The sequence below is a fragment of the Populus euphratica genome, unplaced genomic scaffold (assembly GCF_000495115.2).
Source record: "Populus euphratica unplaced genomic scaffold, PopEup_1.0 scaffold118.1, whole genome shotgun sequence".
Taxonomy (NCBI): Eukaryota; Viridiplantae; Streptophyta; class Magnoliopsida; order Malpighiales; family Salicaceae; genus Populus; species Populus euphratica.
In genome coordinates, this window is record NW_011500007.1 from 233,162 (window position 1) to 303,551 (window position 70,390).

At 29.1% G+C, this 70,390-nt stretch overlaps 6 protein-coding genes and 1 long non-coding RNA gene across 8 annotated transcripts; 5 read left to right on the forward strand and 2 right to left on the reverse strand.

The window, feature by feature from the left end:
- Positions 1 to 8,617: 8,617 nt before the first annotated feature.
- LOC105141242 (ethylene-responsive transcription factor 3) lies at positions 8,618 to 10,294 on the forward strand. The gene has a single exon (XM_011048413.1). It carries the CDS (start codon positions 8,984 to 8,986, stop codon positions 9,641 to 9,643), a length of 660 nt encoding a protein of 219 aa, XP_011046715.1. The 5' UTR covers positions 8,618 to 8,983; the 3' UTR covers positions 9,644 to 10,294.
- Positions 10,295 to 17,001: 6,707 nt separating this feature from the next.
- LOC105141243 (extracellular ligand-gated ion channel protein (DUF3537)) lies at positions 17,002 to 20,647 on the forward strand. Its single transcript, XM_011048414.1, has 4 exons — positions 17,002 to 17,611; positions 18,767 to 19,216; positions 19,406 to 19,712; positions 20,088 to 20,647. Exons 1-4 carry the CDS (start codon positions 17,204 to 17,206, stop codon positions 20,222 to 20,224), a joined length of 1,302 nt encoding a protein of 433 aa, XP_011046716.1. The 5' UTR covers positions 17,002 to 17,203; the 3' UTR covers positions 20,225 to 20,647.
- A 2,975-nt stretch (positions 20,648 to 23,622) lies between these two features.
- EHD1 (EPS15 homology domain 1) lies at positions 23,623 to 29,449 on the forward strand. 2 transcript variants are annotated; one of them, XR_845328.1, is made up of 17 exons: positions 23,623 to 23,913; positions 24,011 to 24,090; positions 24,196 to 24,264; positions 24,385 to 24,442; positions 24,523 to 24,578; positions 24,661 to 24,703; positions 24,825 to 24,886; positions 25,382 to 25,495; positions 25,688 to 25,790; positions 25,958 to 26,007; positions 27,013 to 27,141; positions 27,228 to 27,479; positions 27,632 to 27,711; positions 28,112 to 28,238; positions 28,504 to 28,647; positions 28,766 to 29,002; positions 29,104 to 29,449. XR_845328.1 is itself a non-coding variant. In XM_011048415.1 (16 exons), the coding sequence occupies exons 1-16, from the start codon at positions 23,829 to 23,831 to the stop codon at positions 28,949 to 28,951; spliced, it is 1,638 nt and encodes a 545-aa protein (XP_011046717.1). In that variant the 5' UTR covers positions 23,623 to 23,828; the 3' UTR covers positions 28,952 to 29,057. The 2 variants fall into 2 exon arrangements, 1 of the variants encoding a protein (XP_011046717.1); XM_011048415.1 differs by lacking the exon at positions 29,104 to 29,449 and having other exon boundaries at positions 28,766 to 29,057.
- Positions 29,450 to 32,127: 2,678 nt separating this feature from the next.
- On the reverse strand, positions 32,128 to 34,205 carry LOC105141245 (uncharacterized). The gene is made up of 3 exons (XM_011048417.1): positions 33,768 to 34,205; positions 33,469 to 33,600; positions 32,128 to 32,600 (listed from the first exon to the last, which is right to left on the reverse strand). The coding sequence occupies exons 1-3, from the start codon at positions 34,068 to 34,070 to the stop codon at positions 32,463 to 32,465; spliced, it is 573 nt and encodes a 190-aa protein (XP_011046719.1). The 5' UTR covers positions 34,071 to 34,205; the 3' UTR covers positions 32,128 to 32,462.
- Positions 34,206 to 48,917: 14,712 nt separating this feature from the next.
- LOC105141247 (65-kDa microtubule-associated protein 1-like) lies at positions 48,918 to 54,231 on the forward strand. The gene is made up of 11 exons (XM_011048418.1): positions 48,918 to 49,107; positions 50,022 to 50,073; positions 50,183 to 50,281; positions 50,350 to 50,553; positions 50,701 to 50,949; positions 51,043 to 51,258; positions 51,905 to 52,060; positions 52,185 to 52,496; positions 53,262 to 53,349; positions 53,468 to 53,616; positions 53,754 to 54,231. The coding sequence occupies exons 3-11, from the start codon at positions 50,210 to 50,212 to the stop codon at positions 54,051 to 54,053; spliced, it is 1,746 nt and encodes a 581-aa protein (XP_011046720.1). The 5' UTR covers positions 48,918 to 49,107; positions 50,022 to 50,073; positions 50,183 to 50,209; the 3' UTR covers positions 54,054 to 54,231.
- Positions 51,424 to 56,067, reverse strand: LOC105141246 (uncharacterized). The gene is made up of 3 exons (XR_845329.1): positions 56,055 to 56,067; positions 53,392 to 53,394; positions 51,424 to 51,862 (listed from the first exon to the last, which is right to left on the reverse strand). It is a non-coding gene; the product is annotated as an uncharacterized LOC105141246 (long non-coding RNA).
- Positions 56,068 to 66,395: 10,328 nt separating this feature from the next.
- On the forward strand, positions 66,396 to 67,230 carry LOC105141248 (Stigma-specific Stig1 family protein). The gene has a single exon (XM_011048419.1). The coding sequence runs from the start codon at positions 66,481 to 66,483 to the stop codon at positions 66,964 to 66,966; it is 486 nt and encodes a 161-aa protein (XP_011046721.1). The 5' UTR covers positions 66,396 to 66,480; the 3' UTR covers positions 66,967 to 67,230.
- Positions 67,231 to 70,390: the final 3,160 nt, after the last annotated feature.

Here is a 70,390-nt window from a genome sequence, read left to right on the forward strand (position 1 = left end):
CTTTCAGTCAATGTTAGTGAAATAATATTAAGCTACATATGAAAAAAGCAATTATTCAGTGAGATAGATGTCTTATGCCCTTTGTTCAAATAAAAATAAAATAAAATAAAAAATGAAACATTTATCAGATAAGTGAGATCTCTATCATAAAAAAAATTTCAGCTCTATAATTGTGATTTAATGAGCTGCTTATGACTATTCAAACGAGCCATCTCAATATAGAACACTCTAAATTGTAATGCATATATTACCTAAAATAATCCATGTTAAGAAGACAATATGGGTCCGGATATGCTAGATCAATTATATAAAAGTTTATAATACATTAATTATGTGTCACTTATAACCTTATTATTTTTCAATTTAATCCTTTAGTGACCAAATCATTAAATCATGTAATATAGTTTTGTAATATTTGTTTAAATTGAATAGGCATTAAGAATGTAGAATATAGTATTTGCCCACATGGTTAGTGACCAAATCATTAAATCATGTAATATAGTATTTATAGGAGATTTGACCTCGTAATAATGAAATTAAGCTTTGATATCAATTTCATATAGATGATTTGATAGAAATTTCATCTCTTTTCCTAGAGGATTTAATACAAATTTCAGTATTACTCAATAAAATAAACAAAAATAATAGTTCTATTACTTTAAAAAAATATTTTTTTTCACATCTAACCAATAAAAAAATTAAAAAGTAAAAATAGTATTTTTACCTATTACTAAACAACTACCTCCTAGATAACCTAAATAAATAAGACACAATCACTTAATCTTTTCTTGCTACTTGTGATCAAGATTAAGTTCTATAACCTATATAAATATTTAGGTATTTTTAATATATATTTTTTAAAAAAATATTTAAATAGTATGGGGTTTGACTCCATATAATTTTGTCAACTTAACGGGTCCAAAAAGAACCCAAATGACTGATAAAAATATAATTTGACTAAAATAATTTTAATATAATATTTTAAAAAAATATTGAGATGGAAACATATTGAATCAATCCAGTCAACTCGGGTTAAAAAAATTTATGAAACTCAATTCTCAATCAATAAAATGTTAAATAATAAAATTAAATAAAATAATTAAATAAATAAAAAACTAAAAAACAAATAAATCAAGTTAACCCTAGTTAACAAGCCAAACTCGAAACCCATTTCATATAACCATGATAACTCCCTAAAAAACAAATAAAAAAATTATGAAGTTCAACTCCAAATCAACCTAATATTAAAGGATGAAATAAAAAATATATTAAACAAAAGACAAAAATAATAACTGATTCAACCCGAGTTAATTTGTCAAACTCGTGATCTAAATAGTGAAACCAAAATAACTTCATAGAAATCAAATAAAAAATAATTATGAAGTCTTATTCCAAATCAACCAAATATTAAAAGATAAAATTAGAGAAGAATTCAACTAAAAAAATAAAAATTCTGAGTTAACAGGCCAAACTCACATTTCAGATCATGAGATAAGCAAACCTATTGAATAATAAATTAAAAAAAATATTATTCAAATAAATAGTGTTTTTTAAGAAATGAAACAATGAGTACCCCCTCATTTAATTTCTGGGTTATATATAAATATAAGAGTTGTATTTTAAAATAATAATGAATACATGAAGAATTTTGATTCCATAAAGAGAGAGAACTATATTATGCTTTGATAGAGAGGGAGATCATTAGCCATTGAATATTTGTTGTGGCAACTAAACTAAAATTAGTAAAATAGAATAATAAACATCTTAAAAACCTCTAAAGATACAAAGTAAAATAAAGTAAAATAAAGTGTTTGTTCATTTCATTTCATTTATAATTATTGATAATCACTAATTCCTTCGGATACAAAGGCAGTACACAAACTCAAAAACTTGGATATTCTTCTCCATTGCATTTTTTCCCCTGAGAGCATTGCAAAAAATATCATGATGTACCAAAAAAATCAAGTAGTATAAGAACAAGATTTATATGTAATTAGTTTATTTCTTAGTTTTAGCAATTTAATTCATTCTTCATAGTTAAGATAGTCAGTAACTAGTACTTGTAAAAGGTCTTTTTTGATGAATTTGGAGACTCTTCGATGTTTAAATAAATATCTTTTTCAAAGAAGAGACAATGATATGTTAGAAAGAGACTCTAAAATAAATATGTAGTAAATAACAGAGAATGTGTATTTAGTGACTTTGAAGGATTTATAGAGTTTTTATAGCCTATAAATCTTGTTTCTTTTTTTTTTTTTTATGGAGAGAAGGAACTGAAATATCATCTTACCTTGATAACTTTATAGAGAGATAAATATCACTTACACATCATTAATGAGGAATAAACTATAGATCATTCTAAGGACTTTTATATACCCAATCGAGTAGAGAGATGAATATCTTTTGACTTTAACATTTTATGTTAAAGGACATGATAAAAAATAAAAAATAAAAAGTCTTGTGGCTCAAAATAAGGCTAAAAAGATCATTTGTTCTACATCTATCTAGGCTTTGCGAGATAAGGAGCCTATGGATATTAAGTCTATTAACTTGTCAGCCCCACATGTACTTGGACTCAACACATAGCTGAGCTTAAAGATATTGGATTTAGCAACTTACCAGACTTATATGTATTTAGACTCAACACGTAACTAAATCTAAGGATGATGGGTTTTCACCATGCCTTTAGTCCTTTTTAAACATGGATTTTAAACAAAGAAAATAACGTATATATAAACACGTTGATCCATAAGACATTTTCTCCTCATTAATGATATGTAAGAGATATTTTTTCCTTCTTAATGATGTGTAAAGATATTTATCTCTCTTTAAAGTTATCAGGTTAAGATAACATTGCAACCCCTTCTTTACACAAAAATACAAGATTCATGGGCTATAAAAATCCTATGAATCCTTCAAAATCACTAAGTTCACAATCTTTATTATTTACTGCATATCTATTTTAAGAGTTTCTTTCTAAAATATTATTGTCTTTTCTCTAAAAAAAAAATACTTATTTAAACATCGAAGAGTCCTCAAATCTACCACAAAGAACTTTTTACAGATACTAACTACCTTGGCTTACCATGCATCAATTGCTTTGACTAAAAAGAATTGATCAAATTAGTAGGACTAAAAGATTAACCATTAATCTAAAACATAAGTCTTATTCTTAAACTACTTAGATTTTTTGAGATATCATCACAAATAAAAAGAAAAATAATTTTTTTTCATAAAAAAATATCTCTTAAAGAGTTTGATAATCATATAATAAAAACATGACATTATATCTATTTTTCTCCCCATTCTATTTTTTTATTGGTCTTTTAGAAATTTTAGTTGTCTTCAATTTAGTCATTTTGAAAGTCAAAGTTTACAAATAACAATTTTTTATTATGTCTTTTGGTACCTTTTAAATTTACAATTCAAGAATGCATAAGATTTTATACAACATATAGTTAAATAAATTATAATGTACCAAATTCTGGTGTTTTTTTTAATTTTTTATTTTTCATAAAAGAACTAATGAAGGGAGTACTTATCAATTTATGTTATTTATATAAAATGAAAGATGTCAATGTGAGAACCATAAATCAACTCCTTTTTTTTCTCTTAATTAATGACATAAATTATAATCTTGAGTCTTACCTAATGATAATATCACATCTAATATCGTAGAGACCACACACTCTTTTCTAAAAAGAGGGAGAACTAATTGTTTAGAGGAAGGAAAAGATTTTATATTGGAAATGAGTCATTACCTAGTATTATAGTCACTAAAAAACTGTAATTGGTCTTCATAATTTTAAGATAAAAAATTGATTATACCAAAGAAAAGATATTATCACTTTAAAGTATCCTACATGAGGTAAACTACATTAGTACTTAACTTTTATTCCTGATGGTTTATTATGTCTAATCTACCAGTAGTCTATTTATATGGGTAATAATAGGTTTACTGTAATGAGTTAAATCGTGGATGGTTAGTTTAAGCCAAACTATTTCAAGGTCTTTTTATCTTTACCACTTCAAATTATTATCTTTTAATAATGCTCAATGAATTAACATGTCTACAACTAGTGACTTCTAATAATGACTTATGGTCAATAATTTATCAAGTCATTCCAATGAATAACTAGTGGGCTTGTATTGGGCTCTTTGAACCCAACCCTAAATCTTATGAACAATTCATGGATAATATCTTGTTAAGATTTATACATCATATAACAGCTAAGATTCACTCGTAATATTCACTAAATGAATGAAGATTGTTTGTCTGAGTCCTATCCAAGTAATGACCATCATAAGCCATCAATTTGGAATATGATCTAGTAATATAAGATCTTTTATGGACTAGGTTTTAACAAATAACCATTTTAAGGTTCACTTGTATTTAAGGTGTTTTATTTAACAATCATTTTATTATGACTCCAACTTTTTTTAGTTGCCCCTCATTAGTGTTTGAACACGTTAGTGGTATGACTCGTATATGAACATTTACAATAAGTGGACAACCTTTTGAATTTTTATTATCTTGTATATGTGATGATTTTTTTAAAAGGCCAATACTTCTAATTTTTTAATGAATATTTGACATAGGCATTTCTAAGACTTATTATTTTTTATTTTTTTAAAAAATAATGGGTTTATTATTTTTTATTTTTAAAAAAAATAATGGGCTAGTCCTCTTAATATCCAAGGGCATTTATTAAGTTCATTCACTTCAAATACCAAAAGTGAATAGCAAAACACTTTAAACATGATTTTTTAAAACAAAGATGGGTTGTTTTGAAGATTTTAAATGCCAGCCCATTAGGCTTTTAATGTGGGTTGAAACTCAATAGGAATTGCCAATTTGTTCCAAGGACCAATGATGCATGGATGAATGGTTTTGATTCATCTTAGTTGAAATCTAATAAGAAATAACTAATAATTATTGATGTTTTGATCATTTCAGGTTTAAAACTAAAATAGAAGGTTATAACAATATCTAAAATAAAAGATCATGTTAATAATGCAAGATAGAGTTTAAAGCATGGGTCTCAGCTATATACAAGGATTCTTTAGATAAAAGAGTTTTGACGTGACTAGACTTTAGTGATATTTAGGTTTCTTAAAAAACCTACCATGATTGGCTTGAGCTAACTATATAGACTGAAAAAGGAAAAGGATAAACTTGAAATATATAATGTAAACCCTGAACTCCATATATATCCAAGTATATCATCATCACATCATAAGAACATCCTATCACAAAGGAAACAAAATGCATGTTCATACATATATGACTGCCTTCAGTTGAAGAGTTGTAATACCTAATGGTTAAAAAGATCGAATAACAAGCAATCTCATATTTTTTACATGTGTGCTTATATTTTATGTTGTATATTTTGTTTTTATCAACATGATATCAAAATTATTTTTCTATTAAAATGTTTTAAGCTTCAAAATAGGATTCTCATTGATATTTTTTATTAAGTATATCATATCAAAAAACAAGGAAAACTAATCAACTATTAGGTTAATCATTTCTAAATACTATAAGTTTTCTAAAAGTGCATTGTAGTATAAGAGTTAGATTGCATTTCATATGCACTCTTAGTTTATTTCAATTAATTTCTTTTTTGTAAGATGTCAGTTTATTTATACCCATTCAGTAACTAATCATTTATCATCCAATTATCAAATTCGATATAGTATAAGTTGTTTATAAGATTTTAAAACTCGTACCAATTAGAGGGATGTTTATAAGATTTTAAAACCCGTACCAATTAAAGGATGAGACGTACATGAAACAAGCTTTTAATAATTTTTTACTTGACTATATCATAGATATTATGCATTAAAAATTTTAAATTTGCTTTTAAAAGTTAAATCCTTGATCTCAATATCTTATAGTTGTAAGTCCTTATTTTGTTATTCCTGAAGTATTTGTCAAATACAAAAATATATATAATTATAAGACCCCGAGAGGAGGAAAGTTATTATGATATGAGTTCACTAAATCATAATTCAATGCTAAAAGTAAGGAGTTGATATTCTAGGCTTCTAGTAACTTAAGATGCTATCATGCTATAAAGACATAGAAAAAATATATTATACATTGCTAAAACAAGATACAAGATGTAAGAAAATATCTCAGTGTCAAGCAGGCCAATTCTATATAAATATTCTAATAAGGTTAAGCTTTCAAGGCTTGTTAAATACAATAGTTGAGTCTTGTGATAGTTTACTCATAACCTATATACTTAAAATTTCTTATAGTTAAACCATAAAAGGTAGCTATATGAAAAATGGTTGGTGATTTAATTATATAGTTTATTTGATTTTGAACCACTAAAGATTTCTAGCATAATCAAATCATCATAATAATTTATTTATGGTGCCTTAGTTTATTTAAAGCTGGTGAGTTTGATTAATAAATAATATTTATATTAAACAAACATTATATATATATATATATATAATGTCATTAAAAAATAATTTTAGTATCTTGTTTTATAAAAATGGTTTAAAATTAGCATGAGACAATTTCACTAATTTTTTGTCCGTCTATGTAAAGCATAAATTACATAAAATAAAATAATAAAATATAATCTTAACATATGCAACAAAAATAACATAGGGTTTAAATAAACATATATGACTATAAATTGATTCTCACATAAATACGAAGGTTAAGTACTTATAAACTCTCAAGTTAAAATTTTAAAAAAATATTAAAATATGTATGTGTATTAAACAAGTTTAAATAAACAGGTGATTGAGAAAAATAGTTGTGGACCATAAAGGTTGAAGATAAAATGTTTAAATGTGAATTTCTAGTTATAGTAGAAATTACAAATGAAAGATAAATAAATAAATAAAAGTAAATAAATAGTGTATATTAGAATATGATGTTACCATAACGTTAGTCAATGAATACAAATGAATTCGATCAACTACGATATCAAATTATATCAAAAAGTAAAAGAATTACATGGAATTATCAAAGAGACATGGATTAAGTAAAAAATTGTAAATTAAATAAAAAAAAAAAAGCCCCTGCCTTATACTTTCGGCCAATGGAAGAAAGTAAAAGCTTTCTTCTTCTTTTCTTATTGGTTTTTTTCTCCAAATTGCTTATGAAAAACTAGGTTTTATGGCGTGATACAAGGGATTACGAGGGCTTAAACACGAGAGGAATCAAGTGAGAGAAAAGTAGGGTTTAGAGAGAGAAAGTAAGGAAATTAAAGGAGGAAGAAGAAAGATGAAATAGGCTAGAAGTAGCAGAAAACCTCAAATAAATGAAGAAGGAAACTTGGTGTTATGAGGGGTTGAGGGGCCGATCAATAAGGAGAAAAAAGAATTGGGTTTAACTTATTTGAATGCTTGTTTATTTTATGTAATTAATGTGTATTGATATAAAGATGATGAGTGGAGATGAATTCAATAATTTTATTTAGTCGTAATTTAATTTTTAATGTGCTTAGATTTAAGAATTTTTAAAAATAACTATGGGAATTGTTAAATTATTGTGTTTTTGGTTTAGTGAAGAGAAAATTAATGTTATTGGTGTAAATTATGAATGAAAAAGGACCACTTAGGGCCGACCATGTATGGGATTTTAAGGAAGATTGGATAGTTGATAGAAGTTTTCATGAATTGCGATTTTGTTTCATGTGTTATTTGAGATGAAGATATTGGAAATGAATTCGTTAACTATGGTGTAGAAGAAAACATAAGAAATTAATGAATGGAACCTATAGTATTTATTACATGCTAATAAGGTATCAGAAAGTTAATGTGTATAATTAGAAAAATTGTTATTAATTTAATATAAGGTTGGTTATGATGTGAATGGAATAAATAATAGGAGGTATAGAAAAGATTATGTTAAGATAAGAGTATCTATTATATGTGGGTGTTATGTTCTTGAAATATCGGTGGAATTAGATATAAACATGAATTATGGAAATTAAACTATATATATATATATATATATATATATATATATATATTCAAATGCATTTGAAAAAGGCTTTTTCAAATGCTTTATGAAACTCAACCTAGTACCATGGGGTATAGATTGACAAAAGAGGGTTGCTTTACCGGGCATGATGAGCATCTCTTCATGGTTATTTGGGCTTAGGCTTTATAAAAAAAATTAAAAAAAAAAGAGCAACTTGAATAGCATTTGTTTCTTTTTTATTCTTTCGAGAATTGATTTTTTTTTTAATTACAAAGGGAAAATGAATTCTGCCATCAAAATATTTCAAAGAATGTGAAACACAAGGTACACCGGAGATCATGCCACGGGAAGCTAAGCTTGACCAAAATGTGAAAGTAAAGCAAAATTTGCCCATAATCTTGAACCAAATCCGCCATGTCCCACAAGAAATAAGCACGCGAGCTCGTCTCCATTTACACTCTTGACACCTGGTCATATGGTGACTGTACAGAGGAAAAGGGGGGAAGGGCATAACGGAGACACAGCGTGCAAGAAGAAATCTCACTTCGTGGGAATTAAGGAAAAGATGAAGGATACTTCGGTCATTTCAGCGCTAGATTATTTTGAACAGCAAAGGTAGGGGAAAAAAATAAAGAAAAAAGGAAGCAATCCACCCGGGTCGGCTTGTGGGGGCGAGGGAAGGTAGAGAAATCGAGAAAGGAAGGAAAAGCCATTTGAGCCAGAGAAACCCAAAAAAAAAAAAGTTAATAAAAAAAAAAACCCATCAATTGTGTGTAGAGGAGAAGGTGGTGCTTTCTTTCTGCCATCCAGTTCCTATCTCACCTATTCCCTCCTCGCCTCAGGCTGCTCAAAACTTCTCTCTTTTCATACCCTCGGATTGAATGCATTTTTATCATTTGAAATCCATGAAAAGTTTGATTGATCTGCTCTTATAATTTGGTGCTGCTTGTGTTGTTGATTTCTATCCTCCTTCTCAATCAGCCTCTGCTTTTTCCTTCCCTTTTTTTTTTCTTCGTCTTCCTTCTCAAATACATGGGGAGAACAAGAACAACAACAAAACAAGCTGTTGACCCAAATGGATCTGCAACCCAAAATATGTTAGCAATTGCAAAAGAGCCCAGATACAGAGGAGTACGAAAGAGACCGTGGGGAAGATTCGCTGCGGAGATTAGAGATCCCTGGAAAAAGACCAGAGTTTGGCTGGGCACCTTCGACTCTGCAGAGGATGCAGCGCGTGCCTACGATGCGGCTGCTCGCAACCTCCGCGGAGCAAAGGCCAAGACAAACTTTCCTATCTCTACAACGAACCAGTTATTCAATCATCAAAATCAAAACCAAAGCCCAAACGATCCTTTCTTGGATCACCACAGTATAAATCCCCAAAGACCCACATCTAGCAGTTTGAGCAGTACAGTGGAGTCTTTCAGTGGTCCTAGGCCTCCGCAGCCAACAACAACAACAAAATCGGGAAATGGGCCAAGGAGATCTCATCCACGGATCCCACCGGTTGTTCCAGAAGATTGTCATAGCGATTGCGATTCATCTTCTTCGGTGGTTGATGACAGAGATGTCGCATCCGCTGCTTCTTCTTTGTGCCGCAAGCCTTTGCCTTTCGATCTAAATTTCCCCACGTTGGACCAGGTTGACTTTGGCTCTGGTGATGATCTCCACTGCACTGCTTTATGCCTTTGATGATGATGATGATTAATGGTTAATGATATATGATTCAATCTCTTTTTCTTTTTTTTTGTTAATTTTAATTTTTCTTTTTTTTTTCTATGATGCGGAAGAAAAGAACAAAAAAAAACAAATTACGAGATTGGATTATGAAGACAAAAATGACCGATCTTCTTTATTATGTAGCGATGGTTTTTTATGAGAAAAAAAATCCTACTATTGTTTTTCTCTTAATGATTTTTTTCCTATTTTGAGAAGGAGAAATCTTGTTTACTCGACTACTGCAAAAAAAACAAGAAGAAGAAGAAGAAAAGAAAACCCATCATTTAGGTTGTAACAGAAAATTTTTATTAGAAATGTTGTTTTCTATTTGTATTGAGCTCTTTTTGATGCATATGCATTTCTGACAAGTTGTGCCTGAAGAGCAATGTTGCTGAACATAGAAAGTGAAAGCTTGTTCCCTCTTTGGGACAGGATCTAGGATGCCTGTTTCTTATTCAAGGATTCTCAAATAGTTATGCTTTTGGTGGTTGCATCCATATGAGAAGGAAGGAAGTTTAAAAAGAAAAGTACTTTTCTTTCTTCTTTATACGATGGTTTTGGAGTTGTAAATTAGGCTATTATTGATGTATGTGGTGTTTCAGTGGATAAAATAACCTTTTGTTATCCCTCCCAATTTCTACCAGCAAGCAATGTTTCTTGCATTTCAATTCTGTCAACCATGAAAAGGGTTTTCTTTTATACTGCTCTTCTTTCTTCAGTAGTATACATTTGTTATTGGGAGCAAAAACCAATGTTTGAACTAGATGAACACCTGCCCAGGGTTCGCTGGTGCTTCAAGTGAAGTAAATACAAATATGGGTGTGGTGATCTTTGTTTGAACTAGATTTGAGGAACTTTCACCAGATCTGGTTTCGCTGGTGCTTCAAGGAAAGTAAATACAAATATGGGTGTGGTGATCTTTGTTTGAACTAGATTTGGGGAACTTTCACCAGATCTGGCAATTTACCGATCTGGAGAGTGGTTTTGTTAGCTTTCCTCTCTTCAAACAATAGTCTGGGACGGGAGAGTGGGAAATCCTTGTGTTTTTTTTTTTTTTTTTTTAATTTGTGGTCTCCTGTAGAGTGTTCTTGCATCTCTGAAGATTGAACTAATGCCTTCGACTTCGATGCATGAAGATGGTGATGGAGTCGGACAAAGAACTGCTTGTTCCGGCCTAGAGAATGGTTTAGGTCTGGTAAGAGTTGACATGGGTGGAAAATCTCCCACCGGCCCCACTACGATTGACAATTAATACATCGGAGAACATTCAGAATTGGTAACAATGAGTGCCATGTTGGAGCCATTTAGCCACTGGCCCATGGTTATCAAGTAAAAAGCTAAAACCACTCGGTGCGGATATGCATAGCAGGATGATGAAAGTACTTCTACCAGATGAAAACGGTCCAGGAATGGAATTCATGTAGTTTGCCAATGAAATGCAAACTTTAATTATTTTATAGCTGGATTACACTCCCACCGAAAACCTGGGATGATTACCACTATGGTGTTTAAGCTGGACACCACCACTTGCCGGGAAGTTTTCTTGTTCAAAATGAACAGCAGCATCCCACAAAATACGTGGTCGATAATTTCAGTCGAGCTTGATGGAGAGATGGCGTGGGAGAGAGGAAATCCTAGCAGCATCAGTTTTAAGCCTAGTGAGTATGTCAACGTCAATTAAATAAGTTATTGGTGGCTAAACCAGAGTAGCCGGAAAGGAGTTGGGGATTAGCTTTACTGACTACGACGGGCATGAGGGCATACCTCGAAAATTCTCTCATCACAAGAAAGTTAACTTGGGAGAGAATGCAGCTCAGTCAAGAGAAGATTCAGGTTAGACGGAAATGGCATATACGGGGCACGGCGGAGAGGATGCTCTGATATTCTCAAAAGAAGATAGGCACGAGGCGCCGTTGGAGTAGGTTACAATTGACATTGGATTAACTTATGATTCATCCAAAAAAAAATATAAATAATAATAAATTTTAATATTCGTATATTAAAATAATTTAAAAATATTAAAAAAAATATTAATTTAAAGTAAAAAATATTAATTTAAAGTAAAAAAAATTAAAAAAATTTTAAAAAATATTTTTAAAATATAAAAACAAAGATGATATAAGAAAAACATTTACCACCAAAAACCAAAGACAAGGACTCTATCTAAGCCTTTCTATGATTAAAGAAATAAAAGACAAGGACTCTATCTAAGCCTTTCTTTAATTTTTTTAGAATATTGATTAAAATCTTAAATTAAATTAAATTTATAAAAAAAATCAAAGAAGAGGGGAGGCCTCTCATTTTCATTAAAAAAAAATCTAATTGATTTGAAAATTTATTTTTATTTTCTTTTAAATACCCTAACTTGCATCTATTCATTCCATACTTCGTTATGTCTCTTCTTCTTCAACTAAAAAGTGGAAAAGTGCTGGCAAGACGTCTTCCAATAGGTTAGTGTCCAGAGTATAATTGACTTAAAGGTAAAATAATATATTATTAATTTATTTTATTTTTACATGTATTCTAAGAAATATAATTAAATTTAATGATATGATATGATTTAGTATTTTTATTTCAAATATAAAAATTGTAATAGATTATCATATGGAATTAAATTAATTCCACGTGTGATTTGATTTCAAATTGACATTTACACTTCTTTATGTTTTGAAAAATAATTTTATTTTAGCTGTTTTATGGGATTTTTTGTTAAAAAAAAGGGCATAGAAGACGAAAATATGAAAATAAATGGGTATATAAAGTGAGAAATCTTTAAAATGATATATTCTTCAACTAAAAAGTGGAAAAGTGCTGGTATGTGAAAAAAATATGAATTGGATATATATGAAATAATATATCAAATATATAAAGGTTGGGAGGATTAATTTTAAGGGGAGAATGGTGCCATTTTAACCTTCATCGTATTAATCTAATTCTTAGGAGTCAAAAAGAGGTATTTAAGAGCCGTAAAATGGATGAGAAAAATAGATAATAACTCTGATTTATAAACAAAAATTAAGAATTAATTTATTGTTTCAAGGTGAATATAATTGGATATGAGGCTCCAAATAAACTTACAAATATCATTAAAATAATATTTTTTAAAGTATTAACCATTAATCCATCAAAATAAGTCATATAAATGATATGTACATCTTTTAAGGATAAATATGATTTTTTATTTTAATTTGGTAGATGATATGCACCTTCTCTAAGGACTTTAATAATGATATATGGATCTTTTTGATTAGATGACCACTTACCAAATTTTAGATTGTTATGATCAATTCATAATATGGTCTTGCATGCTTAATCACCCGTGAAAAAAGATCTTTTATCAAAAATGTTTGTTGTTTACTTCATTAACTTTTTTCTTATTAGCTATCAAATGATCCAATATATTAAATTTTATTTTATCCAAATTTTATAATTTTGTTAACATAGCTTATTGACAACATGTGTTGTCTATATTGCACTGTGCAACCTTTATAAGTGATTATATTGTAAGTTTTATGAGCAATATTGTATGTTGGTCACAAATTAGATTAAAGGGTGACATTCCTAAAATAATTTTATTTGAAGTTCTATATGTTCATAGTACTTTCAACAATACACCATACCAAGCTTTAAGATTGTTTATGAGTCATTTATTGTATGTTAAGAATCAAAGTCTTATTTGTTAATTATGATCACCAATAGGCTTGGACATAATTCGGAGTAGAATAAGTTATTTTTGAATTCCTTTAAATCTTTTTTAGTAAATATTATCCCTTAGTCAATCATAATTGTTTATAGGTGTCCAAATTTGTTAATGATGTGTTTTATAATAATTTTGATAATATTTTCTTCACTGAGTGATTGATAAGGAATAAATTTAACCCATTTATTAAAGCAATATGTAGCAACCCGGATGTAATTATATCTCTTTGAATATAATAAATGTATTTTTATCTTTGAAATGGTTGTAGTTTGACTATTATATTAAGTTTAGTTGATGACATATGCTATATCTAGCTAGATTATTGGCATGTTTTATATCATTTTGCATAACTAATGCAATTCATAACTATACTTAACCAATGACAGTCATAATTCATGATTACCAATTTCATCTCAATTCTAGATTGATCAGCTCTAAAAAGTATTTCACAAACCTTAATCATAACTAATAATGTTTCGTTCGATACGTTGAATCTACCCGTAAACTTTTATTTTATTTCAATTATATCTATTTTTTTTATAATTCAGTCTTTTCCTATTAAAAAAGTCCAAATTCATGCTTTAATTTTTGAGTTTGTCACAAATTGGTATCAAATCAAGCTAACCATAACAAATAGAACAAGAATATCATAATTATTGGAAATAATAGCCAACATGAGACAATAGTAGGTGAAACAACAAAAACAACATCAACAATCTCAATAACAGGTATTACAAGAACTTATTCAATAATTACAAAACATATCTAACAAGGTGAACTAGTTATCAAAAAGTACAAGGAGAAAAGTTTATTGAATCCCCCAAACACTCTATAACTTTGGTTAATAGCCATCACTGTGTGGAGCTAAAATAAATTCCTGATTTAATTGGGATAAACTATTGGATGAATATATAAGTTAACTTAATTTTTTAATTATCACAATACTCCACTAAAAATAAAATATTCATGGTCAATTCAATAAAGAAAAGAGGAACTCATTGAAAATAATAGAAAAGAGAAAAAGTTGATTGTTGTCGTAATTATGACAAAGTAAAATTAGCCAAGTTTGGTATCAAGTAGTTATATTTAATGAGAAGAGTTCAATTATGATGGTTTTTTTCTTTATCTTGCTTGAAAAAAGTAAATTGATTTTAAAAGAGGATTTTTTTTTTCTAGTTTGATTTTTAATTATTTGATCAATTTATAGGTGTTTTGAGTTAAAAGATTGGTTTATTGAGAATTTTAAGGTTTTTCTTAGGATTTTTTTTTTTTGTGTCAACATAGATTAAAAATAGAATTTTAAACCCAACAATATCTTAGCTAATTTTTATAGCTATCCTTGGATAGTCAAAATTTAGACTAAAAAACAACACCTTGTTGTCATTGTTTGTCATTGTTGACAATGATAACTTGTGTTAGATTTTTTTTTTTTTAAATATAAAAAAGATTAGAATGAATGTTGTCTATTTCATGTTAAAGAAAAGGCATGAGCCCATATACGTGGGCTTGATCTTAGATAATTGGTCAGAAGTTGTTGGTTTCTTCTTTTTTATTATTTTTATATTTTTTATTTAATATCTCTTCTTTTTTGTGTGTATTTTAATTTTAATTAATAATCTCTTCTATTTTTTTTCAAATATTTTTTGTTTATTTTTCAAATAGTAGTTATTTTTTAATTATTTTATGTTTTTATAATGTTTTAAAGGGATCATTATAATTTATATTTATTTTTTTATATTTTATATAAATAAACTGTTTTTACACATAAATATTTGCATGCTCATCTAAATAGTGTCAAAAAAAAATTTAAATTTTTTTAAAGTTGATTGATTTAATTTGTTTTAAATTTTTTTATTAAACATGAATAAAAATTTTATATTTCCTTAATTAAAAAACATACAAAAATATCAAAACATACACACATTCACAGACATCGTTTTACTATATAAAAAATTACTTTGGAATCCGGTACACCACCTTGCGTGGGTTTTAAAGCAACCGTTACCTGCTCCAGATGCCAATGTGATAAAAACTCTTCAAGGCTGACTTGCCTCCCCAGCCAACAGCGAAAGGCAAGGTGATAAAAATGCAACCAATTAGAGCTTGCCACTAAACCCCCCTATGCCAGCTCCAATGACAATTTTATTTTATTTTAAAGAAAGAGAGAGAACAAAAATACAATTAGGTAGCACAAGCAACGGAGCTTCGGACGGCTTTGATTTAAAGCTTTGATTATAGAAATGGAAGACACGGCAAAACCTGCACAACATAGCCCATGAAAGAAAATGATTGGCATCCCATGTGGCAGAGAGATGTTGGCCCTTGCTTGAATTACGGGCTGGTTGTCCACGTTTCTGTGCAGGTCCCACGTCCAGCTAGCAGTATATCTTATTTTACACTTCCCGTTCCCATCATAATAGTGTAAATTTATTATTGTAATCACTAATCAGCATGATGGGGTCAACTGAACATGGGTCTTACATTGTTTGTCATAATTTTATTTTTTTAAAAAAATAACATGGTTTTGGACAAAATTTTGTTTCTAAATATTCATTAAAATTAACTTAATCGGGTCTATATCTAGCTGGATTAATTGAATAGCAGGTTAATCCATTAAATTGATATTTAAAATAATTTGAAATAAAACTTATTCTATGTTAGTTTTTTGAATTGAGCGGTTTGACAACTATGCATTTAGAAGAATATAACCAAAAAATGATACACACGCATCCTTTTCAATTCTTTTTATATAGTTAGTTTTTGTCTTATATGCATTGAATATAAAATAATAATAGGAATAATAGTAATTTAAGTTATTGATTTAATTTAATTTTTTTATATGATATTAGAGTTTTGATGATGAGGGGATTACAAATTTAAATTTCATTATTTATATTTATTTAAATAAAAATTAAATATAAAATAATATTTATCTGTGTAAATTTTAAAACAAAAAAACTTTTACTTGAAAGAATAAATTATATCGTCAAATTTTATATAATAGCTTAAACTATTAAATTAAACAAATTAACTAAAAATTATAATAATATATCCATTTATCTTGAAATGTTTTTACTTTTTTTTTCAACAAACTCATCATAGTTTTGTGAAATGAAAATGAAAGGAAAAATATTATAATTTCTAGATGACAGATTTTGGTGTATTTAAAATTAACTAAAAATTATAATAATATATCCGTTTATCTTGAAATGTTTTTACTTTTTGAAAGGAAAAAAATTATAATTTCTAGATGACAGATTTTGATGTATTTGAAATTATTTTTATGATTGTAATTTGAAAAAAAAAAATTAAAATCAAAGATATAATATAATTTAAATTTAAATTTAAATCATTCATAAAAGAATTTAAATTATCTGCGAACCAAAAACTATCTTTGTCCTTAAGAAAAATAGAAAATTTTAATTTCAAGGGTTTTTCTCGATCACTAGAGGGACTGAGGGAGTGATTTCAAAATTAAAAATGGCGATGGATTTGGATTTGGAAACGGCGTTCTGATAACACTGGTCACAATTTGTATGGGTTGTCCAGATCAGAAACCAAGACTAAAAGCATCAATTCCAGTTGGCTTAATTTTTTTACGTAATAAATAAAAATCACCTAAATAAATCAAAAGCCGCTCCTTTTTTTCTTTTTCCTTTTTGGTTCTGCCTATAAATATACTGTTCCAAACGCGATCATGAACTAGAAAAAATCGTTACAAGATCTGTGTTTTCAAGTTGAAACAGTTTCTGTCATCTTGACAGCACTCTCGCTCCTTCTCGATCCCTGGGTCCGGTCTTCCCATTCTCTCTCGAGTCTCAAATCAAACTTCTATGGAAGACAACAACAACAGAGAGTCACTAATAAACCGTAACGATAAATTATCTCGAAGTCAATCACATGCGTACGATGAATTGAAAAGCTTCAGATCATATCTTCGATGGATGTGTGTAGACCAATCAAGCATGGCAACAGCATGTCTATCATGGGCCATGTTCGTTTTTTTTGGCCTTGTGGTGCCTGCAACATCACATTTCGTTCTGGCTTGTTCCAGTTGTGATAGCAAGCATGGAAGGCCTTACGACAGTGTCGTGCAATTGTCATTGAGTAGCTTTGCCACTCTCTCCTTTGTTTGTTTATCAAGATTTGTCAGAAAGTATGGCCTGAGGAGGTTCTTGTTCTTTGATAAGCTTTGGGATGAGAGCGAGACGGTCAGAAGAGGCTACACCAATCAGCTCAACGTATGTTTATCTATCTCTATTAATTATTTATGTGTCAAATCTTTGAGATTTTTTGGAGTCTATTTTTACTGTTCGCGGGCTACTGATTCCCAAAAAGTTGCGCCTTAATTCTCTTTTCTTCTTTCTTCTGGGCAGAGGGAACGGGAGGTTTCCGGCCTGGAATCTCAATTGTTGATAGTTTTGAGAATTCAATTCATTTTTGAAATAGTTTTCCATTTTTCTTAAACCAGTTAACAGGAATGAACTAATGTTGAGTTATTCCAAAATCACAGCGATGATCTAACCTAGAAGTAAGGATTCTTTGCTTCTCAACCACACAAAATTCCATGAAAATGAAAATCAACTTCATGAAAATGCACAGATTGGTGATGAAAATGTATGCTGGAGCTCTAGATTGTTATGAGCAAAAAGAAAGAAAAAAAGAGAACCCTGTTGCCTTAAAAACCCAACGTTGTTTTTCTAAAGCACAGGATCTGTAAGTGATTGTTAGATATTAGAAGAAGAGTAGATTTCCACATATAAAATAAACAACTTCAATTTTTTTCAGCTTTAAGTGGCCGTTCTTTCAGAACTAGCAGCTCTTTCTGTAATATATAAGAGTAGAAATTCATATTTAGGGTAGTCACTTGCTCGCCTCTGGATATATTTTGTATATCCTCACATCATAATCTATCTGACGAAGAGCGCATCAAGTCCATTTGGACTGAGCAAGGTTTATTATGGGCTGAATAACTCTTTGCAAAACATGTTCGAGAGTGTTCATGTCGTCACGAAACAGTTGAATGATGAATCCTATCTCCTTGTCTGGTCATCATCTTGCCAGATTACTTTACTTTATTCTTTTGGAACATTGCAGAACATCCATTATGCTAAGTTTCTTTACGACTTGTTGCGTGGATCCCTTTTTGCTTGTAGAAGTACTTAAATGGTGGTGAGAAAAGATTCTCAAAGAATTATTTGTCCAATGCCACGCCTTAACACCCATCTGATGCCTTCACTATTACGATCGTCTGCTAGATTTTAACATGGAGGACAATTAAGATGAAAAGGAAAAAACAATTTATGCTATTCTAAATTTGGCACATAAAGCTCTTCTACATTTTACTCCGGTAAAATCTTTAGTTAAAACATGTGATGTTCTTATTTTTCATGCAGAGTTCATTGAAGCTTCTGTTGATCTTTGTCATTCCATGCTTTGTAGCTGAATGTGCGTACAAGATATGGTGGTATGCGTCTGGCGCTTCACAAATCCCATTCTTGGGCAATGCGGTCCTTAGCGACACTGTAGCTTGCATAATGGAATTGTGCTCTTGGCTTTATCGTACAATAGTAATCTTCTTAGTGTGCGTTCTATTCCATCTGATATGTCACCTCCAGATCCTACGGCTCCAGGACTTCGCTCGAGTCTTCCAAGTGGACTCTGATGTGGGTTCTGTATTGGCGGAGCACTTCAGGATCAAAAGGCACTTGAGGATCATCAGCCATCGTTACCGTGGATTTGTTCTATGCTCCTTGATTTTGATCACTGGGAGCCAGTTTGCTTCATTGCTCATAACAACTAAGGCTCATGCTGTTGTTGACATTTATAGAGCTGGAGAGCTTGCGGTATGAATTCTCTCCCCTGTGATGATGAATAGTAGTTCTAAAAACCTGCAATTGAGGAAATATTTACTAATTAAACTAGTTTTTGTTAGTAACATGGATAACGAAAGCACTTTTATTGCAAAGGGTAAAGTAATGAATGCCATGGTGTCAACTAATAAGAATGATATGTGTCTGTTCTGTTTATGGCAGCGGCGCTCTATAACTCTCGTCACAGGGCTCCTCATAATATTGCGCAGTGCAACAAAAATCACACACAAGGCACAAGCTGTTACTAGCCTAGCAGCCAAGTGGCATATTTGTGCAACACTAGACACATTTGATGCAACCGAGGGTGAAACTCCAAGGCATGATATTGCCCAAGTCTTTCCAGTTGTGGGCATTGACGGGGAATCAGATGGAGATGATGCTGGTGATGAAGAAGATGAATTGGACAATTCTAAGTTGATTCCAGCCTATGCTTATAGTACCATCTCATTCCAGAAGAGACAAGCTTTAGGTATGTATTACATGCGATGCACCAAAAATCTTCAGCTGTACTGGGTCCTAATTAACCATGTAATTTAGACTTTGAGAATGTGCAGAAACACCAAACAACATCATATGATGTCTGAGGGGAAAAAGGTGATTTAAAATGGACTATCGTAGTCAGTTCTAGAAAAAAGTTAGTGGGATAAAAGAAAAATTTAGGTAGTGATCAATGATATAATGGTGGCTAGGATCAGATGATAACACGAGTCAAATTCTAGGTGGGCTAACTTCAACTTTCTCTGAGAAACGAATACTTTTTCGTTGAATTTGCATGCAATGGGTTGATTATTCTTTGTGATCGAATCCCATCTCATCAGATTTATATCTTCACTTCTAATTGCAGTGACCTACTTCGAGAACAATAGAGCCGGGATTACTGTGTATGGCTTCACCCTTGACAGGACTACACTGCACTCGATTTTTGGTGTTGAGTTAGCTCTGGTCCTATGGTTGCTAGGAAAGACGATTGGTATTTCTTAAGGGAAAAAAACAAATCAAAACACTTTACTGCTTTGAGGGTTATTAATTTTGTTGTGCTCAAGTTCCATGGAAGGATCGTGAAGAGAAACAGGGATGGAGGTTGTTCTTGAGAGGGATTTGTTTATGTTTCCTTCTTTCATCCTGCGCTTAATCCGTTTCTTACTGTATTTTTTTCATCTGAGTTGTTCATTGCCCCATGTGTCATTGTAATTTTCTTGTCAAGTAAAATATAAATAGTAATTTACAGTAATAATAAAAATCGAAAGTCTTTTCTGGATTTTTCAAATTTCTTTATTTCTTTTTAGTAATAATAGCTGAGTTCACGTGCATCTGGTGAGCTTAAGAATTCTGCTTTTTGCTTGCTTTGCTTGGACTGAGAGAGATCTATTTTTGGTATGTAATTACGTCTTTTCTATTTTTAAATTTTCTTTTATTAATATTTTTTTTCTCATTGTATTGACTAGTGACAGTTCATTGAACCAGCGTCTTGTAATTTTTCTTTTTTTTCCTATTCATTAAATATATGTAAATTCATTGTATTTATCAGTGACAGTTCGTTGGACCTGTGCCTTCTGATTTTTCTTTTTTGGTTCTTTGAATTTTTATTTATTTATTTGATGTTAAATTTTTGATGGAATAAATCCTAACTTTTTCAAAGCTGTTTCACCAAGGAAGTGAAAATCAGTAGTATCACAATGAAAACTTTGAGTGAAAGGCAATTGCTTTTTTGTTTCATTTTGATGAGTTAGAAGAATTAGAGGATGAATTATTCTGAGAGATCTTGTACATCAATAGGGTGTTCTATTAATCTTCACTTCTAAGACTGCACTAACTTTTTCTTTAAGAGATTCTTTTAGAAGTGTTAATTTTTTCTTATTCAAAGTCATCTAAAAGTGTTTGACGATGGCTCTTTAAAGATCAGAGCAATACTTAAATATTTTTATATATATAATAAAAGATATTAATAAAAATATTGATGAGTTTTTACGAAGATAAAGAAAAAAAAAGAGAGAAGATATACAATTAAAAAAAAAGAAATAAATAATGTGTTTTTATTTTAGAGTATAAGGTTTTGAATACCTTTCTATATATTTCACTCCTTCTTTATATTACTTAGCTTGACCTGCTTCATACAATATAGGAGGGATGGAGATGTAATTTTATAATAGTAAAATAATATTTTTCTACTACTTATACCATCATATCTAATTAATATATACATGAATATGAACTACTTATTCATATTTAATAGAATATAATGGGTATCATAATTATTAATCTAGACTCAGTGTATGAGAGGCTCAGAGGAGAGTGAGCTTTCAATTACATACTCAATTTGAGGAATATTGCATTCAATTCATGCCCGAAACCTAGAAGAAAATGAGGCACGGACATGTTCAAGCTTGACATGGAGCTGGAAGTAGTCGTGTCCAAGGCCAACGTTGAGTAGATGCGGTCGCGTCTATACCCAACATTGGGCTAGGCGCGGGCATATTATGGTCCAATTTAGAGTTAGACACTAAAAAAGACATAGCTTTACTTTTTAGTTATGATTTTATGTAATAACCTTATAAATAGAATCCTTTTAAATAGGGTTGGTTTATAGAAATCATGACCTATTATATTTAAAATTGATTGGTTCTTACTAGACTTGAGAGATCTTATTTGAGAAAGATCATTATCAATTTCTTTAAAGATTTTTGATAAAATTGGTTTGAAAATAGACAATACTTATTAAATCTGGGTTAAGAATTGACTTGTTTAAAAAGTCGGGTTCTAGGTTATGCGGGTTAATCTTAAAAAAAAAATATTTGAGATTTTAATATTTTCAAGGAAAATTTTTAAAATAATACATATAAATATAAGTTGTATAAAAAGAAATATCAAGTGTGATACAATATAATTATATCGCATTAAAGAGCTACTAAACAGTCTATATTGATATATATATATATATAAAAGAAAATGTAGTATACTAATCCTACGTAGAAAACTTAAGAAATAATTTATGCGAAAGAAGGATAAATATAGTTGCCACACATCAAAAAACATTAAAAAATAATTTATATAAATATTGGTTATAAAAAATATAAATTATTCTATAATTATTTCATGTCAAAAAATTAAAAAACAATTTATTTCCATGAAATTATATAGTTATCCCACATAAAAAAATTTTAAAAACAACTCATATAGCCTAAGTACTCATAACGTAATTTTATAGTTTTTAGATTTATATATAAAAAAACAAGTTATATCTCACTGGGTTTTAAATTAACCTGATAGGTCATCAAAATTTAACCAAGCCACTTATAAACCTAATTTTTTATGATTTGAAATTTAGCTAAGATCTCAGTCACCAAAATCCCAGGTCAGCTTATTAGACTGGACATGGACAAGATTTTGTAAGTAAGCTTGAAACAACTAAAAATTGAGAAACAACCTTCTTTAAATGGCTCGTAGGAATTTCTATACTGATTAAATGGTCTTCCTAGACAGAAGGAATCTATTAGTATAATTATCTTGCACATATATTTTTCTGATATCCTCATGTTTTATTTTAATAAAAGAGTTAATACTTAAATTAATAAAAGTAAAATTTTATTTTATTGGTTTAAATTAATTAAAAAAAAGTAGGATCTAGTTTCAAACTAAAACAAATATTTAGCTTGTTTTTTCCTCTAAAAATTAACTTTTTTTATTTTTCAACTTAATTTTAATTAAAATCAATAAATTTATTAGGGCATATAATTTTTAATTTATTTTATAAAATGTAAATAAAAACTTTTTAATATATAATTAAATATTTTTTTAATAATAATAAATTAATAATACCTATTTTTTTATGTTTAGAAAAAACAGAGCAGTGAAATTAGTTCCATTTAAAGCATGCTTAAAATATAGTAAAGATTGTTTTTTATTTGTAAATGTAAACAGAGCAGTGAAATTAGTTCCATTTAGAGCATGCTTAAAATATAGTAAAGATTATTTTTTATTTGTAAATATATTAAAAAAAAAATATTTTTTATTTTTTAAAATTTATTGTTAATATTAATATATAAACTTTAAATTATTATTTTTTATATTTTTAGATTATTTTGATATTCATATAAAAAATAATTTTTAAAAAATAAAAAATATTTTTAAAAATAATATAATCATTCTCTGGGTTTGTACCGCACCGCAATGCCCAGGACTCTACAAAAAAATTGTAGATCCAACCGTTCCTGTTTCGGGAAAATGCGGTTGCATCACCCCTTGGAATCTCATGTAAACGACATCGTATTCCAAAATTTTAACTTAAGGGATCCTTTGCGTCGGCAAGGAGGTCTCTGCCCCCCGGAAGTACCGGGGCAGAGCAATTACGAAAACAACCAAACTAAAAGGCTTGACATCGTATTCCAAAATTTTAACTTAAGAGATCCTTTGCGTCGGCAAGGAGGTCTCTGTCCCCCGGAAGTACCGGGGCAGGGCAATTACGAAAATAACCAAACCTAAAAGGCTTTTTTCTTTTCTTTTCATATTTTTGCCTTTAATCGGAAATAAGAAATTTGTATTTGGTTTCGTTTCAAGAGTGATACAGTTTTGTGATATTTTCAAGAGAATGGAAATATCTTCAGGCGCTATTGGTTCCTGCTCTAAAGACCAAAAAACCATGTATCAAGAGTGGTTTCATTATGCTGATTCAGGTCGCTACAATCTCTTCCTTCCTTTGTTTTCCTCTCCTATTTTGTTTCTGCTACTTTCGATGATGATGATAATAATAATAATATTTTTTTTTTAAAGATGGTGATGGTCGAATTACTGGTAATGATGCTACCAAATTCTTTTCATTGTCTAAATTATCTCGCCAGGATCTCAAGCCGGTTCGTTCATTTATTTCTTGATTTTCTTTTTCTTTTTTTTTTCTTTAATAAAAATCTCATGGTGAAGAAAATATACTTACTAATTTTTATTTTTATTTTTGAAAGGTATGGGCCATTGCAGATTCAAAGCGACAGGGATACCTTGGCTTCATCGAGTTCATCATTGCTATGCAGGTTTTACATTAATTAATTAATTAATTAATTTTAATATGCAGGTTTTACATTAATTAATTAATTTTGCTATTAATATTAATTAAAATTAAATTATCTTTTTATGTTTTTCTTGATTTGTAGTTAGTTTCTCTGGCGCAATCTGGGCGTGAAATAACAAATGATATCCTCAATAGCGATGGTAAGATGTGTATATATAAATTGAACAACTTAATTTGATATTGGAATTTAATAATATAATGTAATTAAATGATATTGCAGTTGACTTTCAAAGTCTTAAACCTCCGTCGATGGAAGGTTTGGATGCGTTATTGGTGGTAAGTGAACGTGTGCTGCTGCTATAATTGGTTTTTCCTTATTCACTCTCATATGATTTTTTTTTTTAATTTTGGTCTGCAGAAGAAAAGGCGTTCTTTGAAATCAAATGATAATGAAGCAAATGGTAATGGGGCTTGCTCCTTGTTTTATTTAATTATTATCGTGCTTTCAATAATTTTGTAATGGCGCTTGCTCATTATTTTACTTAATTATTATCGTGCTTTCACTAATTTCCAGCAATGCAGGTACACCAACAGTGCAATCAACACCTTCGGCAAATTGGTTTTCTTCAAAACCATCAAGAAAGGTTTGTGTTTATGTTCTTTATCTGAATTGGTGACTGCTTGTAAAACCAGTTTGGTATATAGACTTCATTCAGAAGTTTCATATTTCATTAGCAACAATTGAGATGGCAATGATAACTGGTGTACCTTTCATATTTCATTAGCAACAATTGAGATGTTTGTGATGACAATGATAACTGGTGTACTGAATCCTAACTGGAATTTATCTCTTCTTAATTGCCTGACACTTTATATGGATTGCTTAATTGTAGATTCGAAACTTACTTCTTGTTATTGTTAATTTATTTGCGTTTCCATTTATTTTTAATTTTTGTACGTACCTGTTGAAATGGAAGATTTTTCCTGTGATAACATATAATCTGAATCCTATTGGTTAATAATTCTAATATATATTTTTCTTAGCCTTATTTTATTCTGTTTCATTTTTTGATAAATGCACCTGTTTTTAGTCAAAGCCTGTCTTCTTTGTGAGCTTCAATTTCATGATATATTCACAGGCATCGCTGTCCTCTGTTACATCAATAATTGATGGCTTGAAGAGACTGTACCTTCAGAAGCTGAAGCCATTAGAAGTTACTTATCGTTTTAATGATTTTGTATCTCCAGCCTTGGTGAGTGGATAATATGCCCAAAAACTTTTGAGTTCAGTTTTTCTGGATATGCATGAAAATATATTTAATAGTATCCTTGATTTGTTCCTGTCTATTTAACCAAAAGTAAAAAAAAAATCTTTTGCAATATTGTAAGATCAGTTATCCTTGATATGAACTTACCTGTTTCTGTGGATGTGTTGTTAACTGCAGACAAATAGTGATTTTGATGCCAAACCTATGGTTATGCTTTTGGGTCAATACTCAACTGGAAAAACTACATTCATTAAGCATTTACTTAGAAGCAGTTATCCAGGTGATTCTCCCTCCTTCCCTCCCTCCCTCCCTCCCTCTCTCTCTCTCACGTGCGCGCCTCCCTCCCTCCCTCCCTCTCTCTCTCACGTTCACACACACACACATGGCATGTGCTAAGTAAGAATTGCTTTGTTTCCTTGTACTGATTTCCCTTGTATTTTGCTACAGGAGCTCATATTGGACCTGAGCCTACAACGGACAGATTTGTTGTTGTAATGGTATAAAATTTTTTATTATCTGCTATGTTTCCGTGATTACTGTCTGGTATTACTTGCCAACAATAAAATCATTCATTTATTCTTGTTGTTTCTTGTCTGTGTTTGCTTTGTCTGATTTGTCTTGTGCGGTTTCTTAAGGTTCTTGAACATTAGAATTATTGGAATTTAACATCAGGAGAACTGCCTTTTTCATTTAATCAATGCTCTAATTTCCTCCTATTTTTATCAGTAATTGGTTAAAGTTTTGCTAGTGCTGTTGTATTTTCCCTGGTTGCTTTGCCTTCTTTGGTTGGTTTTCTTCAACACTGCTACATCTTGATGATTTTTGTATTGATTTGACCTTATAATTTCTTGACTGGTTTAGTTATAAATATTATTACTCTATTGATTTGTAAGCTTGTTTGGTCTTAACCATCAACCTTTAAAGCAGAGTCCAATTCATTTCCATGTAATATCTTTTGGATCCTTTTCAGTTTTACCATTTGCCTTTTGATTTCTTTTAATAGAACTTCGAGCATTACTTGTTACACTTACCTGTCTACTTTAAAGTTGAAGATGCTTCATGTAACTGTTCAAATTGGGGATGTTTATGTAAATTTAGGTTGGCAATAGCTTTAATGAACTTCTCTGCAGTCACGTGGTTAATGCTCATTAGGCTTTTAATGCAAATGGTCCTGCTACCACTAGCTCATGGCTAACCAAAAATCAGGGATTTAAAAATTAGTTGTGAAGTAAAGAAATTAAATAATAGCAAGAATTATGGTAAAGTCAACATGTAGTTTGGAGTTTTCTGATGAATCTCAGCATTTGATGGTGGCTCCTGGGCACCACTCCACTAATTGCTGAGCTTTATCAGCAAGTTGATTTGGGAAAACTATTTTGGATCTGTATTAGTTTTGCTGGAAAGACTAGCACTCATTGTTTTGTTGTGGTCATTTCTTACTCTTACTGATCTGTTCATTATTTTACCAATACTGATTGCATGTTAATTGTTGTCTAGTGTAGTCTGGAACTGATGAAAGAAGTGTTCCAGGCAACACAATTGCAGTTCAAGCTGATATGCCATTCAGTGGACTCACAACTTTTGGAACTGCATTTTTGTCAAAATTTGAATGTTCTCAAATGCCACATCCTGTAAGTGTTAGAATCTAAAAAACACTGAGATTTCCTGATTTTGGTTCTGGAGCATCTGAAGATCTCATTCATTATCATGTTTCAAGCTGCTGGAGCATATTACATTTGTGGACACACCTGGAGTTTTATCAGGAGAAAAACAACGGACACAACGAGCTTATGATTTTACAGGTGTAACATCATGGTTTGCTGCAAAATGCGACCTCATTCTCCTTCTGTTTGATCCTCACAAACTTGATGTCAGTGATGAGTTCAAGCGTGTTATTTCATCTTTACACGGTCATGATGACAAAATTCGTGTTGTTCTCAACAAGGCAGATCAAGTGGATACTCAGCAAGTAAGAATTTACTAAGCTAATTCATTTTTTTCAATCTTCAATTCAATTAATGTGTATGTATAAATCATATAGAAACATTTACTTATAATACATATGTAATATAGAAGCTATAAAAGAACCATTTGTTTACAGATTTTTGTTCTCTTATGCAGCTTATGAGAGTCTATGGAGCTTTAATGTGGTCACTTGGGAAAGTTCTCAATACTCCAGAAGTTATGCGTGTCTATATTGGGTAAGCCCTCTATCAATAAATTTAGTTCAATATCACTCTATATGTTAAGTCAACAAACTGTCAAGATTTTTCTTTCGCTCATTAATTACAGAAGTTGGGCTGTAGGATAAGTTTTGTTGCCGAAAAGTTTTTGGTATGAGAAAGAGGGCTTAATCAAGGCTGTTGATCAATGGCATTGATTTGTTCATGCTTTATTTTATGCCCTCTTGTATTGCATAGACTACTCTGCTTGTTTGAACTCATTGAGCATTGGTGGTTTTTATTTATTTATTTATTATGCAAATACATCAGCTTATGCTATTGCCAATAACTTGTGGTCCTCTAGCCTTTGCTTTATAACCTAGCTTCGTGAGAAACTGAGCTTGCTCATGTCATGAAAAATTGATGGTTACCATTGCAGCTCATTCAATGACAAACCAGTAAATGAAGCTGCTGTTGGTCCAATTGGGAAAGAACTTTTCGAGAAAGAACAGGAGGACCTTCTTTCTGATCTAAAAAATATACCAAAAAAGGCTTGTGATCGTCGGGTGAGTTTATTGTTTTTGTTTTAATAAAACATAGGACAACTATGTAAGACAGATGCTTGCACATGCATATAAAGTCATAACTTGGCTTTGAAAAGTAATGAACCTTCACCTCAGGTTAATTCTGGTTTCTGAAATTATGTTTATGAGGAAACTGAAGATTGTTTCTTAGTTGAACATATTCTCCAACTCGTTTTCATTAGGAATTTGAATTTGTCCCTTGGAATCGCTGTACTTGAAGGATTTCAATGAAAATTTTTTCTCACAGATAAATGAATTCGTGAAACGTGCTAGAGCTGCCAAGATACACGCTTACATTATTAGCCATCTTAGAAAGGAGATGCCTGCAATGATGGGCAAAGCAAAGGCTCAACAGAGACTTCTTGATAATTTGGCAGAGGAGTTTGGAAAGGTTGCAGCTCTCCTTTTTCTCTGCTTTTATCATCCTTGCAGAGAACGTTGATTTTTTTAATAAAAAAAATTTGCACTGGATAAAATATACAATATTGACATTATTCATGTTCATGCAGGTCCAAAGGGAGTTCCATCTACCTCCAGGTGATTTCCCAAACGTGGAACAATTCAGGGAGGTTCTGAGTGGTTACAACTTTGACAAGTTCGAGAAATTAAAGCCTAAAATGATACAAGCTGTGGATGACATGCTAGGTTATGACATCCCAGACCTGTTAAAAAACTTCAGAAACCCATACGATTAATGCAGTCATGGGAATCTCATTTGGATAGAGGGTGTGAGCTTCTCCGTCTGGGTAAGCTTTCTGCTCATTAATTGTTGACATTTACAGCATGGCTCGAATTTTTGTATCGAAAGTTTGTTCGGATCTCATCGTGATACATCTTGTCATCGTAGGTAACGTTCAAATTCAAGCAATTCATGGTCATTGACTTGTGCATCTCCAAGGTCTCCAATATTGTTGTGAACAAAAAGATAGCCGATCTTTAAATGTAAATGGATCTTTCCAATTTCCTCAGTTTTGGGTGTGATCTGTGATTGCTTCTACTGGGCATGAAAAACCAAGGGTTTCTTCGACGACCTTGCAATCTATGAGGTTTGTGTTGATAAAAAAAAAAAAAAAAGAGTAGATTTTGAATTACACATTAAGTGTTTGATGAAATTCCAAGTTGTAGTTCCGTTTTAATTTTTAGTAAAGTTGTAATATTAATAGTGCAATGAGTTTTTAGTTATTAAATAGAAATTAATGTCAATAATTTAAATAATGTATTTTTTTAATGATTTATTTTTACAAGCATGTTAAGTGTTAGTGCGTGTATAACTTAGCTATGATGTCTTTTTATAATTTTCAAAATAATAGAGGCCAAGTATAAAATAGAGTAAATCATACGATGATGAGGATAATTTTTCCATAATAAAATTAGTCTTGTAAATTTGAAAGTACATGGTCATGACTTAAATAATTCTATTTAATTATTTGGATTAAATAATTTAATTTAAATTATTATTTAAATATTATGAAGTGAGCATATTATACCTATATTTAATTAATTAATTCTACTTAATTAAGAATAAAATTTCTTTTTACAATATAAATATAACAAAGAACAACAAATAGAAAGATTCAAGAGGACTCAATTAAATAAATAAAAAAAAGTATAAAAAGGATGTAAAAAACAGATAAAAAAATGATATTTAATTGTCAATTAAGGATCAAATTAAAAAAAAAATATTAGCTTTAAAAGATGATTAAAAAACAATAAGCAAACCTGAGTGAATCTTCTAAAGTTGGATTAATTTCTCAAATTTTGAACTCGTAAAATCCTAGATATAAGCTCAACTAAAAAGCTTAAATCCAATTTAATTTAATATTAAAAAATAAAATCATAAAAAATTATAAATTTTAAAAAATCTGCTAAAGCAAAATAAAAAAAATTAAAAATAAAGATAAAATCTTATAGAAAACAATGGATGATGAAGTGGTAAAAAAGAGTCAATTTTAAAAATTATTTCAAATTAGATAAATAATAATTAAAAGAATGGTCAACAAAGTTGACAAATAAAAAAAACCAAATAAAGATGAAATTGAAAAATAATTCTAATATTATAAATTATTTTAAATAAAATAAATTAATAGTCAAAAGAATATGAATTAAATTAAAAGGAATGAAAAACTTGGAGGGCTTATTTGAAAACTTGGAGGGCGGGGGTAAGAATTGAGTAGGAGAGAGAAAAAAAAAAAAAGTGGCTGTTAACACTAAATCGGAGGACAAAATACATGCACACGCTACCAATTGATGGAGGGATCATTAAGACAAACCAAATACTATTCTGAAACAATATTTTTGGCAACCAGAAATAGTTATACATGTTATTTAAAGATAGTTGATGTAATTCAAGGAACACCAAAAGAATTCGTTAAAGCTTTCATTGATCAATGATAAGACTTAAATTAAAAAATTTAAAAATACTTTCAATAGACTTTTTCAATACATATGAGTTAAAGTGAACTTTAAGAAGATATTAAATAACAAAGTACAAGCCATATTAGTCTTTAATTTTCTATATTTTTTTGGTCCAATGATTAATTTAATTTATGTTTAAAAAGGACTTGTAGGTGGATATTCAAACATTACAAAAAGATTAAAATAAGAAAATTTAAATTTACCAGTTTTGACTTTATTTTTTATTTTTTTTTATCATACATGGATCTATATAAGGAATTGTAATACTATTATAGTTGCATTAGAAAGGTGACATCCATATCTTTCTAATAATAAATGAGACACTTTCTAATTTATTAAAATAAAAGAGAATTATATGCTTTAAGTTTAGTGTTAAAAGTACTAGCAAATTATGCAAAAACAATTTTAATTTTATTTAGATTAGTTAGGTTATTGTTTTGTTTATTTTTTAGTTATTATTAGGTCTTTTAGAGATATTAAACCTTTATTTAAATTTAGATTTATTGAATTATTATTGATATTTATTAGGTTTATCCATATTCATTAAAGATAGCTTATTAAACTTATGCTTCTTTCCTTTTTGTAAAGACTTTTTAAAAGAAGATTGTTTTTAATAAAACAAAAACTGATATTTTTACTATCTTTTGTGTGGTTGAGTAATTCTTATATTAAGTTTTTTTATTGAAGTTACAAACTCTTTGAATAATTGATCAATTTCATTATGATTTTATATTACTTATTCACATCTCTTTATAGACATAGGCTAAGAGTTATCATTATGTATAACTTTGTTTTTTCAAGATAGGTTCTTGTTGTGTTAAATTACAAACTATTCAAATCTAATTTTAATATATCTTAAAAGGTGTTTATATCAACAATAAAGTAATTGACTGCCTCCAGAACACATCTCAGCTATTTTTTTTATAAATATTTTATATTTATTAAAATATCAATTTTTTTCTAACTAGATAATAACGAAAAAATTAATAATATAATAACAAAAATAACCTCAAACCCAAAGTATAAAAATTTAAACTTTAAGTATAATTAGATATCTTTATTGTGCTCTAGGAATAATAAAAAGACAAAAATATCCCTCATTGCTAATGAAAGATTCTTTGATTATAAAGGTAAATAGATTATTTCATTATGTGCTTATATGTAAAATCACAAAAAACCCCTACATGACAACCTTATAATTTATTACTTTTAAGAGCATTGTAATTATTTTATTTTACTATGCAAAGAAAAAACACAATACCCATCTTAACCTCATGCCATTCTAAAATGCCCACATGGTCCAGTAACAATTTTACCCTTTATGGGTTTTTTTAAGAGCAAGATAGTAAAAACACTGTTCCCAATGCATTGTATCTAGGGTACCATTGTTCCGACCACCCCATTCAGTTTTTCTGTTTTTGGTCAGCCTCAATCTACACTGTTGCATTTTATAACAGATGCCAAAAGTGCAGGATTTGCAATTCTAATCTTGAAATTCTTAACAAGACAACAGATGAGATAGTTGTCTCCTGCAGAGTCGTAGTGATGGTACTAAAAACAATAAGCACAAAGCGTACAAGAAGCTATAAGGGTTGAAAATATATACAGATAGCAGCAGCTAGTGCAGAGAACCTTCATCGAGAAACTGGACAAGAAGCCTACGGTTAATTACAATGTGAAGCAATGTTACTTAATCTAATAGAAAAGAGTTGTATTGACATGCTACAAGCATCAGAATGAGAAACCAATTCAGACTTTCATTCTATGACTCATTGGCTTCAGTTTCTTGGGTCAATCACTCGTCCAAAACCCACCTGAGCTTGCTTTCTTCACTTGATCCTCTTTGCTTTGGCCAACAGAGTCAAGATCATTGTTGAGGCCTTTTAAGCGCAAATCCAAATCCAAATCCAAATGGCTCATGTTTGAATCCTGCAGGGGAAACAGATTCCTGTTTAACACCAATATTAAAGAGAGAATTCAACAAATTGAAGCCTAGACATCCTTGAAAACAAAACTTCCATCTGCTAGAACGGAAACAACTAAGAAAATGCATTCTCATTGCCATTGGAAGACATGCATTCTGGGAACCCATTGAGAGTTTGCCAACCCAAATATGGGGCGGTGATCAAGTTTTTGACAGCTACAAACCATGAATTCTTTTGCGTTTAGCAACAAATACAATGGTCAAACTTCAAAAATAATTCTCCCACAATAAGTCTTGGAAAGGTTGACCATTTGCCTAATGAAAAAGGAATCAAAGGTTTGAATATCCAAATACATGAGCAAATGATATAAAACAATTCTAGGTTCAATTATAAGTGCAAAAGTTTCATGTAAGATAAGACTTTTAACGGGTATCTGAAATTTCTTCAAATAGTTCATCTGGGGAGTGGAATTCTCAAATCATAATAAAATGTTGAGCTAACATCTCAAGTCCTCAAAAAAAGAAAAGCAAAAAAGGGTATGAGATTGCCTTTTGATCTTCTACTTGTCTAGACAGAATACTAAAACCATTGTACTTTCACAAGCTTAAGGCATTCAGATGAGGTGATCTGTCTGCCTCAAAAAATTCCAAGAAAAAATGGTCAAGCAGGATGATATCGTCTCAACTCACTTCTCTCAACTTCTCCACAAAATAGCAAGATCAAAGCATCTCTTATTTAAACCTACTAAGAACTCTTAGCATCAAAATGTGGGAAATAAAGGGATAAGATAACGGTATACACGAGAAGTAATCATAAAAAAAGAAGAGAGAGCTATATAATTCGCGGTAAAAAGTGTTGTAAGAGGGTGAGACCTGAATTTCACTCTTGAGACCATCTCCAATATTTTGTCTATCATCCTTGGAAGTTAGCCACCCTACCAACTGCTTCTCAACTTCTTGTTCAACCTTCTTTTCTACCTTGCTACGTTCCTCCAGTACAGCAATCTACAACATAAGAAAATACTCAATAAAAATAAAATAACAGTTTTCTAACTTAATTCCATATCTTCTACAAAGTAATTAGCAGAACCAAAATAGCAAGCATGTGAAAAACAAGAAACAAGAAACAAAATTCACTAACAAAAACTCATGCCAGGTTGTGTTTTACTTACTGGGGTGTAACGGAATTTGCGTTTAGGTGGATCCTCGGGGGAGGAGGTAGCGGCGGTCGCGGCGCCGCCAGAGGGGGGTAGTGGAGTCCACCGACAGAGGAGGAGGCGAGAGCCGTTGTTGTTGTTGTTGTTGTTGTTATGGCCGTTGGAGTGGCTGTTGTTGCGGTAATTGAGGGTGGGAGAAGGGGACACGTGGACCCATTTCCTCTTCCACTTCCTCACGGGGCAATTAAGAACAGTGGCCGTCGCTGATAGGCCGTACCGAGACGAAGACCGGCCCAACCGAGATCCCCCTCCCTCCATTTTTCTCACCCCAAAATCTCGGCTTTGTTTTTCAGGAATCGCCGGTTGTTTGGGTAAAAGATATAATTCAGCAGAGCAGAGGATACGCGAGGACTCCTCGCTGGGAGTTGGGGCAAATCCCTAAAGGAGTGTACGGCATTAGATCTTAAAAAATGTTTTTTAAAAAGTTTTATTTTATTTTTTTATTTTAAATTATTAATATCAAAAATTATTTTAAAATAATAAAAAATATCATTTTAAAATAATAGATATTTTAAAAAACAACTCAATCTCACAATTTTACACGTTAAAAGAAGGGGTTCGGGAGCCAACGGTGTCGTTCTCATACTGAATTGAAAATGAAACTAAGGCTACGTTTGTTGACGGTAATTAACTTGTTTCTCAAATTTGAGAGGTGACCAGGCAGGGTACCCGTGCTAGCTGCATTTTAAGTTAATTTTTAATATAAAAGAATAAGGAATCAGCATTAGAATTTGTTTCTTCGGTATCATATAATCTTTTAATTGAATTTTTTTTTAAAAAAAATATCTAAATAAAATAAATTAAATGAAGAAAATCATAAAAAGAATGGTTAAAAGCAATTAAATATTAAGTTGATTTTCCTTTTAAGTTGTAAAAAATACACATGCAAATATTTGATGCCTAACAAGGGACACCTTTTGAATTCTTTTATTGAATTATATAATAATTAAAATGGACCTTTTAAGAAATAGAAGATATATTTTTAATCCAAATTCTTTTTTATTATTCGTGTAAATAATTTTTTTCACAAAAAAAACATATATTTTATAGTTTTTATTAACAATGTGGTTTATTGAATAAAAACTTATGGAAATCAAAATAAATATAAAAATATATTTTTTAATCATGAGTTTCTTTTTATTTTATTTTTGGCAAAAAAACATATCTTTTTTATGAGAGGAATTATTTTTTAAATACAAATTTATCATAATCTTAAAAGCAAGACATAATTAAAAAAAATCATGAATAGATAAATTCAAGAATGTATTAAAAAAATATAAAAATAATAAAGTTGAGAGAATTATATAGAAAAATCATAGAAACAACAAAATAAATACTTTATTCACATACCAAATAAAAAAAATCCATATTTGGTTCATATATAATTATTTTGAAAAAATAATTTTTAATATTATTATCAAATGCTCTAATATTATTTTAAAACTATAACATAATCGGATAATTATTAAGATAAAAAAAAAAGATCAATGGCTATTTTTCTTTAATAAAATAAAGGTGAAGCACCCAGGTTGGAAGGATAGACTAAATGCATTTGGTCTTAGAAAGCCATACTCTGATGCCTATTTGATTTTCATGTTGTTTGATTAAATTTTTCTTAAATGGAAAGGTTGATGCATTATATTATGGATTTTAGAGGTCAAATAGTATGTTTATTTTTGTGTTTTAAAAATATTTTTGAAAAAAATTAATTTTTTTTTATTTTTTTATTAATTTTAAATTAATATGTTTTTGATATTTTCAAATCATTTTGATATGTCAATGTCAAAAATAATTTTTTTAAAAAAAAATTATTAGCATGATTTTGAAAAAAATTAATATTTTTTTATTTTTTTATTAATTTTAAATTAATATGTTTTTGATATTTTCAAATCATTTTGATATGTCAATGCTAAAGTATAAATGTTAAAAAGAACAAAGGCCAAATATGTAAATGATAAAACTTGAGGGACCATATTAAAATCTTTTGAGCATTTGTGAACCGTTTAAATGGAAAAGAAGGTTTTGTTTTTTTTTTAAATATAATCTTGGTCCTCGTTCTTGCAATCTTTTACTTTAAGAATAACCTAAAATTCAATTTAATAAAATTACCCTTTAATTTAATGCTAGAATATTCAATTCCACATCAAGTATATTAGAACATGCTAATCAAAATAAATCTCAACATATAAAACCATGAAAACTTAACTTACCATGATGAAATTGAAAAAAAAATAAAGATTAATGAACAAAGTGTAAAAAAATTAATATTAAGGGACATAAAAGGAAAAAATGACCATAAATAATGACAGTGAAGTGTGGAAAGGCATGTGGGATATGAATAGTAAAAAACCCAATTTTTTTTTGTTTATTTCATAATATAATTATAACTTTAATTAATTAATTTGCCAAAATTGATTAATTAGTACGTGCAAATAGTCTCTAATTGATGCTAACATTCCTAATTTAACATTTGTTTTTTAACAAATATAACTCATTGTTATTAAACTTTGCTGTTGAACCTAATTAAATTTACTCTATATTCAATTTCAATAAATGATAATATGGAAAGGACTGTTTGGTACGTGAAGACACCTCGTAATTAATACGACCTTTGCCCTCAAATCTCGTTTTGCTTTCCAGTCGCACCACGTCATTCTTTTGATCATCATTTCTGCATCACCGTGCATAATACCCTCGTCTTTCATCTTAACTACCATACTGCCACTGACGTCTTTTGTCCAAGATAGATAACTCAAACGCGCGTTTCATTGGCAGAGTGAACGGACTTGCGGTTTTCAAGAGTAATAGTATTTTGCAGTCTTTTGATCTTTGATACATACAGTGATATCTCTAAAATACCCTCCAAAATTGAATTTCCTTAACAAAAAGTTGGAGATCGAAACCATAACATTTTAAAAGATTAAATTATAGCCTTGACTTTACCACCAAACTACTGGGTTTGTTGAGCTACCCGTCCTAAAAGTTAAAAGAATTTAATGTTTCACTGTATACATATTTATGTTTTACAGTGGATTTCTACAACAAAATTATTGTTTTATCCTTAACAATTTAAATTAAATTTTATAGTATGTTTTCAAGAGTAATATAGTATTTTTCATGAGATATATTTGTTGTTACAAGATATATAAAAAAATCTTTTAATTTTTGATTTACAAAATGATATAAGTGCCCTTAAAGTCAAGTAATCTAAAGATAAGATTGAAGAGGTTTTTTTTAAAAAAATCTTTTTAATCATATTTTTTTTGTTAATATTATGTGCGATCAAAAGCAATTTGGTATATACATAGATTAAAAGATAAAAAGAAAAAGTTGATGGTGTATTCATCACATGTGCCTGCAAGTAGGAGGTGTTCGTGCCTTTTAGGTAGAGTGCTTGACCACTTTTTATGATCGGCTTGTTTTAACTCGCAAGTGCACGAGTATGCGATGTAGCAGTTAACTCGGTAAGATCGAGATCATATCCACAGAGAGCTAGATCTGGAAATTAAGCTAGGTAACAAAAAAAAAACTTAAACCTTGAAAAATATACAACTCTTGAAAAACAAAACTAGAAAAATGTATTATTTGTTAATTTACCTTGAAAAATATACAACTCTTGAAAAAAAAACTAGAAAAACGTATTATTTGTTAATTTTTTTTAATTGTATCAAATTTTATTTATTTTCATCAATTTGATCACTTGGATTTGGATTTTTATATCAAAATTTTCCTTTTATTTTATGATGTTTCAGATTTGACACTCAATGTTTTTATTTCTAATATAGATTTGTGGTTTTTTAATTTTTTTTTCAATTTTTTCCTTGGATCCATGATCTTAGTTTTACTTTTTTCATATTTGATCCTTAGTTTTTTATTTTTATTTTTATTTTAGATTCTTCTATGAATCTGATTTTTCTTTTTAATTTTCTATTTAATTCAATATTTGATGATATGTTAAAATTTGACCCTCAATGTTTTAATTTTGAATTTTGATTCTTAGCATTTTTAAAAAATTATAACTTGTTTTCAATTTTATCTTTATATCCAAAATCTTGATTTTTTTTTTATTTTTTTCTCTCTTGATTTATATTTTTCTTATTTTGGATTCATTTATTAATTTGATCTTTTTTTATTTTTCCCTTTAAATCAAAATTTTAGTTTATCCTCTCAATTTGTTTTTTCAAATGAGGTTTATATTCTCTTAATTTTTTTCTTTTTATCCTTGAATTTTATTTTTTCATCATTCAACATTTGATTTATTAGGATTTGGTCTCTATAATTTTTCTCATTGTATATAAGCCCTATTCAAGTGTCAATCATAGACAATTATAGAGTCATAAGTCAAGTGAGTTGACCCATATTAATTCAAGTCAATCAAATCTTTTTGTTTTTATAAAAAAATTCAAAATAATACCATTATAAAAGGAAAAAAAAGGTCAACGGGGTTTGACCCTATTTTGATTGGATTTGCTCCAAGTTAACCAAAATATAGGTAAATCTGGGTTTTTAACCATCTTACACTAGATCAATTCTCCTCCAATTTCTTTTAAAACTTTGCCTGGTCTAAGTCACGAGTCAACACATTGAGTCTAGCCAAGTTTTAAAATAGTAGCTTTCTAGATGCATTGATTTCAATTTAGTCATTAGCTAGAGTCATGAGTTTGAAAAGTTAACATAAGTTGGTATCTTTTTTTTTCTTGATTACATCATTTGTAGTTGTTAGTTTTGAAAAATAAACATTGTTATTTTTCTTGGTTTTCTTTTCAATCAGCTTATCTCTGTTTCCTGATTTAGGTGAGAGGTATGTCTGGGTGATCCAAGTTTTTTTCAAGTCACTTTCTATAATGTCAAGTCATGGATTTTTTTTCTTTTGTTATTTAAAATACGTTGGCAACACTTGAACATTATTTTTTTACGCTGCAAGAAAATTACCCCAGCCTGTGGAAAAGCGATGACCAACTATCTAGTAAACATTATTTTTTTACGCTGCAAGAAAATTAGCCCAGCCCGTGGAAAAGCGAGGACCAACTATCTAGTAAACTTCTACACAGACAGACAGACACACACACAAAGATTGTTACGCCTATAGCTTTAAAAACAAAAACAAAAAATATTAGTCAAAGATAGTGTTTGACATTGTAGTAGTAATTACTTTTTAAAGTGCTTTTTATTTAGAAATACATCAAAATAATTTTTTTTTATTTTTTAAATTTATTTTTGACATCAAAATGATCCAAAAACATTAATTTAAAGCAAAAAAATTCAATTTGTTTCAAAAGCATGATATCCCCGCAAAAACATACACTGCGAAACTCATGACTTGCATAGTGTAAGGAGGCGCTCATCAGTAGACAACATGTATTTTGATGTATTCTAGTTCACAAAATCACACAACTTTGTAACTCAGTTCAAAAAAATTAAACTTGACAAAAAAAACAGTTAGTTTTTGGTATTATTATTAAACTTAAAATTTTAAAACCATTTGATCTCACTCTTTATCTACTATGAGTTTAAAATTATGAAAAAAACTCTTGATCATAATGACATGCATAAAAAACTCTTGGAAATATTATGAAAATAGTTCTAAAAAAATTACCAGAGTCAACCCATGTTAGCCTACTAACTCGATGATCTAAGTCGTAAGACTAGGATAACATAACATAAAGGAAATAAAAAAAATTACAAAATTTAATTCCCAATCAACGCAATGTAAAAGAATGCATTTGGAAAAAAATCAATTAACAAAAAAGACAAAAAAAAAACTACCTAAGCATACATGGGTGAATCTGCTAAGCCTATAACATTAGTCATGAGACTAAGATAACCCTATAGAAAGTAAACAAAAAAATATATAAAGGGTAAATTTCAAAAGAAAAATTTGTTAAAAATAGTAATCAAAAGAATTAAGATCAAATTTAACATAAAAAATAGATAACCGTCTTTGCCATCTTAGAGTGAGCCGGGCATGGAAACCAAAGAGATATGAAATAAAAAGAAGATGAAGAAAGAAATGAAGAAGGGCATCAAATTTAACATAAAAAATAGATAACCCTCTTTGCCATCTTAGAGTGAGCCGGGTATGGAAACCAAAGAGATGTGAAAGAAAAAGAAGATGAAGAAAGAAACGAAGAAGGACTTGCCAAAGACAAACCGAAGCTTTTCCACTGACACGTTTCTTTAAGTAAGATGAACCCTTTTAAATGATTCCAACAATATCAAGGAATGCCTCATTCTTAGCTCCCAACTTGCAACATAAGTTGCCATCAATTCTCCCTTCCTTCATTTTGATCTTCCTTTATTTTAATCCATGATTTAACAAAAAGAAGACTCAAATATGTTTAATTTTTGGATTTAACACCTAGAGATTTAATTATTTTAAATGGATAAAACTGATACCAAGACAACAGAAATAAATTATCAAGTCTAAAATCAAGCCAAAAAATATAGATTGATTAAATTAAAAAAAAATCTTAAGTGACAAAAAAACCAAAAGACAAAAATAAAAAGAAGAAGAAACAATATGAAGTGTTATTAAAATCTGCAGTAAATTGTGTATTGCTTTATAGTAATTTCAGTTGCTCTTTTATTTTCTAATTGTTTGATTTAGGAGCCAATGAATCATTGCCTTTCTCATTTTGTTAATTAGGTCAATTCTAATAACTTTGAATACAAGTTATTTATGTAAAATATAGCTGTTTTTACTTGATGACACAAGCATTTCACATGATTTTGATTATTTATCTTGTATTTATTGACTTAGTTTATAAATAACATGATATAAGCATTTCATATGTTTCTAACAACTTCTTGAGTCGTGAAGGAAGAGTTTCAGTGAGTGGGATTATATGGAGCTAAAACAGAAAGTTTATGGAGATTAATATAATCATGTGGTTTGAACAAGTATATAAATTACTATAACTATATATATAATAATAATAATAATATATTAGGTTATCAATGCTTGTTAGTTTTTTTTTAAAAAAAACTAAATATAAATTATTATATTTATTACTGTTTTTGGATGTTAATTTTTGAGTGATTAAAAATATTTTTATTTGAGTTAAAAGTGTAAACAAACCATTTGTAAAATTATCTAGATTTATCATATATCACTATCTAATTTAGTTCATAAAATTATATAAATAAATAAAAATATTCATTGTAATTTTTTCCTCATATGAATTAGGTAAAAATACATCAATTATAAAATAAATAAAATTCAAATGTTAGGTCACATAAAAAGAAATTTAATATTATTAAATACCTTTCATTTACTTTTTCAAATGCTTAACTATAATTATAAAATTATAAGACTAAAATAAACTTTGGAACGACACGTCTAATAATATTTATATTTTTTTCTATCATTGAGTCCATTCAAATGTAGTTTTCAAAATTTTTATTTTAATCTCTATTTTTAAATTTATTTATTGTGTTTTTTGGAAGTTTTATGATCTTTACAATCTAAATAAATTATCTTTTATAATAAAAATTTATAATTAGTTTATTGCATGATTACCTTTAGTCATGTAATGATGGACAACATAACTTTTTCTATGGTGGGGGTTTTTATTGTCACACTTGATATAAAAATAAGACCTCTAAAATTAAAGAAATATATATAAAAAAAAGAGTTGTCACCTAATAGCTTAAGGAGACTAAGAATTCTAAAATATGAACCTTAAATGGAATTGCTACTTAGTACTTTATGGTTCAAAAGACTCAAATAAAAGGTTGATTATGCCTAAAGGAAGATATAAATCACCCTTACCACATCTTTTCAAAATAAAATTATCTTAACTATATTTTTTCTCATAAATTTATTTTACATATGCTAAACTATTTAAATTATTTATAAAGTGATTCGCAAGTCATTTATTATTTATCAGCATTGATCTGAATGAGCGTTGGACCCTGAATTAAGAGTCCCACAATTTGATGATTTATTTCTTTTTATTTTTTTTTAGTAAAAATAACATCATTCTATGCCTACATCGATTTTTAAAACCATAGACTCATCAACCTTGTTGTTAAAAGCCAAGTTTAAACAAAACATCACTAACTTGACAAAAACTTAATGAAAACTTGTCAATGCATTCTTGAACTAATTTTATGGATAAAAAATTCATGTTAGGTCTAAGCTAATCTCTAAAACTAGGAGACTCATTGACTTAACCATTTAAAAGCTTAAGCAAAACTTGATTTATAGTCAAACTTGTTTTTTTTTTTAAATAAAAAATAGTATGTTAGCATTTAAAAGCTTAAGCAAAACTTGATTTGTCGCCAAACTTGTTTTTTTTTTTTTAAAAATAAAAAATAGTATGTTTGGTCTATGTCAATCTCTAAAACTAGAAGACTCATTGACCTAACTGTTAAAAACAAAATTAAACTTAACTTGACAATAATTTGGTGAAAACTCATTGATTTATCACTAAGAATTGTTTTAAAGTTAAAAACAATATTACATTTATGCTAGTTCCTAAAATTAGGAGACATGTTGACTATCGTAAAAAAAATTTTAATCAAAGAATATTTAAGGAAATGCATGCATGCCACTAAAGTAAACTACTTATGGTTTTATTATAATTCACATCACTTAAATTTACCACTCAAGCAAGAGATTATGATTCAAATCTAATACATATCAAATGTTAGGCATATCATGAAGTGAATAAACTCTTAAAACAAATGGAGTAAACTAAAAAAATTAGTGCATAGCCCACAATTTAACCGAGAGAAAATAAATCTAATACAAACACTCAACTAAATTCTTTATCATTCGAGTTGTCAAGAGAGGAAGAAATTAAGAAAAAAAATAAAACAAAGCATGCTATTGTATAGCCATATTCTGAAAAGAAAGATTAGAAATGAACAAATATATTTATTATAAAAAGGACATGTGTTTATACCTTGATGAAGTTGTTACTGCTATGTATCCTCTCTTTCTTGGTTTCTTTTCTTTTTTTTAAAAAAAATGTTTTTTCCTCTTTCCAGATTGTCTAATTGAGTTCTAACTAAGCTTGTTTCACTATGACTTCTATAACTTTATATGTGCGTGAAATTGCAACAAGATCTGGGTTATAATGAACTTTTAGACAAATTCAAACTTTCTCATTTTCTGTTATGTTTTGAACTTTAAAATGAAAAAAATAAATTTTAAACTTTTATAAAAGTTTTAATCCTATATTTTAGTTAGCTTTTCATCAAATTGAAAAACACCTAAAATCGATGTGTTTACATCCAATTAGAATCTAAAAAATAAATAGTATCTTGTTTAACTAGACCATACCAACTAGGATTTGCTCTTTATGATTCACTTAATTTTCACCTCTTCTAAAGCACTTTGTAATGATGTATATTATCTCCTTTTCAATTTATCTTTTTTTTTTTTAATCAAGCCTCTCTTTTATCAGCCTCAATGAAAGACCTAAAACTCTCTCCATCTGTAAGATCATGACCATTACTTATTCAATAATAATCTCAGTTATCCATCTCTTTCTGTACTCTATGTTAGCATGTTGTTTTTATCTTATCTTGGCAACAAACAAAGGTGTTTTAGATTTATAACAAAATTGCAAATAAGGAGCAACGATTATGGTTTTTGGTGGTTAAACATATTATGTTTGCAGTAAACAATAAGGGATGAAAATGGTGTTTTTATATGGTTGATTTAGTAGCAAGTATGGGGATGCAAAGGTACATTGTGGCGTGTTTTTATAGCAAAATAAAAGGATGTAAAGGTTATTTTTTTGGTAGAACGTGCAAGAAGAAATAAGATCAGAAAAGGATGTCCTTTGATGATTGTTTTATAGTAGTTGTATAGAATAAAAGGGTGAGTTTTTGGCTTGATTTTATAGTTATAAATAAGGTATAATAATATTATATTTTACGTGATAGAATGTATAAATTGTAGCATGAACAATGACTTAAAAATGTGTTCTTATATAGTTGATTTTGTAGTAGGTTAAAAAGTAAAAAGGATGTGGTCTTGACTTGATTTTACTGTAGTTTTTATAACTATTAGGGGTGGTTTTATAGTTGTGATTAACATATGGTATTAGAAAGATAGAGGGCATGTGCTTTGGCTTGTTTTGATAAGCGAAAAAAAATAAAATAAAATGGGAGAGCAAATAAAAGGTTTTTACATTTTTGTTGTGGATATGAGAAAGAAAAGGAGGAAAACATCATCATTTTTTTTCTTTGTTCTTCCATTTCTTTTGAATATTTTACAACTTTAACATTTGAGAATTCACTAACATAAAAATGATAATTGAATACGTTAAAACTTCTGCAATGGTTCAGAATTAGCCTAATAGTGTCAAAAATATATTGTTCTTGAATATTTTGTATTTTTATATTTTTCTTTGCTTTCTAAAAGTAAAAAAGTTATCAAAACAAGATGTTAAAATCACGTTATGACAAATTTTTTTAATAAAGATATGTAGGCTTTTTTAGTTTTCTTTTAATAAGATTATAAAGGGAAATTATCAAATATTCCTTATACATTTGTTTTTGGTTGATAGAGTTTATGATTCATATAATTTCCTTTTTATAGTTAAGTTAATAGTATCTGTAATTCTAATAATTTTTTTAATTATTATATTAATAACATTTTTTTAAATAATGTCTTTTTCCTTCTTCGATTGTTATATGATAACAAGTTCATATAAATTTATTAAAAACTAAAATATCTAAAATGAAAATTTTTATTTTTTTAAAAGATTATTATATACTTTGATATTGTTAATAGCATTTCTAGCTCAAATAATTTAAATTTAAATGAAGACTAAATTGTATAATAACTTACATTAGATTTATGGTTGAAAAAATAAATAAAATTAGATTTGACAATGAGAATAATATGCATGTCTCAATCATTAAATCTTACCCTTCAAAAGTTAATAAAATCTCAAATATACTCTATTTGGATTGCAATATATATATATATATATATATATAAATTTTAAAAATTTAATTGCTAGCATCTAATTGGTTGGAAGTTAGATGAAAATAATAAGACAAAGTCCTCAAACTATAAGGAGCTAACTATTGTTTTATGAATTTATCATTTAAGGTATAAGGAACTTGTGAGAAAAAAAATAAAGAAGAAGAGTTGGATTTAGTATTTAGACAACTAAGAAACCTAATTAATGGTCTTCCAGAAATCAAACTTAAAAGGGTTGGTTACATGAAAGAAATATAAAAATTACCCATTAATATATTGCATGCAAGAGCAAAAAAGAAATATCAAAATATATACATTTATGAATTTTTTTATGGTTTCTTTTTTTTTTGTGTTGACTATCTAAATTCATTGTATGTTCAAGAAAAAAAAATATAATAAGAAGAAGAATCAGGAAATAAGGAAAACTCAACACCATATCTTTGAAATTCCTATTATGTATGAAACAAATTTATATGTAGGAAAATGATGATAGCATATAATTCATTAATTGCTAACATATATCTTGAATATAAGAATAAGATAAAAATATATTATTTTTTAAAATATCTAAATTCTTTTGTTTAATAAAAAAAGTAAAAAGAAAAACCTATTTACATAGGGCAACTAAAAACTTAATAGACTAGGGACTTAGCTCAAAATGATATGATTAAAGAACTTTTGAACCAATAAATCTACGTAAGTTTGCTATATCAAATAAGAAAAAAAAGAAAGAAAGTCAATAATAATAATAATCAAATTATATATATATATATATTTAAAAATTGAAACCTTTATTGTTTGTTTATATGAATAATTCTTCTTATTTATATATATATATATATATATATATATATTATTGAGAAGATTATGACTCAATAATGTAAATAAAAAGAATTATTCATATAAACAAACAATAAAGATTTCAATTTTTAAATGTTGAAGTTGGTTTTATATTTGAGATACTATCCAATTAACTTACACTGAGATGTTGAACCAAAATTGAAACCATGACACAAACATACATATACTAAGTTATTATTTATCAATTATCCCTTGGTGATTTATGACGACTATATATGCATATAATATATACATGAAACATGTAAAGCATAAATATTTTTTTTTAAAAAAAACATATTTATATAAAAAATAAGATACAAATAAAATCATTTAAAAAACCACAAAATGATTAATTGAAAATATATAAAAAATAATTATAAGAATTTGCACAAAATAAGAGAAATCAAACCCTAAATAAGTTAAGGATATTTTTAAAGACAGGACGAAATAAACAAAGATAAACATGAAATTAGATAAAATATAAAATTAAGATTAAAATAAATTTAAAATCTAGGTTCATAACAAACAGAAAATATATTGTGAAGAACTTAAAAAAAAACTTGAAACGATCAATAAAAAACATAAGAGAAATAAATTCTTAACTCATATAAAAATTGAAGTTGGTCTTAAAATTAGATACAAAATAAATAACTTTGGACTTTTACCAAAAAAAAAAAAACAAATGGTATAGAACCAATTATTATGCTAATATTTTTTCATAGATTCAAATTTTTGTCAAGTATGATTTTAGAACAAAAGATCATGAAAAATTATCTAAAAAATCACAACAAAAAATCAAACAAGTCCACACTAGAACAAATCATTATATTTTTGATAAATTAATCAATCATATCCATAAATTTGTCCTTAGAAAATTAACCAATTTTTTTAAAATCAAATATATAACATAAAACAAAACAAAACAAAACAAAACAAAACAAAACAAAACAAAACAAAACAAAACAAAACAAAACAAAAATTAATAGCAAATATACCTTATAAAATTACTCTATCTAAAATGTAGCTTGTAGAAACATATGTTTAAAACATATTAATTATTGAGCCAAAAATCATTTTAAAAGCTTGCAATTATCAACAGAAAAAAGTTTTTATTTTAAAAAACTATTAAGTTAGTCTTTATCTATAATATATCATCAAGGAGTCAACCTCCAAGTCTCTCAAATCCAAAAATATGTTAATCAAAATTATTAAATATAATTAAGAATATATTTAATCAAACAAATCAATGAATATGAATAAATAAAAAAGGAAAGATAGAGACTTGTTACCATAATCAAGAAATTTGAAACCAAACTTTAAAATCCAGGCATTAGGCGGCACTGAAGTTACTGAATTTGTTATTTCAGATATGAAAGATGCAAATACAAGCTCAAAATTGTTAGAAATTATTGGTTTTTAAAGCCTAAGAATGAAAATCAATGGCTTAAGGCTTGGTTTAAGGTAAAATATAGATGTTTTAGGTGGATAAAATAGAGATTATAAGAATCATTGAAAAAGTGACATGATTGGTAGATTTCTAAGTGATTTTGATTGGATTTATAAAGAAGGAAACAAAGAAAAAAAGAAGAAAAGAAGATAATTAGCAAAAAAAAAAAAACTACAAAAAGATGAATTAGATGTTATGGTATAGATCAAATTCTGAAAAAAAAAATTGTGAGAGAAAGAGAGAGGAAGAAAAAGATCTTATTCCTCATTTTTTTTTATATGGTATGTGTTTTCCTTTCTCTCTCTTTTTTTTTTATTTGGCTTAACTTATTCTCTAGGTTTTCATTAATTTGATGTTTGAAAAATTTTACTTAGTATACTTAGAAAGGATCATGTAATTTTATGTAAAGATCATGATATTTAGAATATGGCTTATACAAAAAATATGGATAAAACAACCATATCTTGTACTGATATTTTGATTTTTTTAATTTTTTTTAATTTTTTTCTTCTCTTAATTTTATTGATCTTTTGGTTTTTCATTTGATATTTTATTTTCTCATTCTCATTTTCTTTTTTCAATTTTTATATTTTCCACTTTTCTTCTTTTATTTTTTTATGCTTGCAAAAAAAATAATATATAATGCGTAATAGCTAAAAAAAATAAAAAAACTCAAAAAAATAACAATAGTGTAAATATAACCTTTTTATTTATTTTCACTCCAATGGTTAAAATCCATATAGAAGTGCTAATTATATTTAATTTATTTGATATACAACTATTTTAATAACCTAATATGATTTGATTGATTTGAAAAATATAAAAACAACTTAGATAATTTTTAATTAACTTAATATTAAAAAGATAAAATTAAAAAAATTAATTAAAAAAATATAAAAATAACTTGAGTCAACTTGGGTGAACTCGTCAAACTTATGATATAAATAATAAGATTATGACAATATCATAATTAAAAAAAAAAACTCAAAGAAAAAAACTAGTGAGAAAAACATTGTTGTAATAAATAATATTTTAGTATTTTTGCAAAATATATAAGAATAGTAATTCTATAAAAGAAATGATAAAATAACATTTTATTTAGCACTCTTCTTAGGAGATGCCACATGGAAAGCTAAAAATTAAAAGAATATATTTTATGTTAAACAAAATTATATTTTATTATTTTTCTTATAAAAATAATAAAATACTATTCATTATAATATTTCTTTTCACTATTTTTTCCTTTGATTTTTTTAAATTCATATTTTTTATGAAATTATCATAATTTCATAATTTATGTATAACAAATTTATCTAAATTAACTTATATTATTTTTTATTTGAACTTTTTTAATTTTATATTTTAAGATTATATTAATTGATAATTATTCGAATTATTTTTAAATTTGTCAAATCAATTAAATTATATTAAATTATTAAAATAGTATTTTAAGATTATATTAATTGATAATTATCCGAATTATTTTTAAATCTGTCAAATCAATTAAATTATTAAAATAATTTTATATTAAATAAATTAAAATACATTTTACTTTTTTAAAAATCTTTTTCTATTGGAGTGCACATGAAAAAAAAATCTATATTACCTATTTAACTCTTTTAAAAAAGATCTCCTTTGGGAAATGCTAAAGAATTGAAATTAGACTCCAGGAATTTGAAAAGCCTAAATAATATTTTTTTTCTTCTAATTTTTAACTTTCCATTTATCATCTTCATCAGACATGCTCTAACAATACTAGTCTTGCAGTGACATCTTCGTAAATAATCCCGAAAACCACGGGGTGTTAAAGTAGGAGAACGATCACGACTACATTTTAGATAGAGATATTGAGGGGACCCACACTCCATTTCTTTTTCTCTGTCTTTTTGTTTGTTAGCTTCTTCGATTCTATTATCACTCCCTCACTCAAGGTTTCTCTCTGCACACAGTACACAGTCAGTCACGGATACTAGCTTTGGAGTTAGAAAAAAAACTAAAATCTTTAGATCTGAAAGCAACAAACCCCTCCTGAAATACCCTAGCTTCCTTCAAGGACGGTCTGGGTAAGCATTATTATTTTTGTTGTCATTGGATCTCATTGTCAGTGTTGTTTTTGTTGTTTTCTCGGATTGTCAAGAGATCTAAGTGGCTTAGAACTTGTTCTTGTTCATGATTTAGCGAATGTAGGAATTTTTTACTTAAAAACTGTTGCTGCGTTTTTTTTTTGTTGAAATCAACTTTTCCTCCCTTTTAAGCTTGAGATCTTGTTCAGACTAAAGAAATATCTAGAATTGTGCCAATAAGTCTAATAATATCGTAACTGGGATATGTAAGTTTTTTTAGTAAAATAAGCTGGCTGGTAGTTGAGAATGTCAGCAAGCAATAGGGAGAAAAATTGTCTTTTTTTTTTCTGACAAGTTTCAGTAGAATATATGTTATTCCTTGTTTGGTTTTGTTAAGAAAGTGGTAAAGGGCATGATATTAATATTGTATTTAGTTCTTGTTTTGTGTTTGTATGGTTGTACAAGGTTGACTCATGTATGCGAATGATTGTGTTAGGCTAAGCACGATTGTAGTTTTCTTCTTCAGGTCCAAACAACAACTTATTCAAGTTCAGAATTTTATTTTCTTTCTTTCTTTTCATGTATTTTCTGAATAGCCTTGGCAAACTGTAATTCAGTGAAAAAGATCTCAATGTTTCTGTCAATAATGTAACAGGATTGATAAATCCCGTGCTTTGTCTTGTATGCTACCTAAATCTCTTTGCTTTTAAATAAAGACATGCATTGTGTGTGTTCTACTACATGTTTTAAAGCTTTGCAGTTAGTTTTCAGTGTTCTGTACTGAATGGCATTTAGAGTCGTGATGCATTTGCAATTAAACAAGTTAGGTAGTCTTTCCTCAAATGTTTCCAGAGCTTATATTTTCAACTACCCTTACTCTATGCCTACTCCTGATCAGTCGATTGTCTTTGCAGGTGTGTATGTTTTACTTGTCTGGTAAAAGTACTTTTCCTGTTGGTCAATAAGGTAAGTTGCTTCAGTTTCCTCTCTTTCTGTAGTTTACATTTGTAAGCATATAGGGTGCATCATGGTCCCATCTATGGATTACTAAATGTCTTTTGAATGCTCCATGTAGTTAGAGTGAGGTTGCAAAATAACTTGAATGGCAGTCATGGATGCTCAAAACCCTCTCGTTGGAGAAGCAACTTGTGGCACTTTATTGCAAAAGCTCCAGGTATTTCATTTTCTGATTGTTCAGGTGTATGACATGAAGAATCATAACTTGTCCCTGATGTGGTGTAGGAAATCTGGGATGAGGTTGGTGAAAGTGACGAGGATCGGGACAAGATGCTCATTCAAATAGAACAAGAGTGCTTGGATGTGTATAAGAAGAAAGTTGAGCAGGCAGCAAAGTCGAGGGTACAGCTTCTTGAGGCCTTATCAGATGCCAAAATTGAACTTGCCCGTCTTCTATCAGCCCTTGGAGAAAAAAGTTTTGCAGGAATTGTGAGTGTTTTATTTGACTTTGTTTTGTATGGTCCGCTTAAGCATAGGTCTAAAGTGTGTATTATGGTGATGTGTTGATGCAAAACTCCTTGTGGTAATGAACTGTGAAAGCTGGCTCCTCATGGCTTTCATTGGTTTTAATTTCAGCCTGAGAAGACTTCAGGCACAATCAAGGAACAACATGCAGCTATAGCACCAGCACTTGAACAGCTGTGGGAACAGAAAGCTGAGAGAGTGAAGGAGTTTTCTGACGTACATTCACAGATTCAGAAAATATGTGATGAAATTGCTGGGAACTTAAATATCAATGATGCTCCTGCAGTTGATGAAGCTGACTTATCCCTAAAGAAGTTGGATGAATATCATGCCGAACTTCAAGAGCTTCAAAAGGAAAAGGTAAATCTCTCTATCTTGGTAATGGTGCGTCATATAATTTCTAGCTTTCTAGATCTGTCAAGTTAATTGTTAACTGCTAATTTTAAATTGTAGAGTGGTAGGCTGCACAAGGTCCTTGAATTTGTAAGCAGTGTGCATGATCTCTGTGCTGTCCTCGGGATGGACTTCTTCAGTACTGTAACTGATGTTCATCCAAGCTTAATTGACTCAACTGGCGTGCAATCAAAAAGTATTAGCAATGATACATTAGCAAGGCTGGCTAAGACAGTCTTAGCGTTAAAAGAAGATAAGAAGCAAAGGCTTCATAAGGTAAGTCTTTCAGCATTGTAGTTTTCTCTGCCTGGGAGAATATATTTTCCTTGGTACATTTTCACATGAACCTAAGGACATAAGATTTTGTACTAATTGAGAGCCTTAACCAAATGATGATCCTGTAGATCAATCCTTAGCATAAAGATATTCTGTGAACTGTAGATCAATCCTTAGCATAAAGATATCCTGAAGAAATGGGATATCAATTTTTTACATTTTTAAACTGAAAAATTAGTTATGCTATATCAGGACCCTATTTCCTCGAGGCTTTTTTTTTTCTTTGTTGTTAAATAAGTTTATCTTGTGAACTAAATGTGTCTGCTTGATGTTTTCTGAAAACTGCATTCTTAATGAATTCTTGTAATTCAGATATATTCTTTCAACAGTAGGGAAAACGGTGTTCTGCATCATATTTCTGTTTGACATCTTCAAAACATATAAAACAAGTATTGTTTCCTCAAAATTTGTACTTTACATGTTTTTACAGCACCAGTATAATTTGTATAACATCCAAAGGGAACAAAGTCTAAAGGTTCTTTTGTAAAATGAAGTGTCACAACAGATATATTTTTAGCTGCATGTGCTTGATTTGTATTCTCCACTAAGATTCATAATATCTTTGATTTGTATCTTCCGACCACAGCTTCAAGAGCTGACAAATCAACTTATTGACCTGTGGAATCTGATGGATACTCCAATGGAAGAAAGGAAATTGTTTGACCATGTAACCTGTCACATGTTGGCTTCAGTTGATGAAGTGGCTGTCCCAGGAGCTCTGGCGCTGGATCTGATTGAGCAGGTATTTGAATTCTGCAAGCAAATATACCTGCAAGGTTGAATAACTGTGAAAGCTGTGTACTTTTTTTTTTTTTGGTGAAAACCCTGAAAGCTGAATACTGATTTCACTATTACTTGCTTTTAAGGCTGAGGTTGAAGTTGAAAGGCTTGATCAATTGAAAGCCAGCAGGATGAAAGAAATTGCCTTCAGAAAGCAAGCAGAGCTTGAAGAGATATATGTCCATGCTCATATAGAGATAGATCCTGAGGCTGCTCGAGAAAAGATTATGACTCTCATTGATTCTGGAAATGTTGAGCCAACTGAGTTACTGGCTGACATGGACAATCAGATATCAAGAGCCAAAGAAGAAGGTCTAAGCAGAAAAGAAATTTTGGATAAGGTTGAGAAATGGATGTCAGCATGTGAGGAAGAGAGTTGGCTAGAAGACTACAATCGGGTATTTTGATCTCTCTCCTTCTATGTGACATGCTGTCACTGCTGATTTGAGAATTTCAATGATCACTTCCAAGAGATCTCTCCACTGCTTTCCTGGTACCGGGGTAGGGCATGTCATTGTTTTAGGGAGGGTGGTTGATGATACATATACATTATAGATGCGTGGGGGCATTAATAGGAAAAAAAATATTTCAAGTGATGAAGGGTCATGGCCTCTCAGGTCCCCCAAGAAATTCCTGCATCGGGAGCTGATCTATAGATCCCCTTTTATGTGGGAAATATTTGTTTCTCTGCTTACACTTGTTTTGTTTGGCAGATAATAGGTTTACATGAGTGATCTTGCTTGCTGATGTTTTTATTTTTATCTAATCGTGTAGTCAGGTTTGCCTAGTAACGGGATATCTCTGTCCCCTGGTTGCATGCTGATGTTTTTATTTTATCTAATTGTGTAATCAGGTTTGCCTGGTAACAGGATATCTCTTTCCCCTGGTTTTCTTTGACAGATAATAGGTTAATGTGATTGATCTTGCTTGCTGATGTTTTTATCTCGTCTAATTGTGGATTCCACATTTGCCTAGTAGGAGGACAGCTTTCTCATTTTGACAGTATATGACTGGAAAAACTCGAGTCCTAATGGTAAATGATGAGGTTAAACATAGTGAAAAGGATCAACAGATCGAACTAGATTTTCTAGAAAGTAGGCGAAATTACTTGTACACCGCTGATTTGATGGTGTAACTTAAATGGCATTGTCTTTTTGAAACAGGATGAAAACAGGTATAATGCAAGTAGAGGTGCACATCTGAATCTCAAACGTGCAGAAAAGGCCCGTATTCTGGTTAACAAAATTCCAGGTATCTGTTGAATCAGGGAAGCCAAAGAGTTGGCAAGATCACCATCTTTTTTCTCTTTGTAAATTGTTCTGTGTAGATCTGGATCCAGAGATTTAATTGGTTTTGTTGGCCCATGTAGCTTTGGTTGACACCTTGGTATCCAAAACTCGGGCTTGGGAAGAAGATCATGGCATACAGTTTGCATATGATGGTGTTCCTCTCCTTGCCATGCTAGATGAATATGCCATGCTCAGACAGGAAAGAGAAGAAGAGAAGCGGAGAATGAGGGTGAGTTCCTATTTAGTGACTATTACACTGTTCCAGTTCACGCAGGCATTTAAACTAGAATGTGAATTGATTTGGGTCTAGAATGAGATTTGTTTGATCGCTCTCTTGCTAAAAGGAGATAACCTTGGATATGACAGGATCAGAAAAAGTTCCATGAGCAGCAAAACACAGAACAAGATGCCATTTTCAGTGCAAGACCTAGTCCTGTTCGACCAGTTGGTACAAAGAAGGTGGTTGGTCCCCGTGCAAATGGCAGTGCTAATGGAACTCCAAGCAGGCGGCTATCTCTAAATTCTCATCAAAATGGGAGCAGTTCTGTAACTAAAGGTGGAAGGAGGGATAATAGGCTATCTGCCCCTGTTAACTATGTTTCCATATCGAAAGATGATGCCGCCTCTCATTTTTCCGGCACCGACACAGTTTCTGCTTCACCATGATAAATTAAGAGAGATCCGGAGGTTTATACCTTGATATATTACTTCTATTACTTCTAGGAGCTTGTTGTAGTCATATAGTTGTGAAAACTGAGTAACTGGAGAGTGAACTGTTTTTAGTTGTGCATCTTATCTACATTCTTAAGCTGTTCTAATCCTCTCTGCTTTATATCTTCAGAACTAATTTTTTGTTGTAGTGCTTGGTTACTCGACGCTAAGATTCTAATGTAGAACAACTGGCAGCTGAGTTTCGACTGCAAAAATGGTCAAACCATGAGATTGTGAAATTTGAAAGGAAATGATCTCTGGGCAGAATCATGTGGTGGCTCGAAGAAGGTCATTAACTCGAAAAATGTCTGTTAACCAAGGTCCGGATGGACCAGAACTGGCTTTTTATACAAGCAACTCTGTTAAAGTCATCGACCAAGAAGCTCATATTGACCGAGTCATTGTGTGGTGTGCAATGCCATAGAAGCGGCACCTCCGTCCGTGATGTGATGAGGAGAGCACCAGTCAATAAAAACTGATTGACATGTTTTCCTTTTTATTTAAGAATGTAATAAATAATTTAAAAATCAAATAAGAATTTTAAATTCTCGTTCTCTGAAAAACAAGATAAAGAAACAAGTATAGAAACTAACAAAATTGTTTAACTAAAGATATACATAATAGATTTGTGACCAAAACCCATTTGTGTACGAGGGTTCTGATGAACATGTCAATATCCCAAGAGCTGGTAGTGTTGTGACTTGTAGAAGCAACAATATACTAATCGAGAACAATGGATGCAAGTGGGAATAGGCGTGGGAGGAAGACAAGCAATGCTAGAGAAGCATAAGTTGAGTGGTCAAAGTCCAAAGAGACGGAGCTCCAGAAGTCGTGTGGTATCAGAGGAGGAGAGCTTCGAGAGAGTTCTGGTCAGCAGAAGATCAAAGACAAAAGATGCCCTCGTGATGTCATGCCAAATCACGCACTTGTCATATTTGAGCTAGACAAAAGAAATTAGAGTTTTACATGCCGATCTTTTTTTTTTTTTTGCTTTAAAAATATATATATATTTTTTAATTTAATTTAAACTAATATTTTTTTAGTATTTTATATTATTTTAATATACTGATTTTAAAAATAAAAAAATATTATTTTAATATATTTCTAAGTAAAATATTATTTTGATATATTTCTAAATAAAATTATTTTAATATATTTCTAAGTAAAATTACTTCAATTATATAGTAAAAGCTGAATAAAACCACATTGAACCTTCATTTAGAGGCTTTGAGCTCATAAGGCAATCTCTTTAATGTATCCTAAGGACAAGGGATGACCATTAGTCTTGCCACATTATCTGCATCCACCTTTCCACGGCTCGAGCTTTGTGTTAAATAAAGCCATTGTCAATCCATTTGATGTGTAGTCTAGATACATGTTAATTTTTTTAAATGACATAAACTAAAATATAAAAAAAATTTAAATTATGAATTAATTTTAGTAACAAATCAAATCTACAACACCACTAGAAATTTGACAAATACAAATAAAAACACCGATAAATTTTTTCGTCAGTAGATTGCGAAATTTGACAAATACAAATGAAAACACCGATTAATTTTTTCGTCAGTAGATTACGGTAAATTTTGCCGACAAACTTTTTCATTGCTATAATTGTTGGTAAACATTAATAAAAATATTTCATCTATATATACCAAGAGAATTGCAGAAAAAAAAAATAAAAAAGCCAGAAAAGTACAAAGATGTGTAACTTTTACCAATGACTTTACTGATAGAATTAATCTAACGGTAAAGTTAATCCTTAAATATATTGACAAAAATAATCCCTCGATATATACCAATAAAATTATAGATGATATTAAAATGGGATTCAACAAGGCAAATTATATAGTGATGTGATATTTTTTACCAGTAGAATGACCGATGGAATGCTTAACAGAATAATTATATTGGTATATTCATCGATAATATTTAATTTATGACCTGGCGATCAACCCTTCTTTTCTCCTCCCCTTCCTCTCCTCCATTTCTTCTTTTTTCTTATGTATTTTTTCTAAAACAAATATCCACCCCCTTCAATCTCACCATAATTCAACCTCTCACAATAAATTCAGCTACCATAACACTTGATTTGTTAACATTCATGTTCTGATTCAAATTTTATTAAGGATTCTCCATCTTAAGGAAATAAATCTACCTTTTTTATTTGAACACAATTTTTAAATGTTAATTTTTTTTATATCTTTATAGTATACGTATTTTGTTTGGGTGCTTACTTATTTTATAATTTTTTCTCATACAATTTTGTTGAATGAATTTATGATTTATACATGTTATGATTTGTTTTAGATTTTATAAAATTTTATTTATTTGTAAATTGATGAAATTTATATTGAATTTTTTACTTCAATGTTTTGTGATAAAATAAATAATGACTTATTTAATAAGTTTGTTTTTATATTTTATCAATTTTGTTGATGAGTTGTAATTTTTTTATAAATGTGTAAAAATTTGAATTTATATAGATATATAATTAATAATGAATTAAGAGAACTATTAAAATAGATTGAATAAGATTGAGCTAAACCAATATTTTTACAAATTAATATAGTTAACGTAGTTAATTAATATATGTTGTCATCATTATTTAAATATGTTTGATATAAATAATGGATAATCATTCATGGATGTATCGAGATTAACCCTAAATGTTGTGAATGACGGATTATTATAATGATGTTCAAGGTTTTATTAATTATACACTATCTAATCCAAAAAATATTAGTAGTGACAGTATTACATGTTTATGCAAGATGTGTAAGAATAAAGCATTTATCAATCTGGATATTATAAAGATATAACTTATATAAAAACAGTTCATGGAGAAATACTTGTATTAGTATGCATACAGAGGATCATATATTCCTCATGATACCATGATAGAGAAGATGGTTGGATCAACTTCTAGTGCTAGCAACATGTATGAAGTTGTAGATGATAATAGTACTTTTTATAGGAATATGATTATGGATTCAATGAGAATGAATTAAGATCATACTGGTCATTGTCCAATCATATATAAAGAACCTAATGTAAACGCGACTAGGTTTTTTAATTTTTCAAAAGATTCTGACGAACTATTATGGAATAGTTAGACAAATCATGATAAATTATTGGTTGTTGCATATGTGTTCACCATCAAGTCAGATCATAGGTTGAGTAAGGCTAATTATGATAGAATTGTTGAATGGACAATAAGTATTTTACTTAAAGGGAACAGACTGAAAGAAAACTTCTATGCTGCTAATTCTATAATATAACCCCCTCAGTCTAAAATATCAGAAAATTGATATATGTCCAAACTTCTATATATTATACTATATTAAAAATGCAGATTTGACCAAGTGCATAATACATGGGCATTCTTGTTATAAACCCATAACTAGTAGGGGAAGGTTTTTTATCGCACATAGAAAATTTAGATACTTTCCAATCACATATAAATTAAAAAGGTTATTCATGTCACCAAAGACTGCTGGGCATATGATATCAATCATATGATGCGGTGGATGAAATAATGATGCATCCTTTCAATAATAAAGCTTGGAAACAATTTAACAATATACATCCTCAATTTTTAGTGGAGATAATAAATGTGTTTCTTAGGTTATGTACAAATAGATTTAATCCATTTGTTGCTCTTTATTCTTATTGGCCAGTAATACTCACGGTTTATAACTTGCTACCGGGGATGTGTATGAGGTTGAAGTTTATATTTTTATCTATGATTATACCCGGTCCTAATAGTTCAAGTCAGAATATAGATGTTTGTCTTCAAACGATAATTAATGAGTTGAGATAGTTGTGGTCATCTAGGACTTTGAATTATGATATATCAAGAAAAAAAAATTTCTAGTGAAGGTAGCTTTAATGTAGACTATAAATGATTTTTCAACTAATGAAATGGTTTCTAGTTAGAGCACGCATGGAAAACTAGCATATCCATAATGTATAGAAAATAACAAGGCATTCATATAAACAAATAATGGTATAACACCTTTTTTTTTACAGTTATTGATGATTCTTGCCAATAAATCATAGGTTCAGAAAGAATAGAAAGGACTCTTTTATTGGAAAAGTTGAAAGGGATGTTGCACCACTGCTTTTTTCAGGTGAAGAATTATATAACATGGTGTCGGGGTACAATGACATTGTGTTTAGTTTTAATTCAGTAAGTAAAAGTTTTTTAAATTTCATGTCACCAAAGACTGCTGAGTATATGATATCAATCATATAATGCGGTGGATGAAATAATAATGCATCCTTTCAATAGTAAAGCTTGGAAACAATTTAACAATATACATCCTCAATTTTTAGTGGAGATAATAAATGTGTTTCTTAGGTTATGTACAAATAGATTTAATCCATTTGTTGCTCTTTATTCTTATTGGCCAGTAATACTCACGGTTTATAACTTGCTACCGGGGATGTGTATGAGGTTGAAGTTTATATTTTTATCTATGATTATACCCGGTCCTAATAGTTCAAGTCAGAATATAGATGTTTGTCTTCAAACAATAATTAATGAGTTGAGATAGTTGTGGTCATCTAGGACTTTGAATTATGATATATCAAGAAAAAAAAATTTCTAGTGAAGGTAGCTTTAATGTAGACTATAAATGATTTTTCAACTAATGAAATGGTTTCTAGTTAGAGCACGCATGGAAAACTAGCATATCCATAATGTATAGAAAATAACAAGGCATTCATATAAACAAATAATGGTATAACATCTTTTTTTTTTTACAGTTATTGATGATTCTTGCCAATAAATCATAGGTTCAGAAAGAATAGAAAGGACTCTTTTATTGGAAAAGTTGAAAGGGATGTTGCACCACTGCTTTTTTCAGGTGAATAATTATATAACATGGTGTCGGGGGTACAATGACATTGTGTTTAGTTTTTAATTCAGTAAGTAAAAGTTTTTTAAATTTTGTTTAACCCATAATTGGGTAAAACAAAGTATTTTCTGAGAGCTTTCTTATTGGAAGAACAATCTTCTCCGCCATAACATTGATGCCATGCATATAGAAAAGAACATGTTTAAGAACATTTTCAATATGGTTATAAATATAAAGGGGAAGACAAAGGGCAACATCAAGGCTAGAATAAATATAGTTTTGTTCTGTCACCGTAAAAACATGGAGTTAGTTTATGTTGAGTCACAAATTGCAAAACCCAATGTCAGCATCGCTTTAGATAAGAATATACAATTACTTATCTATCAATGACTTAAAAGTTTGTATTTGCTTAATGAACATGCCTCAAACATATCAAGGTTGATGACTTTAGAGGATTATAGATTGTATAGAATGAAAAGCTATGACTACCACATGTTTATTGAAACACTCATTCCATTAGGTTACCATGATTTATTATCAAAAGAGATATGAGATGTACTCACGAAGATCAGTCACTTCATTAGAAATATATGCTCCAACATGTTGCGACACATGGAGATGCTTGAAAATGATATCATCCAGACAATATCCAAACTTAAGATGATATTCTCTTTATTATTTTTTTTTGACTTGATGGAGTATTTACCTATACATTTACTATTTAAGGTAAAAGTTGAGGGCCCTGTCTATTCAAGAGGCTAGGGTTTACACATGCATCGTAATTAAAATTTTGTTGTCTTTCTTCTCATATTTCAAAACATTCATTTAATTCCATGAAGATACATGTTCAACCTTAAGAGAAAAGTAAAAAATAAAGTCAAATATTGAGGTTTTGATATGCGAGGTCTATATTGTTGAAGAGATCTCAATATTTATCCCATACTATTTTAAGCCTTAGTTGAGAATAAGAATCAACCGCGTTCCAATGCATGATGATGGTAGGGAAGTGTCTTTGAATGAGAACTTGTCAATATTCTCCCATCATGAACAACCCATACTAGAAAATGTTGTAAGGGAAAGATATTTATCAGAAATAGAATTTAAACAAGCACATAAGTATATATTTTTTAACTGATATTTATCAGAAATAGAATTTAAACAAACACATAAGTATATATTTTTTAATTGTGATGAACTGAGATCTTTTATTCAGTAAGTATACTACTTAACATGTCATTATTTTCAAACATTTTGTCTCTTATAATATCTTCAACTGATACATTGTTGAATTTTTGATAAGCAACATCAGTAATATTTAATGTCGCAAAACTTACAATTGACTAAATCCTAAATCTTTTGATTATAAGATGAACAATTTTCATTTATTTATTTTCCTTGGATGATAAGATTTTTTATTACATCCATTTTTTTATCAATTGTTTTTTATAAATATATTTAAGTAATAATATTTTTTTTTATTATGGGTTACGATTCTTTGACTCGAGCTAAGCTTAATGGAGTTTTTGTTATTGAAATGTATGTGTGGAGTGATGACCACCACAAAAGGGTGTATTGGTTCTTTCATAGCTAAACGCAACACTTTGTGATATGTTGGTTTTCAATTGTTTTTTTCTTAAATTATTATTTCTTTAAAGTTGATGAATTTATTTTTTCTTTCTAAGATACATATAACAATCGAATGAAGGAGAAAAACGAGGACTATCCTTCAACCCAACAAAATATCAATCCGGATTTGTGATTGGAAGCAGGATTATTTGTTGGGCTCGATAGAAATCAGTGTATGGACTCTTTAACTTTATGACCAAGAACTTGTAGATGACTTATAGTGCTTTGACAATTACATGTTCACAATTGACTCCAAGCATTCAAACTCCAGAGTTTATAGTGATGTTAGACTAACGAGTACAAGTTCGGACGACTTATCTTAATGATAAATATGAATGACTCATTGCTGATTATAAAGAACTCCACCGATTAGTAATGAAGATGAGATCATAGATGAATGATTTATGTACACCCCATAATTGGCCTTATGGTCCCGGCGGCGACTAGCCTCATCCTCCTTCAGCGCCACCTTTATTTTAGATTTATTATATTTGAACATATAAATATTTAAATTTGTAAAACATATTTGATTTTTATACTAACTTATTTTAATTATTTTTCTACCTTTGGTCAATATTTAAAAAAAAATATTATTGACAAGCTTACCAAACGAACTAGATTGTTCGTATATTCTAGAGACTTAAAGAAGAATTATTGCAAATGCTACTTTTACTGATAGGGTTACCGTCAAAATTAGATTGTCGATATATTCAATAGAGCTGGAAAAGAATTATTGCAAATGGTACTATTATTGTTAATGCACCAACAAAATTACAGATAATATTTTATTAGTGATATGTTAAAAAAACATTTCTACGCGCTTTGTCTATCCATAAATCCATTGATATATTTATTATCAAAGAACTCACCAATAGTCCATAAATTATCAATAAGAGTTTTTCTGACGGATTGTTTCTATTTGTGATCTCATCCATATTATACATACTGAAAGATTGCTAGTATAAATGCCAACAAAAATTTATGTCAGTAAAATTATTAAATCTAATAGTGTGATTTGCCATGAAAAGTGTCATATCTTTCCACCACAACTTCTAATAACAATGATGAAACCCTCGTCCTCATCAAACTTTAATGTAATGACTTCCTACACAAATTGAGCAAAAAATAATAGTTCATTTTTGTGAAAAAGTAAGGAGATGTGAATCAAATCCATCAAGAAGGATGAGACAAATAAAACAAATTAGTATATTTAAGAAAACAATAAATAAACACTCAAAATCAAATATAGAAAAAAAACATTAAAAAAAAAGGTAAAAAAATGTGCATATATATAGAACCTACAAGAGAAATTGAAAAAACAAAATAAAAACAAATCAAATATGTGTACTATTAGAAAAAAAAACTCATTAACTAGGATGAAAATAGAGAGCATGTTTTGATGATGTGTAGAGGAAAGGAAGAAAAGACAACAAGGAAGAAAAAAATGGTCTGTCTTTGTTTATCAGAGAAAGAAAGAAAAGAGAAAAAAAAGGGTTTGTGAGGAGATGGTCAGAAAAGAGCAGTTGAGTGTTTGTGTCTATGTGAGGAGAGGTAAAATTTCTATGGTTTTTAGTTTTCTTTTTATATTATTAGCTATTTATAGTTGGTTTTGATGATGGTTGAACCAGTTTGATTCGATTTAGTTAAATTAGTTTTAGACTTTTAAAACCAAAACCAACCATATCAATTTTTTTTCATTTTCTGATTGGTTACTTAAGTTTTTTTTTTTGGAGGGGGTTTAGTTTTATTGGTTAATGTTTTTTGATTTATTTGGTTTTTTCAATTTATTTGCTCACCATTACTACAGATAACACACCAAATTAGACTTCAACATGTGTTGCCCTTGGTTATATGACATATAACTGACACTTTAGAGAGTTGTTAACAAATATTATAAAAGAAAACTATGATTCTTTCACTATACACCCAATCACATTTCATTATGGATTGGTATAATAAATTGCTATTTTGCCATTCACAACAAAAAATCATTGTACTAGCTTTTAGAGTAATACCATCGTTTCTCTAATCCATTAGATATTATCAAATTTGTTAGGGACATATATATCTTTTAAAATGTTTTAGGATATTTAAATGACTAAATTACCTTTAAAATCAAGATTTGTTTGACTAGTGCCTATAGACTTTGAAGTATTTTCACTTTTTATAGCATAATAAAATAAATCAATTGTCATTAAAGGTAAAAAAAATTTAGTCGGTGTCTAAGGAATTTTTTATATGTTTATGTTTTTTTTGTTATAATTAAGTTGATACAGTAGTAATTGAGTAATTTAATAAATATAAATAGTATTTGGAAAACAAAAGTTGTTGACATGTGTATTACTCATGTCAATAAGTGTGTTGCACTTTTCGGACGAGACTTGTGGTGTTGCCCGGCAGCCAAATGATGGCTTCCACATCAGCATTTGAGTCATCTTAGTGGCCCCTTCATTCCTAAACAGCTCATGTGCCCAATGAACCTCTGATTAGGCGTTGTCAACGATTCCCCCATTTTATTTTCTCTCTTTTCCTTGATTTCCATGCTTAACCCTTCTGATTTTTAAAACAACCCCTTAATTTGTTTTTCCTTCAAATGTAGTCCTTTTTATTTTGATTACTATTTTTTTAATTTGAAATAATTATAAAATTATATTATTTTTTTCAATTTCATCATCTTTCCATTTCTTTTACTATCATATTTTTTTTTTAATTTCATCCTCTTTCAGTTTCTTTTACTACCACATTTGATTCTCATTCTTTTGATTGTAATATTTTTTACTTTGCAAAACTTTAAAATTGATATATTTTTTTTAAATTTTTAAATTGATATATTTTTTTTAATTTCATCATTCAATATAAAATTAGTTGGGAATTGAGGTTTTTAATTAAGCCTGGGTTTAAAACTTCACGGGTTACGAATTTGGGAGATTCACTCGAGTTTGCTTAGTTTTTTTCCTTTTTATAAGCTTATGTTTTTTTAGTTTTATTCTTCAATATTTATTTAATTGGAGATTAAGCTGTAATATTTTTTTGATTCTCTTTCAATAGGATTTTCATTATTTTTGAAAATGATCTAACTTATCTTGAGTCTTTTTTGTTATACTTTGTTAAATTTAGTTTTTTTTTTAAAGAAATTTAATTAATTAATTAAATAAATATTCTACCCTTAACATGCATCTTGTTTTTAACTTTTTTATGTACGATTGAACAAGTACCTACATGGAACTAATCAAATGTCTTGAATTATAGAAAATATAACAATAAATTTTTAATCACATTGCATTTGTAATCTCTAACATCTTAAATGTATACATCCATCTATACTAGACTGAGTCTTCAACTTTTGCCTTAAAAGGTAAATGTATGATTTGATACTTCATTCAATCAAAAAATAATGGAGGGAATATTATCTTAAGTACGCTCAATCCAGTCAAAAAAATCATGGACTTAGTAGTATTGAAGTTCTCATTCAACTTGTTTTCTTCAGGTAAAATGTTTTCACTTATTTGATAATTCTATCATAACCAGCGTCACTTAACCCATAATCTAACTTGATAGTCAACACTTGTGCAACGACAGATAATTTACTATGATTTATGCAACCATCCTATAATGGTTCATCAGAATCTTTCAAAAGATAAAAAAATCTGGCCTCATTTGCATTAGGTTTTTCATTTATGATTAGACAATGATCGACATGACCTTAATTTATTCTCATTGCATCTATAACCATATTCTTATAAGGATTACTATTATCATTTACAACTCCATGCACGTTACTAGCACTAGAAGTTAACTTAACCATCCTGTATATCATAGTCCTATGAGGAACATATGGTTCTCTATATGCATACCAATACATGTATTGCTATATGAATCATTTTTGTAGAAGATACTTCGTTATAACATTTGGATCAATAAACTTTTTATTTTTACACCTCTTTCATAGACACTTAATACCGTCTCCACTAATATTTATCAGATTAGATATTGTATAGTTAAGAAAACCCTGAATCATATTATAATAATCTATCTTCCACAATTTTATAGGGTGAGCCTCTATACATTCATGAACGCTCATCCATCACTTCTACCAAACCTATATAAAATAATGATGACAACATCTATTAATTAACAACATTAATAAATTAATTTGCAAAAATAAAAGTCTAACTTAAACTTATTCAATCTATTTTAATACTTCTCTTAATTCATTATCAATTATCTATATGTAAATTTGTACGCATTTACCAGAAATTACAACTCGACAATAAAATTAATAAAATATAAAAAAAACTTATTAAATAAACCATTATTTATTTCATCATAAAACACTTAATTTGGTAATTCAACATAAATTTTAACAATTTACAAACAAATATAATTTTACAAAATCTAAAACAAACCCTAATATAGACAAATCATAAATTCATACACCAAGTTTATTATAGAAAAAAAACTATAAAACAAGTAAACACCGAAACAAAATACATATACTAAACTATTCCAAAAAAATTAACATTTTAAAATTGTGTTCAAATTAAAAATAAAAGGGATATATTTGCTTACTTAAGGTAGATAATCCTCAATAAAATTTGAATCAAAACATAGATGCTAACAAACCGAGTGTTATGGTAGCTAGAAAAGTTGGGGCAAGTTAAGTTGTGTTGAGATTGTGGGGTTGTTTGTTGCAGAAAAAATGGGCAATGAAGAAGTAGAAATGGGGGAGGGGGAGGAAAAAGTTGAGTGCTAGATCATAAATTAAATAATAGTGATGGAATTATTCTAATAGTAACTCCATTGATAATTGTGTCAAAAGAAATGCCACGTCACTATACAATTTATCTTTTTGAATCCAACTCAGTGTAATATCGCTCGTAATGTCATTGGGATATTTACGGATGAATTTTACCATCAGACTAATTCTGTTAGTAACTTTGTCTGTAAAACTTATATGTCATCATATTGTTTAACTTTTTTTTTAATTCATTTTTTTCTCACTGTAATTCTCTCGGTATATATTGAGGAGATATTCCTGTCAATATTTACCAACAAATTTAGTGATGAAAAAATTTAAGTAGTAAATATCGCTGTAATATACAGACGAAGAGATTCTATAAATATTTTTGTTTGTCTTTGTTAATTTTATAGTAGGAGCTAGTTTTTTTATATATAAAAACATGTAAAGTGGAGCCTGAATCTGTATTTGTACAATTGACACCTGTTGCTCCTTCATTGATTCTCCTATGAAATGAAAAATATAATGTATGATGCATTCCTTTCAACTAAAGATATTAATTCTTCATATATGGTTTACTTATTGCTTTATTAATATAATTAGTAGAAACTGAGAGATAGATTGTACATTATCGGTATCTTTCTGCTCAAGTTTTATATATTCTACAAACTATTATGCCACTTAGCCGGGTGTTCAGAGTCTGCCAATAACGTTAATTTTTAATAACAAAAGCTACCTAGTTTCTTAAACGCTACTTCCCTTCGCTTCCACGAACTGCGTGCCTCATTTTGCTCATGTCGGCAATTTGCAGGGCTTGCTTGTTCTTCAACTCTGAGAAGTGAGCCCTTCTGCTTTGCGTGAGTTAGGGTGCTCCCAAATTAATATTTACAAGTGAAATTTCTTCATTAGCAACTAAACCCTAGATTAATATTGACAGTACCGCACTCTTTGCCGCACGTTTCATAAGAGCAGGATCCACCTTTTACAACTTTCCCCGCGTCAACCCTTCCTTTTTGTCCTGTTATAAACCCGAAGTCTTACACGCCATTTGCTCTACATCTCTCTCCTAAGGTTTCAAAACCAGCTCTCGCGTTGTTATCAAGAGGAGGAAGAAGAACAACTCTCTCTCTCTCTCTCTCTCTTGAATTCCAAAACAATGCAGCTCGTCCGGATAATCTTCATTATAGCTATAACAGTGGCTCTCTCCACCACTCTCACAGTGAAAAGAATCGGCCAAGTTGAAGAGAAACCATCCTATGATGATCAAAGTATCGATACTTCAACTAGATTGTCACAGGGGCTTAATATTATGAACGATGGAAAGGAGCTAATACCTTCAAAAAGGTTGAGTCGGTTCCTCGCAGAAGAAAAGAATCCTAGAGCCGCTGACCACTGCAACAAAGACAACGAAATATGCCAAATTCTGCAAGGTAAAAACTATAAATGCTGCAACAACAAGTGCCTGGACTTGTCTACAGACAAACATAATTGTGGTGCATGCAAGAAAAAGTGTAAATTCACAGAAGATTGTTGCAGAGGAGAGTGTGTGCTGCTTTCTCTTGATAAGAGGCACTGCGGGAAGTGCAATAACCGGTGCCTGAAAGGTGAATTTTGCGTATATGGAATGTGCAATTACCCATGAAATGGTATTGGGTTGAGGTTCGTTATTTATTCATAAAAGAATAAAAAAGAAAACATATTTGGGTGGTTCTCCCACATTTTATATAATTAATTACTTCTTACAATGTTGATTAAAAAAATAATAATTTACTGCTTTACAATCCTCTAGGATTTTAATTATCTCTATGTAATACTCCAATGAACTTTAATTGTAACGTCTTAATCCGTTATCTGTAATTGCACTTTATACAATTTTTGTGTTTCAGCTTGAATATATATGATTATATTTGCTGCTTTTTTTCTTAATATATATATAAAATGTGTAAGAATATATTTTTTAATTGCAGTAAGAACGAGGCATTCGATTTCGGGCTCTCTCCATGTGTAAATGTTTAAAGGGTATTATACGAGTAATTGTGATGCACGAAGCCAATTTTTTGAGTTAATTAATTATAACTTAATTCTTGTAGTTTATTAAAACTAGTTAATTAGTTCCTATAGTATTAGAAATAATCAAATGGTCCCTTCACCGATATAGTTTTCAATTTTCCAGAAAATACGTTCTTTTGCAAACTAATCTTAAGCTCCCTATTAAACTAATTATCTTTTCTTTATTCTATTTTCAAGAACTAAAAATAGAACATGAAATTAAAATTGAAAATGAACATGAACATGAAATTTAAATAAAAAAATTTAAAATATAGAGATATATATAGTCTCTAAATTACGAGAATTAGTTAATTAATCTTGATAAACTAAAAGGGTTAAGTTACAAGTATTTGAATTTTTTTTTACGGGGTTTTGTTCATAAATAAAACTAGGAGATTATTTCTCTTGTTAGAAATAAGTAAGAGGTTTAAACTCCAAACTTCTTGAAGGGAAAAAAAAAAAAAACATTAGTGCCAATTGAGCAACAACTTTCGAGCTATGAATTAATCGCATGGCTGTAAATTGTTCGAGCAGATTTTTTCTATGGCGAAGAAAGAGGTTTAAACTTTAAACTTCTTGAAGAAAGCAAAATATAATAGTGTTAATTGAGCAACAACTTTCGAACTATGAATTAATTGCATGACTTTAAATTGTTCGAGTTGCTATGTTCATTTTATAGAACTGTTTCTTCTAGTTTTGCAAAATAAGTTAAATAATCTGTCTAATTTCAAAAACTACTTAATTAGTTTCTGCTAGCTTGGTGCCCGCACTTCATTGCAATATTTTTTATGCAAAAAATGATATTTAGGTGCCAAATAATATATATATATATATATATATCTGTGTGTGTGTGTAAACCAATCATAATAAACTTGTAATCCCGATAATCAAGATCGAGTTAATTTAGGATATCCTATTAAACCTATAACCTAAATCATAAGATTCGAATAACTCAATAAAAAAATTATAAAATTATAAAACCCTTAAAAATGTTGACTTAACAAAATTGTAACTCGGGTTATTATACTTGAAGCATCTAATATGAAAAAAACCATGCAATCCAAATCTCAATCAATCAAATATTAAAGAATGAAATTGAAAAAAGAATTTCAATTATACAAAAGGATTAGAAAAAAAATATAAATTAAAATAATGAGAATCAAAATTAAAAAAAAATTATTTGATTAAAGGGTGAAATTGAAAAGAAAAATCAATTTAGCAAAGGGATAAAAAATAAAAAGAATGAGGATTAAAATTGATATAAAAAAAATACAAAAACAATGTTTTGATTAAAAGATGAAATTAAAAAGAATAATAACTTTTATAAAAGAGACAAGAAAAAAATTAGAAGTCAGATAATAAGGATCAAATGAAAAATATAATATCATTAATTTAAATTAAAGAGTAATTGCAATATTTTTTATGCAAAAAATGATAGGTTCCCAAATAATTTAAAAACCAATAAAATTTTTACAAAAAGATCAAGAAAAAAATTAGAAATCAAAAGAATAAGAGTAAATTAGATAATATAATATTTAGTAAAATGAAAATAAAGAATGAAATTGAAAATAAATAAAACTTCTACAAAAAGGTTCAAAAATTAAAAGAATAAGGACTAAAATTGAACTACTAATAACAAAGAAGGTCAAATTGTACTTTTCAAATGAGGTGAGAGAAAACAAGGGAAAAACAAAGGCCTGCCAACAACAAACTAAACCACTAACAAAAACATGCACAGCACCAACAAAAAGAGAGGATGATTGATTAGTACTTAAAAGTGTATTTTTATCAAGGTTTTATATCATCATTTTGCACTTGAAGTATCAATAACTTCTTAACTAAAGCATATTTTGTAATAATATATCTAATAATATAAGATACCTTTAATTTGTGGTAAATGTTCAAGATATCTTTAATTTATGATAAATGTTCATCTTAAATGCATGCCTATTAGATAAATCAAGGGATTAATTGATGAGTTTAACTACTGAAATTGAGAAGACAAAGAGAGGACTTAACTTAGAAAAGAGATATTGGTTCAGTCCAAACAAGAACACTGTTAGTTATTGGGTCATATTTAGAGTTGTAGATCTTGAATTTTAGTTTGGTTTATATAGCTAGAAAGCTATGACATATGCCTAAAATATTCATAACAGTCCAAGACTCAATTCTGTCATTTGGAAGTCGAACTCTTAGCATTAAAAGAGAAGTCTGAATCTCCCCTGTAACCTAGATATTGTTTAGTGTTTAGCTTATATCTCGAGTTTTAGAAGTTCAAATGCACTGATTCTTTTTTTGTTGGAAAATTGAGACAATTTCCTATAATTTTCATGAAAATTATCAAATCAATAGTTTTAAATTTTAACTTATAAAAGGAGGCATTTGCCATGCATTTAGGCATCTTGATTTTCAGATCAAGATCATGTTCTTACTTTTTTTATATATATAATGCTTAAGTTTTGCTTTCATTAATATTTTATTCATGCCTTTTATTTTCTTTACTATACTTATATAATTATGTTCTTATCTTGTTTATTTATGTTTCTTTTCTTCATTAAATTTAGTTAAGTTTATTATGTAAAAAAGAAAAGGTTTCACTAATAGTGTTAGGATAAATATAATATAAACTCAATATGGATTTCAATGCGCCACGTGAAATTTACTTGACACTATTCACGTATCATTTTTATCTTATTAATTTTTAATACCTTACTTGTTCAATAATTAATCTAAATTTATGTTATATAATACTTGGTATAATAAATGTTTGGCACGTTCATAACCAATAGTATGGTATAACATACACATGTGCTATGAAAAGGAACTTTATTTGTTATTAACATAAGTTAGCATCATGAATTCCTAATAATATTTAAAATTTTAGTGTTACTTAAATAAGATAATTAATATGATTATGTTAACAATTTATAATAAGCTATTAATGACAAATCATCTTATTGGAACCTTATTTGTGTATACAAGAAGGAAGAGGATGGGGTGGCACTTCTAGCAACACA

What these genes read in the sequence shown, in the direction of transcription:
- LOC105141242 (XM_011048413.1), top strand. Translation starts at nt 8,984, where the DNA reads ATGGGGAGAACAAGAACAACAACAAAACAAGCTGTTGACCCAAATGGA.
- LOC105141243 (XM_011048414.1), top strand. Translation starts at nt 17,204, where the DNA reads ATGGAAGACAACAACAACAGAGAGTCACTAATAAACCGTAACGATAAA. An exon ending in ATAGAGCTGGAGAGCTTGCG is followed by an intron (nt 19,217 to 19,405) that starts GTATGAATTCTC and finishes TGTTTATGGCAG; the next exon opens with CGGCGCTCTATAACTCTCGT. An exon ending in CCAGAAGAGACAAGCTTTAG is followed by an intron (nt 19,713 to 20,087) that starts GTATGTATTACA and finishes TTCTAATTGCAG; the next exon opens with TGACCTACTTCGAGAACAAT.
- EHD1 (XM_011048415.1), top strand. Translation starts at nt 23,829, where the DNA reads ATGGAAATATCTTCAGGCGCTATTGGTTCCTGCTCTAAAGACCAAAAA. An exon ending in CTCGCCAGGATCTCAAGCCG is followed by an intron (nt 24,091 to 24,195) that starts GTTCGTTCATTT and finishes TATTTTTGAAAG; the next exon opens with GTATGGGCCATTGCAGATTC. An exon ending in GTTTGGATGCGTTATTGGTG is followed by an intron (nt 24,579 to 24,660) that starts GTAAGTGAACGT and finishes TTTGGTCTGCAG; the next exon opens with AAGAAAAGGCGTTCTTTGAA.
- LOC105141245 (XM_011048417.1), bottom strand. Translation starts at nt 34,070, where the DNA reads ATGGAGGGAGGGGGATCTCGGTTGGGCCGGTCTTCGTCTCGGTACGGC. An exon ending in GCAAATTCCGTTACACCCCA is followed by an intron (nt 33,601 to 33,767) that starts GTAAGTAAAACA and finishes CTTATGTTGTAG; the next exon opens with ATTGCTGTACTGGAGGAACG. An exon ending in GTCTCAAGAGTGAAATTCAG is followed by an intron (nt 32,601 to 33,468) that starts GTCTCACCCTCT and finishes TTTCCCCTGCAG; the next exon opens with GATTCAAACATGAGCCATTT.
- LOC105141247 (XM_011048418.1), top strand. Translation starts at nt 50,210, where the DNA reads ATGGCAGTCATGGATGCTCAAAACCCTCTCGTTGGAGAAGCAACTTGT. An exon ending in AAAAAAGTTTTGCAGGAATT is followed by an intron (nt 50,554 to 50,700) that starts GTGAGTGTTTTA and finishes TTTTAATTTCAG; the next exon opens with CCTGAGAAGACTTCAGGCAC. An exon ending in GGCTAGAAGACTACAATCGG is followed by an intron (nt 52,497 to 53,261) that starts GTATTTTGATCT and finishes TTTTTGAAACAG; the next exon opens with GATGAAAACAGGTATAATGC.
- LOC105141248 (XM_011048419.1), top strand. Translation starts at nt 66,481, where the DNA reads ATGCAGCTCGTCCGGATAATCTTCATTATAGCTATAACAGTGGCTCTC.